The 72,089-nt window shown below is 38.0% G+C and overlaps 1 non-coding gene across 1 annotated transcript; it reads right to left on the reverse strand.

Annotated features, from left to right (window-relative positions):
- Positions 1-19,208: 19,208 nt before the first annotated feature.
- On the reverse strand, positions 19,209-19,317 carry LOC126000378 (U6 spliceosomal RNA). The gene has a single exon (XR_007492717.1). It is a non-coding gene; the product is annotated as a U6 spliceosomal RNA (small nuclear RNA).
- Between the last annotated feature and the right edge of the window lie 52,772 nt (positions 19,318-72,089).

Consider the following 72,089-nt stretch of genomic DNA (forward strand, 5'->3'; position numbering starts at 1 on the left):
TAGGAAGTTCCTGGACCATGGTTCATTCTACAGTAAACCAAGAGAAAGAAGGAAAATCTGAGAAATGGGAGAAGCCACACAGGAAGGAGAAGAATGGTGACAAAGAGATATTTCAGAAACTCAAAACAGTCACTTGTCTTAATGGATCATGAAGACAGTGGTAGAGATTCAGAAAGGAGAAATTCAGAGATTTGCTTGCGTGGAAATCTGCATTATCCTAATATTACACTGTTATTGGAAGATAAAGATGAATTAGCTGGGTCCAGAGAAATAGTACAGTGGGTAGGGTGCTTGCCTTGCAAGTGGCTAATCTTGCTACTATCTGTGGTGGCCCCTATGGTCCACCAAGCCCACTAGGAATGATTTCTTAGTGCAGTGCCAAGATTCAGCCTTGAGCACCTTCAAATGTAGCCATAAACAACAAAAAAGAGAAAAATATTATCCACAGGTAAAAAGGCTGCTAAGTAAGGTGATTGTAATCATTTCTAGCACCACAAAACAAGTTTACAAGACAATAAGTTTCATATGTGGTTCATAGGTACCCAGTAATACAGAAGAGCAATTTTACAGAAAATTATCTCCCTGTACCTGGATGGTAGGTTGAGGTGTGGGGGACTGTAAGAAAACTTTAGAATTATATATCAAAATGGCTAATAAATAGATGGTGGCATCTTCTACAATAGTCTCTACATGAAACTAATTAAAGCTTAATTTGGCTTTCATAGCATAGTTTAGATAGATTGTTGTCCACAGAATTTTAAAAACTGTGCACGAAAATTTTTATTTCCATCTACATGTTAAATTCATATTTGGATGCAATTTCTACTTACAGTTTCTGACGACATATTTTCAAGATAGCACATGATAAGAGCAAATATTTCTGTGGTCCAAAATTGTAGCAAAATGGCAAATGGTAGGCATTGGTGAAGCAAAAATCCATTTGAAATCTGGTGTGATAATAGGGAATTGGACTTACTCCCAGGAAGAGAGAGTGAAGTTCTCTCCGATTCTCCATCTTCACTTAAAATATACTATAATCGACAGTCATTATTAAGCCTGTACTTTTAAAAAATTTAATTGATAGATATTCTGTGATTTACAGTACTATTTATAACAGTTCTTTATGCACCTAATTCCAACACCACATAGTGTACTCTCCTCCCTCCCCTAAGACATTAAAGTGGATCCTTTCTTCCATGACTAATTATGGAGAATGGCAGTTCACTGTAACAGAGTAGTTAGCTGTAGGACACACCCAATGGAGAAATCAGGCATAATTGAGCCAAGGGAAGGAGCTTCACCCAATCACCAAATGTCATAAGGCCCAGGTTTTTTAAAACTCTAGTTCACTGGACCTGTTAGCATGACACCCACACAGCCTTGCCAGTTTGTGGTATGGACGCCAAATCTCTTCAACTGTCTACTAGTAAAAAGAAAAACTGAGAATAGGGGAGATGAACTCTATGATTGCTGAAAAAGAACCGAAATTATTGGAAAAATTTGAATTCTCAGTGGAAAGAATTTCCAGTATCTAAGAAAGGAGGATAAGTGAAAATCTACACTTAGACACACTGAAATGAAACTACAGAAGACAGTTATAAAAGGTCTTGAAAGCTGCCAGAGAGGAGACAGAGGACAATTGAGAGGCCATCCTAGCATATTTCTTCATAACTGGAAATAGTTATGATAATGGGTTAGTAGTCTCAATGTGATGATGATGTTAATTGGCAGCCAAGGACTTCCTGTCCAGTTAATTATTATTCCAAGGCAGGATTAGGTCATACATACGGAAAGAGTTCAAAGGCCTGGAGTACATAGTTGCATGCAGGAGGCTCAGATTTGATCTCCAACACTGCTAGCCACCCAGGTATAGCCAGAAGTGATCCAGGGATAGCCATTAAAAGGAAATGGGTGTGGCCCCAAAAGTCAAAACAAAACACACACAAATCAAATTAAAATCACCTTTAGTTCCACAGAGACTATATGAATTTGTCACTGGAGGCCCTCCTCTCTAAAGTGTTGTGGAATAAGGGCCTTTTTATGGGGTGTGTGGGGATTAGCTTTAAATAGTGCTCAGAGCTTCTCCCAGACACCCTCAGAGAAGCAAGTCCCTAGGGCTGGCAGTGCAGTGCTGCTCAGCCGAGTGGTGCTTGTGGTCACCTAACATGGAGGTGCTGGAGAAGTATATGATGCCAGGAATTAAATTTGGATCTTTAAGTACCCAAGACCTTTGAACTCACTCTCCACCTCCATGTCATGGGAACTGGTGCATGAAGAAATGTAAAGCCAGAAGCAAATATTAGTGTCAGAAACAATGTGAGAGCCAGAGTAATAGCAAAGTAGGGAGGACATTTGTCTTGCATGCTGCTGACCTGGATCCAATTCCCAGCATCCTATAGGATGCCCTGAGCCTAGCAGGAGTAATTTCTGAGTGTAGAGAAAGAGTAAGACCTGAGTACTGCTGGATATGACCCACAAACTATAAAATAAATCAAAATGGGCCTTTCCTCAACTTCTTTCTGGGGTCTAGCACCATTCCTAATCGTCTGCCAATTCTGTCAGATAACAATGGAATATGCAATTGCATGCCATAAACTCCTGCTACAGTGCTCATTCATTGAGCAGTGCTCATTCATTATGTTATTGCAATTTATTTTCAATGCAAGGTAGTTTACCATTATATCATAATGCTCATGATTTCAGTTTGCTTTCAGGAAAGAAACCTGAATGCTCAAGACCCACTAGACAATACTTCATTGTGTAAACTCCTCTTACAGTGTCATTACCATATGGCTTAGTCTTCTAGACTTGAATATTATGATTGTTGTTTTTAAGTTCTACACACAATCTAACCCAGGAAGCCTTTCTTCAGTAAAGTGTACTCTCACCAATGATGATTTGCCTTAAAAATAGAAAACCTTTCCATCTGACTTGCCAGCTTCATATTGCTTAAGCGTTCCAACCCATTCCACCTGAGTCAGCTTTTCAACTGCAACCAATGGATTGATCCTCAGTGTCTATGTATGTGCATGAGCAATATGTTGAAGACCTCTATGTCTGTCTAATGTCCGTCTGTATATACACAATGTCTATCTATGGTGTATATTATATATTGTCCTTAATATATTATAATAACCCCCTATCCCCCCTGTAGGTTTCTGGTGCCAGCCCCTCCCCACAAGGCTGATACAAGGGTGGGTAAAGGTTTCTTCCAGTTCATGGCCTCAAGGCCAGACTCGGAAAAGAGAGGGAAGACTGTGAGCCACAGACCACTCACAGGGAAGCATTGTAAGAGCAATGGACTTTGTTTCTTGAAGGTAGGGACAAGGCTTTTAAGGGTAAACTTTAGGATGGAAACAGAATGTAGGCAATGCAGTTAGGTCTCAAACTCAATTTACCTACCAGCCGCAGGAGGCAAAGTCGGGGTGATCCTTGAGCGCAAAGTCAGTAGTAAGCCTTGTACATTTGGGGGTGTTACCAAAACAACTAAAACAAAACAAAACAAAAAGGATTCCTCTAGGGCAGGGCCACAAGTTTGAGACCCCTGGTCCATTACAGCAACAAGATGGTATACAGAGACAACAGCAACAAGGTACATGGCATCATTGATTTGGATGATATGGAAAGATAGCAGTTACAATGCCCATGGCATCATTAAATCAGTAAGCAGGTAAAGATAGCAGTTGCAATGCTTATGGCACTATTAGCCTAGACAGGTTGTTTGACCTGGATGATTTTCTCCTGCACTCATAATATCAGGGACATAAGTCTCTAAACTTTATTTTATATTAAAGGCCAGCTTGCAGAAATCCCCTTATTTCCCAGCCTCTCTTCCCACACACACCCACTTACCACTTTAAAAATGCTTTTCTATTCCTTCACTCATCCCTGATTTGTTATTTCTCCTTATTTAACCAATTTTACCCTGGGTTCTTAATTCCTCAGGAACCAGAACCAGATACCAACCAGCTCCCAAAGCAAAAAGACAGATTCCAAGCCCACCTTTTCTCAGCCTGAGTAAAAGCTGCCAATGCTGCTGCTGGTGATTTGCTCTTGGCAGTCCCTTTTCTCCCACCTCTTTTTCCTGTGGACTGTTGCTCATTACAAGATTCAGTTTTTGAGAAACCCCCAAATTGAGGACATTTCCTGATATGTGACTTCTGGGAGCTGTTTTTCAGACTCCACAAGACCATGTTGCAGCCTGAAGCTGTGCTCTAGATTTTATTGCCTGGCTATTTCAAAAGACTTAAAGGGGGTGTGTATATCTCCTTTATATATATATTTTAGGAGGGTGGGTCACACCAGGCAGTGCTCATGAGTTACTCCTGGCTCTGTGCTCAGAAATCGCTCCTGGCAGACTTGGAGGGCTATATGGGATGTCAGGGGTCAAACATGGTTTCGCCCTGGGTTGGTCATGTGCAAAACAAATGCCCTACCAATGTGCTATCACTCTGGCCCCTCCTTGTATATTTCTTTAGATTCATTTCCTTAATAGGAATAATTCTTACTGTTACTGTTGTCCTTGTTATCTATTTCCTTATGTACAGGTAGCTTTCCCTATTCCTTTTTTTGATATGTTTAGTAAAAAATTCTAATAGATAAGTTTCTCTTGGGTTCTGAGTTCATGTTAGAACCAGGTTATAGAAATTGCTTCGCTTGTTATTTTTACCCCCATATGCATCAGTCGTATCATGTGGCATTGCTTTTCTCTTTGCATAGACAAATGAGGAATTCTTAGGTATGGAAAGTTCTTATCCAGTACAGATAGGAACTCATAAATTTTATATTGCGCGAGGATCTTTCACACTGAACATTTGTCATAGTGACTTGGCTTAGGCTTCACATGATCAGACAATGGCCATTCACCCTGAACCTTGGGTACCATTTATATAACTGGCACAGTTTTCAGCACCAGTACCAGAAGTTGGGATTTCTCCTGGGGAAGGCCCTAATGCTGCCCTGAAACCGACTTGCTCCAGAGTGAGTTCATATGACAACAACTTGCTTTCAATGCAGGGTTCACTGCATTGTCACCTAAAGGTGAGATGAAACCAGAAGAACCTTCATGATGCCCTGGTTTCAACATAGAATCTGTGGGAAAAAAAAACAACAAAAAAAACAGGATTTCTAACTACAGAAATCTGACTGCTACAACTGTGATTGAGAAGAACTTTTACTGGAATCACAAAGAAAGACTTTGGGGTTAGACAACTTAGTATGCCCAGAGCCTCTAATTGGTCTTATAGCAAGATGCTTCTTGGGTAGGGTCTCCCTCTTCTTAAGCTAAAGATTTTTCCTTTCTATTATCCCCAACTTTTGCTGTGTCTATGCAAAATTCAAATACTAAAACAACAACAACAACAAAAGACCAATCCAACGACAACAGAATCAATACGTAATCTACAACAAGGTAGACACAGAGGGGACTACTTATACTAGCAGCCTGGGGGCTAAGGGAGAGGAATATGGATGGATACATGCTGGGAACAGGGGTAGAGGAAGAACAACTTTGGTGGTGGGAATTCCCCTGATCCAATGTCATTATGTACCTAAAATATTACTGTGAAAGATATGTAATCCACTTTGGTCAAAATAAAATCATTATTAAAAAAAACCTGCCACACACAAATCCCCCCTATTTTCTTTTTTTTTTTAATTTTTTAGCTTTTAAATAAGGGCTCCTACCTTTTATATAGATCCATAAGGCATAGATTACTTTACCACATGTTTCTGCATTTTTCTATAAGTTTAAGAAGAAAATAAAAAAGAAAGATTGGGGGACAGGGGCCAAGTAATCTTAGATGCATTGGTATTTTTTGTTGTTGTTTGTTTGTTTTTTGGGGGGACATACCCAGTAATGCTCAGGGGTTACTCCTGACTATGTGCTCAGAAATTACCCCTATCTTGGGGAACCATATGGGACACCAGGGTATCGAACTGTGGTTCATCCTAGGCTAGCACGGGCAAGGCAGCTGCCTTACCACTTGCACCACCACTCCAGCCTCTCAGATGCATTGTTTGAGAAAAAAACAAGGACAGAACTAAATATCCAAGCCAAAGACCATGACAATAAAATCGAGAGACCTAAACTTTAACAGTCTAAACTTTTTTTTTTTGGTTTTTGGGTCACACCTGGCAGTGCTCAGGGTTACTCCTGGCTCCATGCTCAGAAATCACTCCTGGCAGGCACGGGGATCCATATGGGACGCCGAATTCAAACCACCATCCTTCTGCATGAAAGGGAAACGCCTTATCTCCATGGTGTCTTGCCAGCCCCAACAATCTAAACTTAAATGGGCCTGTTATACTGGCAGGCCAGGGAAAAAAGTGTGGAGGTGTAGGATGTACTCTGGGTTCATTGGTAGAGGGAGATGGACACTGGTGGTGGGAAAGGTCTTGACTCATTGTGTATCTGAAATTCAACAATAAATGACTTTGTAAATCACAATCGTTTCAATAAAATAAATTTTTTTTAAAAAAGAAAGAAATGAGAGAACTAAAACCTTGGTAGATGAGATGAAAATCTCACTGGAAACCTCATCAACAAAATAACAGCTGCTAAAGACAGAATCAAGGAGCTCAAAGATAAGCTGCTTAACATCACCAGACAACAGCTAAAGATGGAAGAGTCAAAATAAATGAGCAGATGATGGGGAAAAAACCTTGAAATAAATGAGCAGACAATAGAACTTTGGAACAAATTCAACAGAAACAACGTAAGAACAATAGAAGTTAGTATCTTAATTATTTCCTTATCATTACTCATTTTATGTTACAATGAAGTACGCAATTTAAAGTATTTATAATTTAATTAATTCATATTAAAGGAATGAAATTGTTATACTATAAAACATATTGGAAATAATGTGGAACATAAAATCAAAATTTGTAAATGAACTTAACTGACAAGAAATAAGGGAGTTTTCCTTTCATTTGTGGGCTCTACTTGGCAGTGCTCAGGGCTTACTCTTGTCTTTTTTATTCAGGGATTATTCCTGGCAGTGCTCATATTATTACTTTTATAAAATGTTGAAATTATATATCACAATATAAAGAAAGGGGCCTTTCAAGATAAGACACTTCTCTTTAAACAAATGTCTTTTTGTTTAAGACACTCAAGTCCTGTTGTGACCTTTAAAAGAGTTGGCTGACTAAATAACCGTGAAGTTGCTAAAAAAAAAATTAGAAATTTATTTGTATTTTAACATATATATGAGACACTGAATTATTTTTTAATTTAGGGAATTTGGGACCACTGTCAGAGATTTCTCCTGGCTCTGTTTTCAGAGATCGCTCTTCATGGGGCTCAGGTGGTCATGGGCAGTGCTGCAAATTGAATTGCTGATGACACTCAAAGAAGGCAAGTGTCTTACCCTCTATATTATCTTCTTTTTGACTCTAAAGGAATTTAAATGCACAAAATATCACCAAAAATAGTGATGAGTGCAATTAGAGAAATAACTACTTGGAGAACTATCATAACAATGTGAATGAATGAGAGAAGTACAAAACCTGTCTCGAGAGCAGGTGGGGTGGGAAGGGGAGGAAGGAGATTTGGGATGTTGGTGATGGGAATGTTGCACTGGTGAAGGGGGGTGTTCTTTACATGACTGAAACCCAACTACAATTGTATTTGTAATCGAGGTGTTTAAATAAAGTTATTAATAAAAATAAATAAAAGAATAAAAATATTATAAAGAAATTTGAAAAAGAAAAGTAATAGCAAGGAGAGACATATAATAAAGAAAAGCAAGCAATATAAATTTATAGTCAGTAAAAATAGTGCAAAATATAAATCCCATTATTTAACACATGAAAATGGTAGCACTTATAAAATAACCCCATCTGTTGTTGAAGAGAAAACAAAGTGATACAAAATATTTTAGAGATTAAAATTATAATATTCAGGGAAACATTCATTTATAAAATCAAAGAGGGCATAGTAATATATTTTACATAAAGTGCATTAGAAGGGAAAATTGATACTATGAAATGAGTAAGAAACGTAATTATCTCGTAAGACTATTAAGTCATTTTAGTATTGAAAAATGTGTTTGATTAGGAATGGACTACATCAAGCATCTTAAAAACTTTAAGGTTTGCATAATTTAGCCATTTGAATTAACAAAAAAAATTTAAAAGATATTGATATCAGATTAAGAAGCATAGTGTCTAAAAGGAAATAATGCAGAGTAATTTACAAAGGACAAAGAGCATATTTGTACTTATTTTATAATTTTCTGATTATCAAAGGAGCAAGGGTAATTAACTCAGATTAAGTTCTTGTTCTCCTTTGTATTGTCTACAAATTTGAAACACAAAATAATTAGAAGAGTGATTCAATTTTTTAAAATTTATGATATTTGAATGTACAAGTATTCAAACATATAAAGGTATTTTAAAGGCTATTAAAATGTGATTGATAGGGAAATAATTTTATAAACAGTGAAGGTCTTGATATACATATAATTAATTTGAAGTGAGTGTTGGAGATAGAACATTTTCAAAGTTAATTTTTTTAGAAAGTGATAGCAAAAAATAATTATTTGGGGATATTTGATAATCTTAGCAATTTTTTTAATGAGCACTGCTACTCTACTCATATCTGCTCATTCCCCAATCTATGGTTGTGTTCTTGAGAATAGACAGAGAATCATTTTTGTTGAATCATTTGTCACCAAGCTTTCATGACTTGTCATTTTCATATCTGAAGCTTCACACATTATTAACTCTTACAAGTTAATTTTGTGCAGGTTTGTTTGATTGCTTTACTATGCTCCTGTCTGTGTTAACACAGCCTAAAAACAGATTATTATCAATCCAGACATAAATTGATTGCAGATGGCTAAGTAAATTGAGGCAGTGCACTCAGATATCCAACCTAGCAATAACAAAGCAAATATGGGACCACCTTGATAGGCTAAGGTGCAGTAAAATGTTGTGTATGTAAACATTTTATGGGATTATTATGTTACTGACCCTACCCTGATCGGTGATTGTGCCCTACTCTAGGGTGTAACCTGGCATTCTGACCCCACCCTAGGGTGGTACCTGATTCTGCTTCTACCATTGGGTTGTATCTGATCCCACCATTGGGTGGTACCTGATTCTGGGGGATAAAAACAAGGGTCTGTGGAAGGCGAAGGGCTTTTGGCTAGAACTGATGCTGAGGCTTTGGACTTCAGTCTTGTCCACCGAATAAAGCCTGACTGCAAGCTGTTAACCCGCTGCTTCACCTCAGAACCGCTGGCTGAACAGGGTGGCAGACGCGTGTTCCGAGCTGGAGGGGGAAGACCTCATCCTCCATCCCTCCATTTGTCAACCCCATCAAGGGCTGACTTGCAACAGTAAAAGACATTTGGAGCAAAATTGTGTATACACTCTGACCATCAGTATGCAAAAGTCCAACATATAAAAAGAACATAAAGTCTTATTGCAAATGGGCCAAAAAGATTATCAGTGATTTTTCTCTTTCCCAGAAGCGTGCATATAACAATTTTATTTAAAATTAGATTATTTTATTTTTATAAATCCAGTATGATGACATTTGAAAATAATGGTTGTTATTTAAATATGAGTGGGGAAAAAGCAAACATTTAAAAGCAGTGGGGAGGGAGATATCAAAGAAAGGAAAATGAAGGTAGGATTAGAAAAAAAGGCTCACAATGGCACATTCAGCAGTAAAAAGAGTAGGGGGGACAGTTTGAAGCCAAGGAACAAATCAAATACCAATGCCCAGAAGAAAAACAACACTTGAGCGTTAGGCACTTCAGAGTTTTTATTAGCTCTTAGTAAATAAAGTAAGATTGAAGGAAAGAATTGGAGACAGACAAGAGATCTTCACTCTTCAAACTCCTCTTGTCTGGGCGGTAAGCACGAAGGAATTAAATAAAGACCATATGTTCTATTCTTTTACCTGATCAGTGGGATTTGGAAGGAAAATAAAGCAAGAACAATGTTCCAGAGCATTCAGGTGTACAGCTCGGCTTGAGAAGCTGACCTTTGCTTTCACTTAAAGTGCCACTTAATGCAAACAAGAGTAGCCAGCACTAGACCAGAATGCTTGGTTTCTCACAGGGCTTAAGAATTCCCTGGGTAAATGCCTGCAGCACTGGCAAGACCTTTTTTCTTTTTTCAAAGCAACTTATGCCTCCCTCCCGCTTCACCAATTTCTATTCTGCACCCCCTTCAAAGTTTCATTCATATATGTGCGAGACTGAGACAGTCAAAATGTGTCTTTCTTCTACATTTGAATTGGACAAGGTATCAGATCTTGTTTTTGTATTATAGCTTGTTACCTTTCATTGTGTCATCTCTCTTCCTAAACCCCTGGATCAAGAGAGCAGTTTCAGCAATAGAGGTATCAATAGCTGCCCCTGGCCAGGGAATTAATGAATGAGTGAATGAATGCATGAATGAATAAATGGTGTGTTCATCTCTTTCTAATCCTGGATTTTAGCTTCCTGAAATTTTTCTTTTAAGTGGGGACCGAAGAGCAAGACTGTAGTTCGAGTTTAATGCAGTATCACATCACATTTCTTATTTACTGTGGCATCCACTGGGGTTCAGAGGGGAGAAGCAACACATAAGCAGACCCCATTTAAAAGTAAATTTTAATAATCTTCCACTTCATGCAAGAAAAGCCAAACTCATGCTCGAAACACTGTCAAAATCAAATTAAAGGTTCAACTGCTCTCTCAGTTCCCATAATTGTTCTCCTCAAAGGTATGTTACTTGCTGTTTATAATGCCATTGCAATAAGTTAGGTTCGGAGTTCCTGACCAAGTGGGAGTGGAAAATGTACTTGAAAAGAGTAGTTCTGGTATTAACCTTTCTGCTACCTAGGAAGTTTCAACAAGTCTCTTGGTTCCTTGAATTCTTGTGGTTAAAAGAATGCAAAGCATGTTATCACTTCCCCAGTTCTCTTGCCTGCTCATTGATTTAGTTGCCCTACACTATGCCTATTGAATTTACTCATGTAACTCCTGACAGCTGTTCTGGAGGCATATCTTTTCTTCAGACATAGTTGAGGCCCCTTAGATTTATCATTTTCATTCAACTGTATTTTTTGATAAAGATAGCAAAGTGGATGGCTACAAAGTCAGTACACAAAAATCAGTTGCATTCCTTTAAACAAACAAAAAAGCATCAGTGGATAAAGAAATCAAAGAATCCATCCCCTTTAAAATAGTGTTCAGAAGCAGTAAGTACTTGGAAATCAACTTAGTCAAAGAGGTGAGAAACCTAACCCATGAAAACTTTAAAACACATGAAAAAGACCTTGAAGAAGGTCTGAGGAAATGGAAAAGCTTTCCATGCTCATGGATTGGGAAAATCAATATTGTCAAAATGACCTTCTTGCCTAAACTACTATACAGATTCGAAGCATTCCCTATCCATATTCAGACAACATTCTTTAAGTACTTAGAAAAGTCAATTATAAAGTTTGTGTGGAAGCATAAAAGACTTTGAATAGCCAGAACCATATTTTAAAATAAAAAAACTGTAAGGCACCTTGTTACCTAAATTGAATCTGTATTATGAAACTTTAGTGATCCAAATAGCATAGTACTGAGATAATTACAGATTCTCTGACCAATGTGTCAAAATATAGTACTCAACAACAACCCTCATATATATACATATATAAATATGTAGCCAGCTAATTTTTGACAAAGTAACAGAAGGCATGAAAGGGAATAAAGACAGCCTCTTCAACAAATCATGTTGAAACTATTGGAAAACCATGTGAGAGAAATTAAAGCTGGATACATATCTCACACACCACACAAAATTCAACTCCAAGTGGGTAAAAGACCTGCCTCTGTAAAGTACATTGAGGAAAACTAAAGCAGAATGCTCCAAGACTCAAAGAGAGTCCTCAAATGAGGACTCAAAGGCGTCTTCAACGATAGGTTGCCAAGGGCAAAGGGCTACAGAAGTTTGTAGTCTGAACACATAGGAATAAAACAAACTAAATAGTTTCTGTACAGTAAAAGAAACACAGGCTAAAATGTAAAGACAGCTGAGTAGGAGAAAATATTTGCACTCAACACATCAGATAAAGGTTGCTATTCAGGACATACAAATTATTCACAAAGATTAACCCAAGAAATCTTAAAAAAAAATCATAAAATGGGGAGAAGACATGAACAGACACTTCTCTAAGGAAGACCAACAACAAATACCCTCAGTCACATGAAAAAATGTTCATCATTATTTGTCATAGGGAAATCTAAATCAAGATGACAATGAGATACCATCTCACACCAGTAAGAATGGTGAGTATCAAAAATATAGGGAACTGTATGTTCCGGTGGGGATGTGGTGAAAAAGAAACTCTCATCCACTGTTGGAGGTAATGTTGTCAGGTTCAACCTTTATAGAAATCAATGGAAAGGATTCTCAGTAAACTCAGAATGGAGCTGCTACATGATGCATTAATTCCATTTCTCTGTCTCTGTCCTAGGACAGAAAAACATTCATTCCAAAGGACGTTTGTACACACTATTCATCTTAGCACTCAGTACAATAGCTAGGTTTTGAATATACCTAGATGTCTGAAAGATAAGTGACTCATGAAGATTTGGCATGTGTGTGAATAGTATACAGCTATAAGTAATGATGCAATTTACTGCAGCATGGATGTGGAAGATGTGTGAAATGAAGCAAGGATCTCATTTTCAGAGGAAGGATAAATATAGAATGATAGCACTAAAATGTGGTATTTAGGATAACTGCATGAGGGAATACAATGGTTTAAGGCAGGCTGCCTAAATAAGACTTGGCATCAGAGTATAGGTAGTAGAAGGACAGAAAGAAAGTGTAGGAGGAGAAAGTCAAGGAGAAGTAACAGGCCAGGATTCTAGGGGATTCGGGTACATTGGTAGCGACAAGGAAGAACAGAGCTAAATATTCAAACTATGGATTCAACACACTAAAATTATGAAGCCCAAATTTAACAACCAAACTTAAAAAGGTGCCCCTCAATATGGCAGACTGGAAAGTATAGGCATAAAAGGAACCTGGGAACAGTTATGGAGGGACATTGACACTGCTGGTGGCATTGATGCTGGAATATTATATGTCTAAAATTCAACTGTGAATAACTTTGTAAATTGTAGTGTTTTAATCAAAATAAATGTAATACTTAAAAGATAGGCATTATTTGGAACTGGAGAAACAGTACAATAGTACAGTGTGTAAAGCACCTACCTGGCATGCAGCTGACCCAGATTTGATTCCTGGTAGCAGATATGGTCTCCCAAATACCACCAAGAATGATGTCTAGTCTTCAAGGAGGAATAGCACTCTCCAAATAAAGGAAAACAAAGATAAACAGATGGGACTATATTAAGCTGAGAAGCTTCTGCATTGCTGCAGGTGTCTTACGTCTCAGCAACTCTAGTGGGGGAAATATTCTTCACAAGAGGAGAGTGGGTGATCACAAGTGGCCAGACAGTATATGAAATATGAAATAATGAAACCACACACAAGTATGTGGGACAACACATCTTCTGGCAGGAGTGCGACAAATTTAATTTTTAATCTGAGAGTTTTTATAAGGGGTAAAGCCAGTCATAGGTAATGAGAAGAATGTTTACAATTACAAGGCAGAGTTTAACAGTAAACAATGCATTAAGCTGTAAGAATTCTGAGTTACAAAGGAAAAGGTCACAACTCAAGGCAGCTCTTTGCAAACTAAATTCAGATGCAAAGTAAGAAATTATTAAGAAGTAGAAAAAATTTAGGATCACAATCTTCACTGGGATACACTCTATTATTTTAGAGGTCAAGTGAAGAAAAGAGCTAAATCCACTAAAGTGTAGTTCCCATTTTCTGGGAAGAGTCAATAGCCCAGGATCTGCATTCTGGCTATGCCCTTGATTACCAGAAACTGATACTGCAAGGACATATTTGAAAAAAAAATATTGTCTTTGATTTTGCTGCTAAATATTATCCAGAAAAAAGGTTCTTTTAGTAATCTTTGGTGCTAGACTTTTTGAGCCAAAGAATTTGATAGAGCTCGTATTTTGGCCTGAGATTTTACAAGGGAGCAATAGCCAAATATGACAGACTATGTCATAATGTAAAATATGTAATTTTGATACCATGGCATAAATTTATCTCTTCTGGAATTCCTCAACTATTTACACAAGGGAAGAAGCGTCCACACTGGGCCTTTTGAGGAGTCCCGTAGGGTTATTTCAGTTCTCTACACCAGGGAAATCCAGGGAGGCCTGGTGGGCCTCCTGAGTTCCCCTAATATGGAGATGCCTGTGCATGGTGTGGCACTTCACCTCAAAGGAAATAGTGTCTATGATACAAAAGCCACCCACAGAATGGGAGAAATTATTCACCCAATACCCATCAGATAAGGGGCTAATATCCAAAATATACAAGATACTGACAGAACTTAACATGAATAAAACATCTAACCCTATCACAAAAGGAGAGAAGAAATGAACAGACAATTCCCCAAAGAAGAAATACAAATGGCCAAAAGGCACATGAAAAAATGTTCCACATCAATAATCATCAGGGAGATGCAAATCAAAACAACGATGAGGTACCATCTCATGCCACAGAGACTGGCACACATCACAAAGAACAAGAACATTATGTGCTGCTGGAGATGTGGAGAGATAGGAGCTCTAATTCACTGCTGGTGGGAATGCTGTCTAGTTCAGTCCTTATGGAAAACAATATGGAGATTCCTCAAAAGACTGGAAATTGAACTCCCACATGATCCAGCTATACCATTTCTAGGGATATACTCTAGAAACACAAAAATACAGTACAAAAATCCTTTTCTCACACCTATATTTATTGCAGAGCTGTTTACAAAGGCCAGAATCTGGAAACAGCCAAGATGGACTTCAAGAGATGAATGGCTAAAGAAACTGTGGTACATATACACAATGGAATATTATGCAGCCATCAGAAGAGATGAAGTCATGAAATTTTCCTATACATAGATGTACATGGATTCTAGTATGTTGAGTAAAATAAGTCAGAGGGAGAGAGATAGACACAGAATAGTCTCACACATCTATGGGTTTAAAGAAAAATAAAAGGCATTATTTTAATAATGCCCAGAGACAATAGAGATGAGGACTGGAAGGACTGGCTCATGATATGAAGCTCACCATAAAGAGTGGTGAATACAGTTAGAGAAATAACTACACTGACAACTACGGTAACAATGTTAATGAGTGAGAAAAGTAAAATGCCTGTCTAGATACAGGAGGGGGGAGGGAAATGGTGAGATACAGGAGGGGGGAGGGAAATGGAGGCATTGGTGATTGAAATGTTGCACTAGTGAAGGGGGGTGTTCTTTATATGACTAAAACCCAACTATAATCATGTCTGTAATAAAAATGCTTAAATAAAGATATTATTCAAAAGAAAGAATGATGCCTCGGCTCAGAGTCAGAAATATGCCCTGAGCATTGCTTGATGTAGGCCCCAAACAAAACAAATAAATTAAAATATTGGCATTATTTAAATCTGGGCTAAGATTTGTATTTATAAGGATACTTAAATGTACTTTGTCTCTGGTTAGTTACAGCAAATTGGGGAATAGTTTGAATTGAATATCTAAAGCTAATGGCTTATTTCTTTTAAGGAAACTGTTCTTGGTTTCTAGAAAAAATTGCAGGATCTCAATAGGCAAGGGAGCTCTGATCTAGAATGAGGTTGATATTTGTATGAGCTCATCTTCTTTTTCTCCTTGGGAATTTTTGGGGAATTTTTAGAACTCATAGAAAAGCAGCAAAATTCCCTTCGACAATTCTGATCACCTCCAATAAAATCCAAAACCAAAAGTGCCACCCAAATTTACTTGTCAGTTAGTTTAGCATTTCAAAGAAAGTGTTTGCTAAGAAAAGCAGCTAGAGCCAAAGAAAACTCAACGCTGTTATATCATAAATTCATCATTGTTAAGCTTTTTTGATCTGGGAACAACGGTCTCTCAGGTCTAGCAGTATATTCTTTTGAGGCTGCAGTTCTTTCTATGTGAAACAAGATAGTTTTTATTGAAACTTGCTTTTAGAAAGATGTGTGGAGAAAGAAAAAGAGAGAATGTGTTGAAGAGAGAACACAGAGTGGAAATAGGCAAGCAAAAAATAGAGAGAGAAGCAAGATATGTGTTCAAGAGGGAACACAGGTTTGATGAGCCTATGCCATGGCAGTTCTATGAAGTTATTTTATAATTTGTGTGTTTTTTGTCAGTGGTAATTTAAAAACATACTATGGATCACATGGATAATAATACAAAATGTTAGCTTACTATTTCTTTTCCTATATTGTGAAGATAGATGTATTTTCTTTTTTCAATTTTCTTCCACTTCATGTCTGTAGATGTGTTTTAGAACTCACAAAATTTTTCATATTTTAGAAAGGAATAAATTATGCTTTATATTAGACCCAGGGTGAAATCTGGGGAAACTTTCATGAGTATTTCTGTAGCAAAAACACGTATGATAAAATAAAGAGTAGGAAGAGGCCATATTTCAGACCATAAGCTTCAACAAATGTAATAGAATTGAGTTTTTATCTCTATTACAGGAACCTATGCAGCTTGTATATCTGACCAAAGAGTAATCTGATTCAAGATCAGTATTGAGAAGCTCTCTGAGTAATCTTTCAAAATATCTGGAAATAAAACAGCTCTTTCTTTTGCTTCTTCAGCCACATTCAGTAGTGCTCAGGGTTTACTCTTTGCTTGCTCAGCAATCACTCCTGGCAGGGCTTGGGGGATCACGTGGGTTAGCATATTCAACGCAAATGCTCTACCTGCATTACTTGAAATAGTACATTTTTAAATAAGTCAGGAATCAAAAAGAAAATCACAAAGGGAGTAGAAAATATCTTGAAGGATGAAACAGATATGCAGCTAAACCAATACTAAGAGGAAATTTTATGGTATTAATTATTTTTAATTTGTTATTGAAACCATTGAATTACAAGTTCTTCATCATTGAATTTCAGGTATACAGTGACAGTGAATTAGGGCCATTCCCACCACCAGTTAATGGAATTGACAGAAGAGGCTAAATCAATGAAGGCAAGCTTGTTTCATTGGGAAAAAAAATCAAAGCTGATCATTTTAAAACTAAACTGTAAGGAGAGAACTCACAAATTAGTTAATCATAGATAAAATAGAAGCATCACTAAAGATTAAAAGAAAATAACGAACTATTATGAACAGCTCTATGATAATAAATTTTCTAACTTATATACAATAGGAATAATGCTCAAATTTGGAGGTCAGCATTACTCTGATATTAAAACTAGAAAAAGTCAATGAAAGGAGAGAAAACTACAGACCAGTCAGTATCCTCACAAATACAGTTTCAGAAGGTCTTAAAGTACTAAAAAGAGTTACAGATATGGAAAAGTTGTATTGTGACCTAGTATAACTTAACCTAGGAATGCAAGGTTGCTTCAGTATTCAAACATCAGTTATTGAAAATTGTTTTGATTAATAGATTTTGATTCTCAGAATGATTAATAGAGTATAACAGATTTTAAAAGCTATTAGTAGATTATCATCTATTAAGATTATAAGAAGATTATTTGCCAAAATTCATCTATTTGTCATGGAAACTTCCTATAGAGATAAAGGACTTTCCCATTTCTAATTTAACACATCTATCAAAGCACCTTTAATTGATGTCATCTATTTCTATTTGAGAATAAATAGTTTCTCCTCAAGATAAGAAGCAGATGGATGTTTATTCTCATCAATACTCCTCATCAGTATTGTACTGGGAGCGCCTATTCTGATAATAGGATTGATAATAGATTGAGGGCAAGTGGCTCAGTAGTAGAGTACTTTTCTTGCATATATGAGGCCCTGAGTTAAATTAGAGGCTACATGGTCCTTGAGCAGCATGGAATGAAGCCCTAAATCAAACAACACAAAGATATTGATTAAGTCATAATAAATAAAACTGTCTTAAAATTTAATTATATTTAATTTTTTAAACACCTTGATTACATACATGATTGTGTTTGGGTTTCAGTCATGTAAAAAACACCACCCATCACCAGTGCAACATTCCCATCACCAATGTCCCAAGTATCCCTTATATTTAATTTTAAGGTAATATGTTGACAATAGCATTACTATTTATGATCTTGATGCACACAGCAACATGGATGACTATATGAAGAGCATTCCAAAGAATTCACACAAAAAACTCTGTGAGAACTAACAAATAAGCTAAGCAAATATAAGATAAATTGCCAGTTGTAATATGAGGTGGTTACCAGTACCAGCATTGATATGTTATTTATCTGTATCCACAATTATTTTCTTATTCAGCACTCCAATCCAAACTTAATAAATTAAGCTATGTTTCTACACACAAGAAAACCTAAATGTCAAAGCACTTAGCAATTATATTTATAATCATCTAAAATTTAAGCAACTCAAATATTCATTGGGAGATAAATGAAGGAAGAAGTGGTGGTACATTCATAAAGAAGACTAGGGTTAAATAGTAGAAAGGAGTAAATTATAGATACAGAAAAGGTCAATCTCAGGCACATTATTGAAAATAAAAGATGACAATCTCTAAAAGCTGTCTGGTTCAACATATCTAGTGATGTGGAAAAGTCAGACCTATAAAATCAGAAAATATATCAGCAAATGCCAGTATGTTGGGGTAATACAGACAACAGAGGGATTTTGAAGAGAAGTGAATTATCCGTTCTAGTCCTACAGTCTAGCACCATTGAGCCATATAAGGCCCCTTTAAAACAGTAAAAGGGGTCCGTCCTTTTAAATAAGACACCACCCCTTTAAATAAGATCCTAATTGTAATTGGCTGCTGAGTCTATAAAACCCTCCACAGGGTTGGCAGTTGAGAGAGTTGAAGGGTTGGATTGGAAGAGACAGTTGGAGGAAGAAAGAGGAGAATTGGTTGGCAGTTCGAAGAGACAGTTGAATAGTTCCAAACCCAGCTCTCTTTTACTCTTTATTTCTCTCCTGGCCTAGGGGTTTGTCATAGGCCCCCAAGACTATGATGCTTGTCAGAATCTTGCATGCAAGGCCCAGTGGACTCCAGCAATATGGGCCTATCTCTGGCAGTTAGAATCTGACAGGTGGCACCTGGACTGTTAGGACCATTGATAAACAGAATAATTTGAAATCTTGGTAGGTATGTTTGACTGGCTATCTATGATATTTCAGTGGATTCAGACATTGTTTCCATCTTATGTTCATGAATTTGTGTGTCATCCTTGCACAGGGGCTGTGCTAATCTTCTCTGTATTGTATTTTAGTATATGTGCTGCCGAAGTGAGCACTCCATCTTATGTTAAGGCCCTCATCCCAATCTGTATTACATAATGTTTGGTCTCCTGAATTTTCAATGATATAGCTCTGAAGGAAATAATCATCTATTCAATAATAATAGTAATGATAATTTGGAATATTTATCTCCAGTTTATATTGAATAAATATAACAAAATGAAAACTGATTCACAGAGAAGCAACACTTCTTCAGCCCCTCTCAAGACCACTCCACCAGTTAAAAAAACCAAGTAACCACTGTTACTCTTACAAGACCTATTCTAAAACCCAGAAAGGCCTACTGTCCAAAAATGCCTACTTTTGTACCCAAAGAAACGAATCAGGGGAAGAATTCTGCCGAACTGGCAGAAGAACAAGGGAGAGGAATGTTCCTGGTAGAGGCCAGGGTGCAATCCATGAATAAGGGAAGTCCAGACACAATAATTACCATGGATAAAGATATCCAGGTAACACCAGTATCGCATCTCCCAGACCTGAGATAATCCACAATACTACAGACAATGAGCCTCTGAGTAACTGCTCAGAGTCAAAATCAGAACTAATTAATCCAGCCCTGAGAGGCCAACAGAAATAGACCCTGTGAAATACAAACCTACCAAGGATTAAAAATAAATTATCTGAGTAGTTTTTAGAAAGCCTGCACATCACAGGGACCAAAATCCCCATACTGCTCTAAGTATTTGTCAGGATGGAGCAAAAACACCCTTTGGATCCCACAGGACTTTCAGACAGTGGAGTTTGCCTGAGCCCATCCCAATACCTGCGATGGCGAATGTGGCTAGGTGATGAGGCAAAAGCTAAATTATTCAACTTGGGAACATCTGGCAGCAGGCTATCCGGAATCAATATCACCCTTGATATGCTGTTAGGAGAAGGAGAATACCAAAAATAAAAAATAGTCACCATACCCACATAATCCTAAATTATATTAGGTATATTGCCCTATCTGCCTGGAAAAAATAGATGTGGACTCTGAGTTTAAAGGTAGCTTTACCAATGTCTTCCAGAGAGTATCTGAGCCATTTGCTCATTGCATGCTGTCAGAAGCTGTACGAAGACAAGTTAAGAGTACAGAGGTCCAGTATCATTTAATAAAGCAACTCGCATTTGAAAATGCTAATGAGGACTGTCAGGCCATCCTAAGACCATTGAGGGAGAGAGAATACGTAATGAAACACATCAGGGTGTTCCTGAAGGTTGGTTCCATTTCCACCAGGCAGGAGTAAATGTCCTTGTGGCTTATTAGTCCAGAAACAAAACTCTTCTCTTGCTCCTACAACTGTCTCTTCCAACTGCCAGCCCTGGGGGAGGGTTTTATAGACTCAACAGCCAATCACAATTAAGGTCTTATTTAAAGGGGTGGTGTCTTATTTAAAAGGACGGAACCCTTTTACTTTTTAAAGGGGCCTTATATGGCTCGCTGGTGCTGGACTGTAGGACTAGAATCAGTAAAATAACTCCCCAGTTCTTATAGTGAAGAAAAAGCAAGTTGTCATCCGGTTTTTCTATTAATAACAGCAAAAAAAACAAGTGATTTTTCTGAACCTTTCAGTCTTTAAAGATCTGAATTAATAGTCATAAACTTGTCAAAACAATGCCATTTTTTAATATATGCTCTGTGATCTAACGGCAAAGCTAATTTCCATAGACAAAACGAAACTAACTCAAACAGTTGGTGAAATGATAGAGTTGCTCAGTAGGAGACTTGACTGGAGGAATCTGTAACACCTGAATTGGCAACAGCACATTATGCAAAATAAAAAGTTAATCAAATTGCTTAATTCTTCAGACATGTTGCCTTTAAGGAGGACTGAGAATATTGAAAAAAAGTAGGTATATTTTGTTTTCAGAGTAGTTTGGTTCCAGCAGATGAGTACATACAGAATACAACGACAAGGCCTTTATCGTCTACTCCTTAAAAGTAAATGCCTTCTTTTTTTGGCTGGCACGCGGGTAGTATTTTTTGTTGTGCTTCCTTGGGCAAATGAGCTTGCTGCAAGGAAAGTGTGCACAAGAAATGATTTTTTATTTTCCAGGTGTGAATGAACAATAATCTTGTAACAAGAAGCTGATAAAGATAAATCCTTTGGCATCAGACCCCTGGGAGCAGACATTTAAAAGAAAAGTGTTCTGTAAAGATGAAGATACCAACCAACTTGATTGAAAGCACTTTTTAAATAATTTTTATTGTGACCAAAGTGAATAACAAATCTTTCACAGTAATATTTAAGGTACATCATGACAATGAATCAGGACTATTCCCACCACCAAGTTGTCCTCCCTCCACCCCTTTTTCTAGCATGTGTACCATATCTCCCTCCTTTGCCCCCCCCCAGAGTGCTATTGTAACTGTTGTAATTGTTCCCCTCTTTGTATAGCTTGTTGTAGATAGGGTATCGATTCTGTTGTTGTTGACTTTGGGTTTGGTGTTTAAGTCTTATCATTTTTCCCACCCAATGTTCATACGGTTGTTTGGTCCTGGTATCATTCATTTTTATTTTCCCCCTCAATTTATGAGGCAAAACACTATGATTCAAGTTATGTGTTTCTGTTGGAAGAAGAGAGAAAAAAAACAAGAAGAAGCAAAACATAACAAAGACACAACAAACAACAATAAAAAATTAAAAAGAAAAGGTAGTAACTACCAAAAAAGCACCCAGCAACAAAAAAATCACCAAATAATAACCACAGAGTGAAAAAGAAAGGAAAAAGGAAAACAAGAGAAAAAGAAAAAAACGAAGTGCTGGTGTGGCAGGGATTTGTGCTTCCTTCTCTCTCTTTGGCATAGGCATGGTAAATATTGGGGAAATTAGAAAGGGAATACCCGTGGCCTAAGAGATTCAGGGTTTCTCCGCCCTTGAAACATACTGCCATGGGAACAACTACTGGCTCTGTACATGCTCGTTATCACACCCCAAGGTCTTTTTATATAGTCTTTCATTATGGTTCCAGAAATTCTGCTCAGCTCAGTTGTCAGAATCGGACTTTTGGAATTAGAGACCTTGATTTTTGTACAAGTCCTAGTCTGAAGCCTAGGCTAGGGTCTTTCTTATTGGTCCCAGGTTAAGTTCTGCCTAGCCCTGGTTGTCAAAGTCAGTCTTCTATAGTTAGTGGTCTTGGTTTTTGCACAGATCAAAGGACGGCATGTCTTTCATCTTAACATTAGATGATGAGATAGGACAACCTGCTCTAAGATCAAGTCGTTGCCATTTCCTTATTGTCAGGATGTCATATCAAAACTGATGCAAGTTGGTGCCAGAGCGGTGTTAGAAATTTCCCAGGAGGAGTTTCGTTCCTGGTGTTATTGCAGGGAACTATATCACTTCTGGGGTTTGGGGTTGGACGATCACTGTCCAATCTCATAGAGTCTAAGTTGGGTCCACATGACACATGTTCAGAATGGGAGGCTCCAATTATAAAAAAAATATAGTTTTTTTTTACCCTAGGACACAAAAATGCAATACAAAAATCCCTTCCTCACACCTATATTCATTGCAGCGCTAGTTACAATAGCCAGGCTCTGGAAACAACCAAGATGCCCTTCCACAGATAAATCGCTAAAGAATCTGTGGTACATATACACAATGAAATATTATGCAGCTGTCAGGAGAGATGAAGTCATGAAATTTTCCTATACATGGATGTACATGGAATCTATTATCTAAGTGAAATAAGTCAGAGGGAGAGAGATAGATGCAGAATAGTCTCACTCATCTATGGGTTTTAAGAAAAAAGACATTCTTGCAATAATTTTCAGAGACAAAAGAGAGGAGGGTTAGGAGTTCCAGCCCACTACATGAAGCTCACCACAAAGAGTGGTGAGTGCAGTTAGAGAAACAACTACATTAAGAACTATCATAACAATGTGAAGGAATGAGGGAAGTAGAAAGCCTGTCAGGAGCACAGGCAGGGGTGGGGTGGGGAGAAGGGAGATTTGGGACATTGGTGATGGGATTGTTGCACTGATGAAGGGGGGTGTTCTTTATATTACTGAAACCCAACCACAATCATGTTTGTAATCAAAGTGTTTAAATAAAGATATTTTTAAAACATGCAAAAAGTATGGGTTTTTATCTTACAGCTCACATAGGTTGTTTTAAGGTGTGTCTATGTTCTAGAATTTTATGTTTAATTTTTAAACATCTTCAATGAGGAGAGAATTTCCATAGGTCCTGTTTTTCCTATCCAGCTCCCAGAACACACACCTCTGCAGATCTCTTCTATTCCCACTTTAATAACTCCATTGAAGTGATTCTAATTAAGGTCCTGAATGATCATAGTATGTTCACATCCAGAGGTTTGTTCTCTGTTTTTAAGTATATCAAAGGTATAATACAGTCATACATATAGAATATACTAGCAAATTATTCCTTAAGCTCCTGAAATACCACATTTACCTGGTTTTTCTTCTTTTTGTTGTGTGATTCTTCTGATTCTTATATATCTAGGTGTTGATTGCCTACTGACTTATTCTAATGACTCTTCCCCTTATGCCATAACTGTAAATATGATGGATCCACCAGTGGCTACCTGAGGCAAATATCACAAGTTGACGGATCCAATACTCATTCCAAATCCTTTGGTTCATCTTTTGATGCTACAATATGTAAATCTCAAACTCTGTTTTCCTTATACCTACAGTGTAGACATGAAACTGAATTTCCCAGACTCAAATGCAGTGGTGTAACCAGGACTAGGCAGAACTTATCCTGGTTGCAAGATAAGGCTTCCATCATGACTAGAGCATATGAGAGTATGTTTCCTCATAGCTGAGGATGTGCTGTGTCTAGAAACAAATCAGTTAAATGTCCAGTGTCCAGTCTGTCACATCACACTGATGTTTCCAGGAAAACTTTCCCAGGATCTGCTTGGACATCTGCCCTGGCTGCAGTGCATCTGCTTGTAGAATATCCAGATATGTTCATATCTCACTCAGGAAATCTTGGAACTATGCAATAACCCTCCCCTATTGAAGCAGACAGTGCGGATTCTTATTGTCTGCAAAAGAAACCCTATGCAATTCCACTCCAATTTTTTCAGCCAAACAGCTAATTGACATTCATATTTCTAAATGGCTACTTGACATTTATGCTTGGATATCTAATAAGGTGCAATTTTAAAATGTTCATTCAAATTTTTGACATCTTCCCAAACTGGCTACTTCCATAAATTCAACACAGAAACTCATGTAATAAAATCTAAGAGTCTTATTTGACTCATTTCATCTATTGAATTTATCTACATTGTCTGTTGCCTCAGTCTCCACAATATATCCTTAAATATGACCAGATAGGTAGCCCTGTGTCTGTCCTAGGAACTCCCCCACTAGCATTCTCTCCAATGTGCTGTTCTCATGATCATTTCTGCTGTGGGTTGCTTATAAACGAAATCATCTGCTGCCCTGACTTACTTGCTCTTAGGTTACTGCATAAATTACTGTATAAAAAGAATTTCAGAACACTATCTCTTTCTTTGTTTTTTTTTTTTTGTTTTGTTTTGTTTTGGGGCCACACACCCTGCGGCGCTCAGGAGTTATTCCTGGCTCTGTGCTCAGAAATCGCTCCTGGCAGAAACGGGGGACCATATGAGATGTCAGGATTTGAACCACTGTGGTCCTGGTTCGGTCACTTGCAAGGCAAACGCCCTACTGCTGTGCTATCTCTCCAGCTCCAATACTATCTCTTTTAAATGAGGAAAACTACATGAATAATAACCTCAGTATACCATAATATCTCTGAGTAATATCAATTATCATTGCATCCATATGTACTCAATGGGGAAACAATATTTTCAGCTCCTCCTCTTGGAATTTTGAATCCTTTGACTCTTTATAGTAAATACTTTCTCTTACCAAAGTTTCATTTTTCTTTGACACAATGCTCCTTTTTTGATCCTTGGCTCCCCTATTCTCATTCCTGTTATTCTGCAGACAGTGATTCTAATACTTGCTAGGAGAACATTAGAAATAAATTTCAGCTTTGGACTTTGTAGACAACGCTGTGAAGATAATCTTCATGAAAGTATTTGTATATCATCTTGTGCTCAGCACCACCCTTGATGCAGTAATTGGGGATCCTACTGAAGAATAACTAGTTCCAAAGGCAGAGGGGAAATCCTTTTCTTGCTGCTTATAAATCAGTGGTTCTCAACATAGGGTGGGTGATTATTTCGTCTCCAAGCATGTATTTGATAATCTCTGGAGGCAGTTATGGTTGCCAGAACTTGCCAATATGGTATGGAGGAATAGAGGCCACAGGTGTGCAGTGACCAGAGATCACAGGTGTTACTAACATTCTAAAATACACATGGCATCCCTCATATTGGGTCCATATGTTCATGGCTCCAAAGAAGTAAAAACAAACAAACAGTCTGACCACAAAACACTACTTCAAATATCTTTGACTCTTTATCTGGCTGTAAAACAATGCACACACATACGCACATACTCAATTCTTATAGGTGAATAGGAGTAATAACATTGCCAAATATTTACTCTAAGGGATAGTAGAAGTAACATGATATCCCATTGGCTTTGGCAAATACTTAATACTAATGGAAAACCTAATCTTGCTATTTCCCTGATGAAGGTCTAAAAAGACCTTCTAATTTCCCAAAGTTAAACTGGAAAGAAATCAAATGTAGTAATGAAAATACCCAATGACCTGGGAAAAACTAAGTAGAAAGTTAGATCTTCAAGAACTGATGGTGACTAATTCCATTCATGAGAGACGGTATGTGTACAAATCTTAAGCCACCTACTATTTAAAATGGTTCTATCTTCTAGAGTTGCCTTAAAAATGAATTGTAGAATTCTTTGAAGCTAGAGTAACATAGTGAACTAACATAATGAAAATGAAAATTGGGCCCAAACACTAATGTCTCCTTTTAGCTATCATGAAAAGAAATATGTACACCCAGTGTACTGCACCCTTATTTCAGAATCTTTCCTGATTTCCAAGTTTCATGTCAACTTTTCCCCCAGAAATAAAACCCATCTGCCTTGGGATAATGCACCAAGCACCCTTCTCTCTCTCTCTCTCTCTCTCTCTCTCTCTCTCTCTCTCTCTCTCTCTCTCTCTCTCTCTCTCTCTCTCTCTCTCCTCTCTCCTCTCTCCTCTCTCCTCTCTCTCTCTCATACACACATAGATTAAAAACACAATATCCCCAGACACTTTTGACAAATTTTCTGGATACCAAAAATAAAAGTTGTAAATTGTGTTTGGACTCTTCAAAGCCTACACAATTTTTCAGACACAGGTTTAGAAGTGCACCTTTGTTCATGCCACATAAAAGAAAGCAAACCTTTGTTTAATGGTTAACAATTTTTGGCAGCTACTGCCTTTTAAACTGCTCCAAGGCCAAGATGACTATCTGTAGAGGCAAATTACAGATCACTTAGACAGGAGATTATGCCATGTCGACCTGCTCTGAAGTTTGATTTTAAACATTGATTCTATTCTCATTGTGTAGGCTACATTTTCTTGAGCTTTCATAGCTAGACGAAATGGCAAGCAACAAGCCAATACTTGTATGCAGTCACTGAAAAGAACTTGGAGGCTTTCGAGATCCATGAGCGTCTGTAGGTACGCCTGTCTCCTGTCACTTAGTGCTTAAAATGCTAACAACTCTACAGTTAGAGTTTAGAAATGTCTCATAACAACTAGAAATTTATTTGGTTTTGTTTCAGGTTTGGCGTGTTGTAGGGGCTACACCTGGTGGTGCTTAGGCTCTATGATCACTGATCTCTCCCAGCAGTGCTTGGAGAACCATAAGGTGCTGGGGAGCAATATAAAAACCAGAAATTTAGACCTATCTATTAGCAAAGGAAGTTTAGAACAGACCAACCCAGTGCCTTATCTTTGAAATTAGGTATTAGTCTATCATTCAGCTATGAACTTAAATGTAATTTATTCAAAATAAAGTCTGTACTAAATACGATGCAAGTGGAAGCTGCCATGACAGAAGCCAGAGAAATAGTACAGTGTATAGGGAGCTTGCTTTGCACTGAGCTGACACAGGCTGGATCCCTAATCTGGCTAAAGCCCCTTATGCAAAGCACGCACATGTGTATACACACACACACACACACACACACACTTTTACACGCACAGCCCTTTTGATAGGATGTTAATCAAGTTTCCAAAAGTGTTGATGGCCTTCTAAGAGCAGGACTTGTTTGAAACTATAGGAAGTTAAAAAAATCAAGCCCATGTATATGGTGACCAACATAAAAACTATCTTCTCAGGTCATCTTGTATATCTGTTCTTGTAGTACCCTGGACTTGTAGTGCCAACTCAAGTCTTCATTACCAACTGGGGCAGTTGACTGTCACAGACCGGTTGGTCTTGACACAAAGAAACCTTGGAAAGGTGTTTACCGGGGTCATCTGATGGGCAACAGAGGGCCAACGAGTCAAGTTGGTATCAAGCTCTGTTCTGTTTATTCAAGGCACAAGGTAGAATACTTATACTCGATTTCTTGACAGATCATAAGGCTAATTTACCAAAAAAAAAAGGCATAAAAGAAAATTTTGAAAAGCATATTTTTGACACAGGATGGTTTCACTTTTTAAGGCTGCTTCTTGCTATCAGTAGTTTCTCAGTAGCAAGGTCAGTTGAGAATTGTTTTGGTTTTATGAACATTGAACTGGGGCCTGAAATGTTAACTCTTACTATGGCTATACGTAGGCTAAGAAATAAAAATACTTAAATCTAAAATGTTCCTCATAGGACATGTTTATATGTCTAAGTAATTTTTAATGTCAGCTAAATAATGTGTCAAGTAATATTTATGCTCATCCCTTTATTTCCCGAATGCTTCATGAACAGGCAACCAAGGTTTTTTCAGATCCCTAATGCCTGTGAGTACAGGTAATTTTTTAAGCATCTTTTCTTACAGGTACTACTTTTTTTCCAAATGTCCTCTCTGCGAGTACAGACTGCTTTGAAAAAGTTTCTGTAATAGCAGACCATTTAAAAAAAACTCCCTTTGGCAATTAGGGCCTTTATAAACTTGGTGCCTTTCTAGGCCTCAGGATCTGTTAACATGGGAGATGTAGCAGTTGACTACACTGTTGTAGTGGCTGCCATCTTTTAAGTGCTTTGATCTGTGGGTTAAGAGTTGTGCAAGTACAGTTTCTTTATACTTTCTCATTGCTGTAAGAAAATAAAAATGTAAGTTGTAGTAGCTCAACTCTACCTGGGTAAAATTTGAGCAACTTCAAACAATTGATGAAAGTTAAATGGAACCTCTAGAGATCAGACCTAGGAGTTTTCAGCTTCATCCCTAGAAAGGAACTTTTACAGACACTTGTGAGGCAAGATGGGGATATTTAAAGCATAGATAGACTTTAATGGAGAATTAAGGAATTATTTATTGTTAAGTTGTTGTTTGTGATTAAACCCAGTTTTATTTATTTACCTGGAAAATTCATATTTACTAGTGAAATAAAGCTTTACTTTGAACAACTCCAGAAGAAGCAAAGAGCAGACAGTTTAGAGTGACTATGCTTCACTCTAAACTTGTAGCAGTGTTTTCCTAATGAAATAAATAGCTTGTATTTTAAACAGAAACAAAAACTTAAAGGGATTACAGTGAGGAACTAGGAACTACTACACACTTACTATGATGTTGAGAAATCAAAACAAACAAAAAACTCTTCAGTATCAAGTGTTAACAAGAATAGGAAGCAACTGGAATTCTCATATCCTGCTGGCAAAAGTGCAAATGGTGAGAGGGTCTTTGAAAAGAGAGGCAGTTTCTTGTAAAGTTAGGCGAAGAGTTTGATAATGCAGCAATTTCACTCCTAGAAATTTTCCCAAGAGAACTTAAAGTTAATATCCACACAAAACCCTCTATATGATTATGGTTGTTTACTGTAATTTTATCTAATGTTTTCCAAAACTAGAAAGAGCCCAAACATCCTACAGTTGGTAAATGAATAAATAGTATTATCGTCATACATTAGAATTTATTTACAATAAAATTTAGCAACAAAAATGGCAGATTAATGATACATTTGGAACTTTTATTCTGGTGCTAGGTAACTTTAATTCTTGTCTTTGTTTCTATTGCATATCAAAGGAATATTTCATGAAAAATCATATTACTGTCTGCTTGTTATAATAGACAAAATGCAAATAACGCAATATAAGTCCACGATGGATATGTTATGGGCAAACGAGGAAGGAGAATAAGTAAATAAGACTTCTGATTGGTCAACAAAGACCTCTGATTGATTGTTATGTAAGCAATTTGTTTGGTTTTCATGTTGTGTAATCAAATTGTATTAGTCAGTTTGCCAAAACCTCATCTATATACACAACAGATTATAGGATTGGGATACATAATTCATATAAGAATAGGTAATAAGATGATTACGTTGTGTTGGTGGGGTTGCTACCTGGGCACAGAGCTTGTTGTTGAATTCTTAAGAGCTGATGATCAGTCTGCTATTCTCTTTTACCATCTATAAGAACCCAGAAATTAGTGATATCTACTACTGAAAAGATAAAGAAGAATGGACGGGTTTATGCTACATTATATATGAACCTTAAACCATTAGATTCATTAGTGCATTATAAACCATTATTGCAAGTTTATTACAAAGGGGTACATATTGTACGATTCCATTTACTTTCAGCATGGGAGGGTCATACTAGGAGTCAGTACTCAGGGACTTCCCCTGGCTTTGTGTTCAGGCACTCCCTGGCCTGGTCCAAACCCCTGCAAATGTCTGAAGCAGTAGCGATAAAATAAGAGCATTTTATTTCATGACTATATTTTATAGAGGAAGCATTGGTCAGGTTGTGTTCTTCAGAGTGGCCTGTACTTGCACTGCTCTCAGTTTTCTGTGTAGATTCCATTTTTCTACCTGCTGGGATAGTGAATATCATTTTCTCCTACTTCATTGCCTTTAAGAGTAACAGTTATTTGCCACTTCTCATGTGTTATCTTTTAGAGGTACAGATAAGTCAGTGAAATTTACATCCTGGTACCTGGTATATAACAAGGATTAGGATTTTGTTCATTAATGTTTTCCTGGTGTCTGATTCTTTTTGATGAGTGTAGGCTGCGTTTGGTTTGAAGAGATTATTGTCTTTTTCTCAGTTATTCCGTTCTTTCATTAAAAGAGTTTTACCTATTTCTTCCATTTGAAACAACGAGCCTCCATAAATAAAAATAAAAATGTTTCCTTCTTTGCCAGTAGCATGCGGCCCTATGAATTCCTTCCAGATAAATATTCCATGGCTCCTTTGATCACTGAAAGAAATGAATTCCAGCAGTTCGGCTTTGTAAACAACTTTGCAATTAAAAAAAAAACAGTGCTTATGTACAATGAATGAAACCCATTTTAGACAGGATGTGGGCTTTAGGTTCCAAATTTAGTGTCTTGTTCCAACCAAGAATGTGATTAAAATATATTGGAATGAATATTGAGGAAATGCTAATAATTAACTGAAAACCTTTCTGTTTCATCAAAATTGAGGAAAGTAATGATCTCTAAACTCCTTGTTTTCTGTTGCTAAGAAGGGTGTCTTTGTCAGGTATATCAGGTAAAATGAGAGGAATGAAAGATTATGCTTTATTGACTGGGCCAGCAAAAAAATTGAAATTGCTTCTATTCACTCACCAAATAGTGTTGTTGTAAGGAAATAATAATTAAATAATAAATAAAATGTTATTTATTTCAGAGTAATAACCCCAGGATATGTAACTCTGGGTTTTAATCATATAGTTCTCTTTGTTTTCCTCCTACGTTGCCTCAGAATTCTGTAAAATAGTACCTAAAAGTAGTCATTATTACATGTAATTTGATTGATACTAGAGGGAATAGATTGCACATGAATTGATCAACTATGCTTTCTCTTGAATAGTACTAAATTGATATATGCAAAGCACTAGCCAGAATACAGATTACAGAGCCTAGTCTAGTGAGGAGAGATGCTGCCAAACCATAGGCGATGGAAATTGGGCTTCTCATTTTGTTAGTCTTCATGCATTTGTGTGAATAGTGTGAAATTTTGTATGGTTATTTCCATGGATGCTAGAAGTAAACAGAAATGTTTTAAAATAAAGACAGTCATGATTGGGCAACGCAAAAGTCATGACTAATAAAACCTGGCAAATAAATCTCTGAGTAATGGAAGGACAGCCAGGAATAAAGACATCAAGAGGTTCTATGGCCAAATATCTCAGCCAGCAGGAATTACCCTGCAGGTGGAGAATCCAAATCCAGTTGAGGTAAAATGATTTTGCAATCCTATGATAGCTTAGAAATTTCCATTGCACTTTTTGGATGCATTACTTTTACCAGCTCTCTCCTGTGTTATGTAAATGTTAAATTGTAACTCAACATGTCTCATGAATTTAACCACAAGTCCTCAGATTTTCTGAGAAGTATGTCAGCATCTTTCCCATTTATTTTTGCCTTTACAAGAAATCTGGAAGTGGACTTTCTGCTCACAGCCAAAGGAATTATTAGAGTGGGAAGTTTTGGTCCAGATCAAAGTAGTACTTCTGGTCTGACTCAATTTTTATTAATTTAACCCCTTGGTGTATTAGCTTAGGTTGTTTTCTTGAGTTTCTTTGATCCCATTCTACCATATATTGAGGTACTTGCTCAATCCCCTTGCAGTTTGTGATTGTAGGAAATTTCTCCAGGTATATTAGAAATATTGGTGCTCAACTCCTAAGCCCCAAAAATGGTGCTGTATGACCATCACTCTAAAATCTTGAAATATTTCAGTAGCTCTGCACTTGGTCAAGAATACATGTATTAGTTCCCAAGTATGAGAAGACATTGCTCAAGTACTTACTTAAATACTGAACTGATCTTTCAGAATTAATGACCCACATGAAGGTTCCTAATATATACACCCCCAAAAGCCACTGGGTATCTGGAAGGGAACAAAAGGAAAATGAAATCGGGCCTTAGCCTGTGCTGAAAACCTTGCTCAGCTCATGACTTGCAGATTTGTACAAATATCGCAATTTCAAATACTCTTTTGAGTCACATTATTGCTTATTTGGGACAACTGAGCAATTCTGCTTCCCAAGACCAATAGATGGTAAACTCTTTCCCTTTCAGTTGGTAATTCCAAGTCTTTTCATCAAAACCTCATTGTGGAGTCCTAAAATTACTTAGTGAAAAATATTTTTGACTGAGGCCATATCTTAGAACCACATCTGCTGAACTATGAGTTTTCTGGAGCTGTGCTCATTCTCCTCCAGTTGCCCCGTGGCTGACTTATTTTATGCCGAGAGGTAGGCATGAGCATAATAGTTCTAACCCAGCAACTGCAACGATTTTGTAGTCTGTTCACAGGTGTGGGGGCACAAAACTCTTATTTTTACAAGGTGAAAGCAAATTGCAATTTTCTTACTGAAGAACAATTTGCTTAATATTTCAAATTTAGTCTTACTAAACAATGGGCTAAAATGTGGCTCTCTGCATGTCTTATGCCAATATCAAGGCTAATGAAATTTAAACCATGAAAACGCCTTTTGACGGTTTACTGAAATTGACTTTTTAACTCCAAATCAAATCTGCAAAGTATGACAGAACTTGGAAATTAAATTTCCAGGGAACTAATAAGGCATGATAGAAAGGGAAAATATTGAAAGGTATTTTTTCTCTATATTCATTCTCCCAGGTGGGTGGCCAGGCATTTTGCATGCCTGACTTTATGTGTGAAAAAATATATATCTTCCAAGGCATTAAATTATAAAATGACATACCATTAATTTAGTAAAGAATTCCAAGGTATTTTATCCTTAAGAATAAATATACAAAAATATCCTCACAAGGATTCCTATTATAGAACATAGATTGCAGAAATTCAAGAAAATCCCAGAAGATATGAGGAAAATAAAATTGATATCTAACTCCTAAAAGAGCTAGTTTGCTGCTTTTTTTCTGAGAAGAGGAATTTAGGGATTACTTCTGGCTCTGTGTTTGGGTTCAAGGGTTCATATAGGATGCTGGGACTAGAACCTGGGTTAGCTGGATGGAAAACAAACAGTTTAACCATTGTGCCTCATCATTTGCCATTTTTAGAGTCTGAACTCCCTAGACTGAAGTTATTTTCCTCCTTTATTTATCCATGGTATGTTTTAAAAGCTTGGATTGCAAAGGTGTATTCTGTTTAAGACAAACATTATACAAAACACTAGGCCAGAGGTGAATGCTAGTGTTCTTTTGTTTCAACTTACTGAAATAATTTAAGACAAAAATTTGGTTCAAATTACTAATATAATAAAATTCCACATTAAGAAGCTATTTAATAATAAATAACAGTCACGTATATTCCAGTTTGGTAAAAAATACCTAGAGAAACCTCAACAGGAAGACTAACAAATTTAATAAAGATTTAAATTCTTGATAAAGGTGTCTCTAATTTGTGACGACATTGTAAATATTAGTAATTTGTTTAAATTCCAAGGTATTTCTAGAGAGTAACAGTGTGCTGAAATATAAAGAACACTGTTTAGCTCTCAGACATTTGGGAATCTGAGTCTCAAATTACAGCACCCGCCAGTCTTTAAAGACAATGAAGAAACAAAGGAATTTTCATGCTCTGGTGGATGGGGACACTAGTCCTGTCCAATCATTGAGCTCAAACAAAGCCTCAAGTTTCATCAGAGAGGGCCTTAAAGCAATACTCCATGCAATAGCCATGGAAATACGGCAGTCATTGGAAGAACAGTTCAACCAACTGAAAGATGATCTGATGGGAGGGGGGTCAGAGTCCACATACATGGGATTGAAGGAGTTAAAATATAGGTGGCAGACTGGGGAGGACAGAGTATGAGAGCCCTAGTAATGGGAGTTGATATTGGTGGTGGTCTTGATACTGAAATATTAGATGCCTAAATCTCTACTATGAACAACTTTGTAAAAGATGCTTCTTTAGTTAAATTTTAAAAAGCCAAGGTATGCCATACCCCTCTCTATAGCTGTACAGCAGAGGTTTCCAAACTTCTTTGACCCACCACCATCTTTTCAGATCAATAAATCACTCTTCACCCCCTAAACTTAATTTGCTTAATTTGGGCCACACCTCATTGTGCTTATGGCTTCCTCCTGGATCTGAATTTAGGATTCAATCTGGGGGAGGGGGGCCTCTAAAAATGATGAGTGGTGCCAAAGTTCAAACCCAGAAAACTAACAGAAGGTGCCTTCCAGCTGCTCCTGAAACCATTACTTTCTGGCCGGCGAGGTGGCGCTAGAGGTAAGGTGTCTACCTTGCAAGCACTAGCCAAGTCCCATATGGTCCCCCCAAGCCAGGGACAATTTCTGAGTACTTAGCCAGGAGTAACCCCTGAGCATCAAATGGGTGTGGGCCGAAAAACAAACAAACAACCAAGCAAAACCACTACTTTCCTCCCCAAGATCATTCTAGCATTCAGATGTTTGGGGGTGGAGTGCCATATTTCTTGCCCACTTAAGGAAATACTGACAGAGAGCAATGACTAAAGTCGTCATTAATAAGAGTTTTCCAAGGTGTTAAACAGTATTTGAATTGACTATAGCCATTTTCTTAGTTCTCTGTCCCTTGAAGGTGATTTTCCATCCAAAGAGGACCATATCATCTCATCCTCATTGTATCATTGACTATTATTTGCTACAGAACTGGCAAATACAATGTAAGGGCCAAAATTGACTCTACATGAAATCTGCCATGGCCTCTCCTTTACTCCCTGTAGCTCCATATATTATTTCTTGAGAGGGTATGATTTTTAGAACAGTCCACAAATCCAAAACATTTCTTCTCTGACTCCTCGCTCATAGTAGTTGACTCAAGCAGCTGATTATTTACATTTTCTGAGTCTGCCGCATTTGCCTTCCTTCCTTGTTGTCACTGAGTCTAAGCCCAGTGAGATGTTAGTCTGTGATCTTGTTAACATTTCATGGCTGGCTTTGTCACTTTTTTTTTTAACTAAAATCTCTTGGTATTTGGCTTCTCTTTTTTGGTCAGGTATCCAACTGCCATCAATATATTTTTTTCTTCCAATATGCTCTAAATCCCAGAATTGTTTTCTTCCTGCCTGGTATTCCCACCTTCAAGTGGACACCACCAATAGGCCTTCCTCACAACCATCCAGGCATCCAAGCCCTTGATCTGAACTGTAGGATTTTTGCTAATAGTGTGAAGTTGGTTTGCTGGTATTGAGGATGGTGCTGCAGCATCATTTTCTGAAAAATATGGCAAGAAGGAAGTCTTCGAGCTCAGAAGAGACTATGGAGACATGACAGTTTCATGCTGTGTGAAATCTCGGATAAGATCCTGGAACAAGAAAGAATATTGGTGAAATCTGAATAAGATCAGTTCCTTTGCTGTAGCATACTATTATGCTAAAGTTAATTTCCTAGTTTTAATGGTATGTCTATGATTTCATGAGACGTTAAAGATAGGGATGAATATATGGGAACTTCCTGTATTATTGCCAATTTTTTTCAATCAGTCTAAAATTATCTCCAAAAGCAAATATTAACTGCTGTATATAAATCAAATATCATTTCCTGAGTGATGGCTTTTCGTAGGAGACCAGTTATAAAAATTACTCCAGAAGTTTCCTTTTACTTCTTTTTTGATTTTGATTTTGTTTTTTGTTTGTTTGTTTGTTTGTTTGATCACCATCTCAAAAAACTGCTTGATAAAGTTTGGGAAAGCATTTTATGTAACATTCTGAAACTGTCAGGGATGGTTTTCAACTGTAGAAAATACTGGAAGGTAAAATGAAATGATTACATCTTTTAGAAAAGACAGTCTTAATCAGCATATATTTGGGACTTTTAGACAAATTCCTTGATTTTAATTCTGCCTCTTTTCAAAGAAACGTATTTGTTTATTTGTCAAACATGTAAATTTTATGTAAATTTATACACAAATTACTTGTAATTTTAAAAAAAACAAAGATGACTATTGGGATTCATTTTTTCCTCATTGCATATGCATTTGGGCTCCTCTCTTTTAAGGGACAAGCTGCTGGTCAATACCTTGGGGCCAGTATCCAAAGACTGAATAAAAGAAGCCTAGAACAGGACATTGACAGAGATGCCTTGCCACTTCTTGCCTAGCTGTACAAGAACACAGACTCACCACGTATCAGAGCTTCCATTGATGTTTACTAAAATCCTCATGCTTGGGAAATACTGACCAAATAACTAGCCTGAGTTGTAGGCTCAGTGGCTACAGATCTGGGCCAAAATAGCCTTGGCTAAAAACAGTTCCTGCATTCATCCTTGGAATAATTTCTCTTTTCTAAACTTGAGGGCTACACAGAACCTAGGTTTGTCATTATAGAAGATAAAGGTTACACAATTTTTTTTTGTTTTTTTCAGGCCACACCCATTTGATGCTCAGGGGTTACTCCTGGCTAAGCACTCAGAAATTGCCCCTGGCTTGGGGGGACCATATGGGACTCCAGGGGATCGAACCGCTGTCCTTCCTTGGCTAGTGATTCCAAGGCAGACACCTTACCTCTACCACCACCTCGCCGGCCCCAGGTTACACATCTTATCATTTATCAAGATCAACCCAATTTATCAGGGCACATCAATTTTACAGCTACTATTGCTTTATACACAGATAAACTGAGTAGAAAAGTGATTGTGTTCTGTAGAGAATAAGGCCTCACCTAAGGCAAAATCATCAGTGGATTGTAGTTTGCCCCTCGAATGGGTACTTCAAAATGTCCCAAAGTGCCTGCCATAGAGTATTAGTTTTCTCTGAAGGTCCTAAGTAATTTCATGAAAAGGAGTTATGTGGATAAGTGATTTAGGAAAACATGGTATTATATATTCCTCTGTTGGAAGCATGTGTGGGTATATTTATGGTTCTGATAAATTCTGCATGCTTGGCCAATGTTGCATATCCTACCATTTCTCAATGTAATATATAATTCTTTGTATCTAAGGGCTACCTGGAAAATCTGATCATCAGAAACATCTTAAAGAGCATGGTTCTAAGATACCATCTTATGCTTATCTCGGGAACTTATCTATGATACTTTATTTTCAAGTCAAGGAACATACATATATTCTGTTCTAAGAAGATAAAATTAGGCAAAAATTAGATACACTGATAAATGCATTTTTGTGATAACTGACTTGGAAGTAACCACTGAGCAAAAGGAAATAACATTTTCTAATTTAAATGTCTGTCTTGTGAGGGGTTTGGGAACCAAATGAGTTTTAATACTTAATTTCTAAATTAAGCTATAGGAATGTCTTAAATAGTTTTATTTAATTTTTATTATGTTGGTTTCAAAGGAATATTAGGAGCTGAGCTTTTAGTAGATTCGTGATATTTACAGAGTCCCTAGGATGTCTGTTATATTATTTGTGTGTGTGATTTTGCTCAATCCCATAAGTCATATAAAGTCATATAAATGATGCCATTTTTTCTGAGGACTATGTCAGATACTTTCTGTAGTTATATTGCTAAAGTGGTCACACTTTCTGAAGCAGTGGTTGATGGCCTGAAAATTTGACTATAGATGTTCCAAGCTTGACCATTGTGACCTCTGTGTGGCCTCCAAACTTTATGTGTGGATTCTTAGTAATTAACCGTGTAGAACAGATGGATGAACTTTGGACTCACCTGGCAATTCCCCACTTGCTGTGGCCATTGCCTTGCACGTGTGGTGTGTATTATTTGGCTGAAGGAACCATTCAGTTCATTAATATCCATTCATTTTACCCTATATATTTGCTTTGACAATTCATATATTTTCCCAGGAAAGCTCCTTTTCCTTGATTTTTTACAAGAATTTTGTGCTGAAAAAGTACTTAGCTGAGTTTATTTGCTGTGTTTGGGCTTAGGGCATGGGTGGATTTTGGTTCCTTGGTCATAATGAAATAGTATAAGCATGAAGTAATCTGCTGGGTTACCAGAAGTTTTAGTCTCACATACCAGTTATAATTCCACAGACCCAACTTACTCATTTTCTTTGGGTTTTATTTGGTCTTCTTTGGGTATCTTTCTTTGGATGTTTATTTACGCTTCTGTTGTTTCAGAATGGAGGCTTTCTTGTTGCACGGGATCCTTTCAAAATATGAAGTCACCCATGTCGATGACAAAACACTCTTATTGAATTATATTTTCTCATGCCGCCTTATCCCCTGTGGTTTCTTGGTGGGGAACTAGGACAAGGCTTGCCACTGACTGGGTGCCAAGCTGTTCACCGTCACACGTCTGTTGAATCTACACATGGTTAGAGCTCATGCACAGGGCCAGGGAAGTCCTTGAATAAGCAATTTCCCTTCCAAATCCCTTCTAGGATGACATTTCCATTTCCTGTCCTGCTGATTGCCCCCTTGGAGGATACTTGAAGTCCGCTGTGTCTTTGATGTTTTCTTCTGACCATGCCAAAGCCCCCCAAGGGGAAAATAGGCTTTATCAAGCTTGTGCAAATGGGGTTTAAGTCAGCGTGCCTGCCAAGTTGTGTTTCTCTTTGATGTCCTTCTAGCATTGTATGCCTCTCTCAGAGCCTGGCATGGAACAGATCCACATTACCAGTGGCTTGGTGTAGAAACGTGTGTGGACATATTTCGACCTTCCATTCACCCATCCCACGTTTATTTCCATCTTCCAATTCTGTCTTCTTCCCTTTACCACTTTCCTTTACCATACAGACATATTCCAAATGGGAAGAAGTTTCACTAAATTTAAACAAAACAGAACAGAACAAAGGAGTGAAACCAAGAAGAGATAAGAGTGTGGTCTGTTTAAATAAGAAGGTGTAGGAATTGAATAAATGTAAATGTCACTTTACTTATATCCTATGAGCATATGGTATTATAGCTTTATAGACCTTCTGGCAGTACTTTGGATTCACCAGATGAGCCCAGTTTAAATATATTCTGTTCTTGTTCTTTCTGAGGGCTGGGGTAGAAAGTTATGAAGGGTCTGGCCCCAAAATAAGGTGTTACAAAACAGATAATAACTTTTTTGTTTTGGGGTCACACCTGGTGGTGCTCAGGAGTTACTCCTGGCTCTGAGCTCAAAAATTGCTCCTGGCAGGCTCGGGGGGCCATATGAGATGCCAGGGATTGAACCCAGGTCTGTCCTGGGTCATTTGTATGCAAGGCAAACACCCTACTGCTGTGCTATTACTGTAGCCCCAGATAATAACTTTTTATCACTTAATAACACACGGAAGTCGCCTGGCAATTTTGGCCATCCAATGAATTACTTTTCTACCAATTAAAAATGAAATTATGACTTTCTATCAGTTAAAAAAATAAAATTGTGAAATGCATAGGACTTGAAGTGCTTATGCTAGATGAACTAATGAAGAGAAAGACAAGTTATTGGGTATTTTCATTCATACATAGAATATGAATAAAGGATGGAGGGTGTATTGGTGGTGGAAATGTTGCACTGGTGAAGGGGGGTATTGTGTTTAAGACTGAAACCCCAAAACAATCATGCTTGTAGTCATGGATCTTAAATAAAAATTTTATTAAAAAACGAATATGAATAAAAAAAACCAGTCAGGAAAAACTAAGTCATATATTTAATGAAAACTCTTACCAGAATGAATGGTGGAAGGTTGGAATGATTAGGACTCTTTTTTATGGTGTGTATGGTTTTTGGGTCACATCTGGCAGTGCTCAGGGGTTATTCCTGGCTCCAGGCTCAGAAATTGTTCCTGGCAGGCACGGGGTCCATATGGGATGCCAGGATTCGAACCGATGACCTCCTGCATGAAAGGCAAATGCCATGCTATTTCTCCGACCCCGATTAGGACTCTTGATGGTGGGATAGGATTAGAATTTTACTTATGTTTGATTATGATCTTATATGCATATCAAGGTGGACACCTTATCCTTGAAATCTTATATGATCGTAAACCAATGATAAATCAATTTCAAAATTCCCCTAAATAGAGGGGATGTTGATTTTTATATGGTTTTGGGGCCACACCTGCTGTGCTCTGGAATTACTTATGCCAGTATTCAGGCTACATTATGCAATACAGAGGACTGAACCTGAGTTAGTAGTGTGCAAGAAAAACTTCCTACACACTGACCCCAAATGGTGCAAATATAAGAATGCTAAGTTCAAGGTGTGGAAAGCTGGCACAGTGGGTAGGGCACTTGCCTTACATTCAAACAACCTTGGTTCTATCCCCAGCATTCTATAAAGTCCCCAAGCACCCAAGAGTGACCCCTGTGTGCAGAGCCAGGAGTAAACCTTGAGCAGTGTTGGGTATGTCTCCCAAAACAAAGCAAAACAGAAAAAAACCCACTAATTTGGGGACCAGAGAGGTAATTTACTGGTCAAGGCATTTATCTTGCAGACGGCCAAACCAGGTGTGGCTTCAAAACTAAATTAACAACAACATATACTAAGTTTAAAGTTTTCATAAGATACTGGTGTCATTAAAAATCAACATGCATATACTTCAACATCCTGGACTTTGAAATATTACAGTTCCATTGTTATTATCTTTATATAGGGGAAATGTTGAAATATGAAGATAGTAAGGAAATTGAGTACCTAATCATATATTAAATCATGTGTTTTCTCATTATTTTCTTGAGGCATTCACTTCTTTTTCCTCCTGGGTGATGAATCTGACTCTTCTCCTTCTGGAAATCTCTGACATTCTTTTCAACTTGATATTTTCTACATAATTCATAATTCTTCTGTATTTAGTGCTTCCCTCCAAATATTCCAGGAAGTGTTGTCCTTAGTACTTCTTTGAGTGTATGACATGTACTTCTATTTTTTTTAGTCTTGGTATATTGCTCATCTTTTTTGATATATAAATGACTTGTCAATAACAGATTATTAAAACTAGCCTAGCATTGGTAGAATTTAGCTCTGGAAGAATTTCCTAGGAGACCAGTCAGACTAGATAATCATATTTTCAGTGTCATATTGCTTCAAGTGATAATAAATAATGCAAGGTGAGAGAGAATGTTTGGGTGAATAAAGGCAGAATAGAGACATCAATGCCTAGGTAACCCACATATTTAAGTTTAAGAATTCATTCATTCACAGTGATATTTGAATATAAGCTTTTCAACCTTTCAAACATCAAGTTGTCAGGTCCTGAAATCCTCCCTTAAAACTTTATTTGCTATAGATGAGTATTTCTTCCTGTCACACCAACGATTGTTATTGAAGATGTGTTTCCATAATTCCATTTGTATTGCTAGTGTAGGACACCATCATTAGCAATATTAGCTCTGCATTTTTTCACTGTGTACTGGCTCTTTCCAGGGAGAATGGTGGGGCACTCAAAGTTCTGCAAAAACTATGCTCAATACACAACATAAACTTTGAAAATAATCTTTCATTTCTTTGTTCTCAGAAAGAAAGAAATATTACAGTGTAGCACTAACCATACATATATGCAAATATTTAATGTATAAATTAAATTTTAGTTATTTTTTCATATCCATCTATATATATTTTAAAGAAAATCTTCTTCCAGAGTGAAAGAAATATTTATAGGTAATAAAAATATCATGAAATATAAGTACTTAAGATACCATTAGATCAGATGTGTAGATAACCAAAGTGTTTCTTTAATGAACATTTTTCAAATCCTTTATAATTTACTTTGAATTATTTTGTATTATGTACTAGTATCTAATATAAATATATTTATATATACAGTACGATCCTAGCAAGCCAAGACCATAATATTTAAGAGGCAAAATCTTCCAGTAGACACTCAAAAGGAACTGAAAGATGTTGACAGAGGGTCTGGGTATGTAACACAAATGATGAGGCACAAATCTAGCATGTGTGTGAGGCCTGAGCTTCATCTAACTTTGTCTGATAGCATAGTAGCAAAAGGTGACTAAGATATAGAAAGAGAGGGTTAATAGGTTGTAGGGCCACACTTTGCTATGCCTGAAGTTGATCATAAAATATTTGAATAAACTCTAGTCTCTTTGAACCCAAATGGGATTATTCAGAAAATGGTCAGAAAACCAACTGAAAGGCCTACTCAGCCTCCTTTCCAAGTACTGGTGAGCACTGGGATTGGACTGTTAACATATCCTGAAGGCCTCAGTAAATAAGAGGTTCCCAAACTTAGTTGACTACCAAACTTTTTCAGAAAAAAAACACTTGACTTTTGCCTGGAAATGCATCTTCCTTAAGTAAAAAACCATAGAGGCCAGAGAGATAGCATGGAGGTAAGGCATTTGCCTTGCATGCAGAAGGATGGTGGTTTATATCCTGGCATCCCATATGGTCCCCTGAGCCTGCCAGGAGCGATTTCTGAGCATGGAATAACTCCTGAGTGCTGCCAGGTGTGACCACCCCCAAATTAAAAAAAGTAAACAACCATAAAGATCCCATCCTAATTTTACTAGAAATTACCACCACCACACCCACCACCACAAAGATCTTCCCAGCAACCCCTGGGAAATGGTCACTTCCATTTGGCAATAGACTGCAAAATAGTCCAAGGTTCTCAGATAGAAATGTTCTAATTTTAACCCAGTTTTCTTTCAGGACAATTGAGATTATATAACATTTTCTATTGTCACTTAATAGATAGCCCCTCCTCTCCCTCAAAACATTTGCTGATTCTAGGTCCGGAGAGATAGCACAGCGGTGTTTGCCTTGCAAGTAGTAGACCTAAGGTGGTTGGTTCGAATTCCAGCATCCTACATGGTTCCCTGTGCCTGCCAGGAGCTATTTCTGAGCAGATAGCCATGAGTAACCCCTGAGCATCGCCGGGTGTGGCCCAAAAACAAACAAACAAAAAAACATTTGCTGATTCTTTTTGCTTTTTCCTTTCTCCCAGTCCTCCTAGTACTCAAATATTGCCACTGAATTTCTCTAGCTGTCACATAAACAGTCAGTGGCTGATAGTTGTAAGGATTCTCCTGTTCAGGACATTTGAACAGTTTTGTTACTAACCTGGGCACTAACACAGAATATGTTGGAAAGCCTCACCCTATGGACTATAGACCAGTTGTCTACTCTTGCCTCAGGTCTTCCTGTTGTTGTTTGATATGTAATCAGGAGCTCAAAGATTATAGAGATTACAGACAATGGTATTTTCTGAATTTGTACAACAGCCTTGCACAAGATGAACTGAATGTTGTCTACTCAAGGGTGAATGGATCTCAAGTCTGAGTTTTCTCAGCAGATGGATGAGTTCCCCACTTTGCTTTTCTGAAAGTCTGATTCTACTCCCCTTAGCAGTTATAAAGGCATCCTGTTAGCCATGGTTTTTGTATGATGGGCTTTTCTGCTGCTTGGATAAAGTGTAAAATTCAAAATAGAAAGGCAGAGAGAAATTTGAGATGGCAGGTAAACCCTCAGCTCCAGAAGCCCTTTGTAAGAGACAGGAAGGGACATGTGCTCATTATTTTCACGTAGCTAAGAAATAGAAGTTCAACTTGAGTTTAAATGTAATTTAACCTAAATTCCTATGACAATCCCTAACAGGTTAATTAAATTTTCCCAGGTGCTTCAATACACTAGTGAGCATATTTCTTGTAGTTCCATTCATCAGTCTCCAGATATAGCAACTGTAGCAGAAGTATGTATATCTGAGGGGAAAGAGCGCCAACAATTCTTGTACATGTAATATGTGCTAGAACAGCACGTCTCAAAGAAAAATTTAAATAAAAAATTTGTCAGACAAATACAGCAACATATAAAAGGCTAATACATCATGATCACATGGGGTTAATCCAAGAAATATATGTTAGCATAAAGAAGAAACTCAGAAATGTAATTCACTTTATCAACAAAGTAAAAAAAGCAGAAAATATTATGTGATAATCTTTATGTATGCCAGAAAAGAATTTGTCAGAAACCAACATTCATTCTTGATAAATAGGAGTAGAAGAGAATTTTCCAAACCTAATAAAATTAATCTATGAAATGCATCCAGTTAACATCATACTTATGGTGAAAAACTGAAAGTTTCTCTCTAAAATGAGAAAGAAATTTGGGGTATCCATTTCTGGCTAACACTTATTTAACTTTTTCCTACATATTCTCACCAGAGAAATTAGTTAAAGAAAGTAAAGAAAATTTGAAGAGAAAAATGTAACTTGCTCACAGGGGGCATGATAACTTAGGCAGAAAATCCAATTAATTTATTTGTAAGAAAATTTCCTGAAGCTAATAAGTAATTTTATGAAATTTCAAGCTACAATATTAGTATGCAAAGATAATATGCCTAGTCATGGAACAATATACCCTCTATAGGGTCTGGAGACATTGTATGGTGGGACCCTTCCCTAATTCTATACCTGGCATTATTTGCCCCTCAAAACCTCACCAGTTGTAGCCATGAAGGCCCATGAGCACTGCTGGAATGACCTCGATGGTCTGTATCACAGTGGAACCCATGCAACACTATATCCTTGGGTGCTCGCATTCAACTGTAAGGCTAAACCCTCAAAAATATTCCAAAGAGAAACTAAATAATTCACTGTTGAAATGGTCAGCTATACCCTGAGTCAAACTTAGAAAGCAATAGTGTTAGATTGCCACTTCATCAAATTATTAGTGGATTCTATGCAATTCTAATAGAAATCCCAGCAGTCTTGTTTACAGATATTGCCGAAATGAAATTTGTATAGAAGTACAAATAACCTAGAGCAATCAGAATACCTTTCAAAAGGTAGGATAACAGCCATCCAATAGTACCCATTTTCGAGAATAAAGCTACTGTCCTCAGGACACTGTGATATTGCCATAAAGACACAGCAGTACCCATGAACTGGAAGAGTGTTTTCCAACCTTCTTTCAACCCTGACTTTCTTCTGTCCTGTTTCCTTACTGTGTTGACCCATAGTCCTCTTCCATGGTTGCCTATGTATGCGATTTTCTACCAGTGCCCTCCTCCCTTGAAATATCCTGAGTGAAGACAAAAGTTAAGAAATGCCGTAGTGAAGCCAGAGCACTAATACAGTCGGTAGGGTGTTTACCTTGCAAGCAACTTGGGATCACTGAGCTGGGATCAATCCCCTGAGCACTGCCAGGAGTAATTGCTGAGCACAGAGCCAGGAATAACCATTGAGCATGGTTGGTTGTGACCCCAAAACAAACCAAAAAAGAAACACTGTAATGGAGAATCCAGTAGTAGACTTACTTACATATGGATAACTGAATTTTGACATAGGTGGAAAAATAACTTGCTAGAGAAAACATAGTCCTCCAAAAATATGCAATCAAGAAATTGAATGGACTCTTTTAGGGGTCCTCAGGCTTCCCCCCAATCCCTATTCTAGGAGGGAGCATGGGAAGGGGCCAGGCAGATATCTGGCTTCTGGTTCCTTGATCCTGGAGCCAGCTCTTCTCAGGTATGGGGTTTGGGGACACCCCATGCCAGAGGTCTACTCCATAGCTTGGGGGGGTTCTGGGAGGCTTGGCAGGCCTCCAGCCATTCCCCTATTTCCCCCTGGACTCTAGGCCTTCCCTGGGTACCAGCTCAGGTGGCCTGAAGTGGGTTCCAGGTGGACTCTTATAGGGGTCCTCGGGCTTCCCCCTTCCTATTCTAGGGGGGAGCATGGAGAGGGGCCAGACAGATATCTGGCTTCTGGTTCCTTGATCCTGGAGGCCAGCTCTTCCCAGGTATGGGGTTAGGGGACACCCCATGCTAGAGGCCTACTCCCTAGCTAGGGGGGGTCCTGGGAGGCTTGGCAGGCCTCAAGCCATTCCCCTATTTCTCTCCTTTATTCCAGGCCTTCCCTGGTTGCCGGCTCAGGTGGACTCTATAGTGGTCCTCAGGCCTTCCCTCTTTCTCTCCCTACACTAAGTGGGGGGACACATGGGGTGGAGGGTGGGCCGATGCAGCACTGGTGTATGTTGGGACATTCACTGGTATTTTTTTCTCTCATTGGTCTCCATTTTAAAAACTGTGGGGGGGGGTCTAGCCCCGCATGCGTACTATATATATTCAAAATAAAAATAAGAGGATGGACTCTCAAGCTGGGAGGAGTCCAGTTCGCGCGGGGTACCATATATACTCAAAATAAAAATGAGAGGATGGACTTTCAGGCTGGGAAGAGACCAGTATTCTTTTCCTACTTGTTTATTCTCAGCAGCCTCTTGGCCTCTTCCTTCCTTCATTGTGTAACTGTGATTGCTACCATACTAGGTTTCTAATTAGTTCCCACAAACGGTGACAATTGAGTCCACTGTCTTAAGTTAGATTGTTTATTTTCCCCACTTTTTATCTTTTTTCCTATTTGCGAACTGTTCAATAAAGTATTTTGGTGAGAGTCCCTCTTTCTCTTTTCTTTCTTTTTTTTTTTTTTTTTTTTTTTTTTTTGGTTTTTGGGTCACACCCGGCATTGCTCAGGGGTTACTCCTGGCTCTCTGCTCAGAAATGGCTCCTGGCAGGCACGGGGGACCATATGGGACACCGGGATTCGAACCAACCACCTTTGGTCCTGGATCGGCCATTTGCAAGGCAAACGCCGCTGTGCTATCTCTCCAGGCCCCCTCTTTCTCTTTTCTTCCCTTTGTTATTTGTTAAATAAAGAAGTGTGTAGAAGTGTTCCTTCATTTAACATTTATATAAGAACCAAGTCAATTGGATTGTTGGACTTGTTCTAGCATCTCCATAGGCACCAATCTCACCATGTGATACTGTTCTTCCTTTTCATGGACACATTAAAATGGGAAATTATATACAAACACGTTTTTATCTTATAGAGATGGAAACACACAAATCTTGTAATGCAGTAAGACCTTATACCCTGAACCTTGTCATAAAGACCTGGCTCATGTCTTGAAAGAATGGGCATTGTCCATTTACCCTTGAACCATGGATGCCATCTACAAAACAAACATGGTTGTGTACTACATCACCTGAAAGCAATCCTCTACTGGGAAGACCCTACCACTGCTCTGGCATAGACATATTCAACAGAGACTTCCCTTTAACACCCAGAGAATTTAACAACAATAACAACCTGCTTTAAAGACTGTTCTCTCTGCATCACCCTCTAATTGTGAGTGAAATTAAAGGGTGCTCCTCATCATCCTGACTCTTATATAGGATATGGACATATTACAAGATCCTTGGCTACAGAACCCTGACACCAACAACAGTAACTGTGTTAAAAATAAAAGTGTATTGGCACTACAGACAATGACTTGTGTTGGACAACCTAATATCCTGAAGCCTAGAGTTGGTCTTATGACAGAAAATTTCAGGGGTAAGTTCTCTTTGTATTTAGGCCAAGGCTTCTTCTTTCCATGTCCCCTATATTTTGCTGGGCCTATGCAAACAATTTCCATACTAACACAGTATTTGCTGTGCTCCTTTGACTCATTCTTAATGAATTATTGTATTATGATCAATTGTGTCAACAATACTACAGCTTTTAATGTTAAAGGAGTTGCATGAATTATGTGGCTTTGGATTGCTTTGTGTAAGAAATATTATAATGTACTACAATCTGGGGGCTCAAGGGACAAAGTAAATGTACATGTTAAAATAAATTTAAAAAATTAAGAAAAAGAAATTGAATGTCTGTATACCAAAATAAATGAAAATTAAACTTAATGGGTCCCTCACAGATCATACATGGCTTTTATGATCTGTTCTCAGAAGGTAATCTCTAAAGTAAAAATTTCTATGAGAAAGCATAAAAGAAACTTTTTGTCTTGAGTTACATAAGTACTCCTAAGTAATAACACCAAATTATGATCTGTCTATAAAAGAGCAAGTTAATAATATGAACATAATCAGAATTATTTAAATATTCCCTGAAAATTGTAGCTAAGTGATACTAAAAGCAGAGGCCTATTGTAAAAATCTTATATCTGATAAAGGACTTATATCCAGAGTATTCAACAACTATTACAACTTAACAAAATTTGACAGTCACTCAGTAAGAGTCTGTAGAGGTATAGGTACAGAGCATGTTGTTCTCCATACTTATTTTCAGATTTCTTCAGTCCTTCCCTGAGTGAGTTCATAGCTCTCAGTGATTGTCACAATGGGAGAAAAGTATGGAGAACCCACAGATTGGGAATTTGATGTACTAGGCATGATAGAATGTGGTGCACATTACACCTGTCCACATTGTGTTGGTCACAATTTAGTCATGTGATTAGACTCAATTGGCTCACAGTTTATGGGACTGCTAGTTCATGTCAGCTGCATTCTGCATCATTAGACTATCAGGTGATTTATAGGGAAAAACTGGCTACTCTACAGCTTATCTCAAATGTGTAAATTCATCGCCATAATGTCATTGGGTTGGCTCAACTTAGCATTTTTCCTTTGCTTTTTTCCTCTCTCATAACTTAGTGAGGTCAAAAACTAGTCCTACTTTTCCAGGGCTGTAGCTCAGTGATAGAGCATATGATTTGCATATGTGAGACCTGCTTCATCCCTTCCAACACTGAAAAAAATAATGGCAGTAACAAAAACAAAGACTTTTTTTTCTTGTTGGAGAGAGTGTGGTAATAAGCTTTTATTTTTCAGTGTCAATATAAAAATTTAAATTCTTTTTCTTTATTCTATTACACAGTATGTGTAATAGAATTTGAAAAAAGAAAAGTTACTGTTTTAAACAGATAGTTATTTTTAGGAAGGAAAACAATAAGTCCCTTGAGCTAGTCTGTGAAGTCACAAGGGAGTTAACAAGACTAATGGGCACAAGTGCTGTTGAGTGAAGATCCAAGTAAAGTGAGGCACAGGGATGATAATAGTGGGGTTGCCTTGCTCGCAGGCTGATCTGGGTTTGATACCTAACATCCCATATGGTAACCCAAAGCTGGCAAGAGTGATCCCTGAATGCAGAGCCAGGAGTAAGCCAGGTGTGGCTCAGAAACAAAAACAAACAAAAAGATGAGGTAAAACTTCCTGTGAAAGATGTAACAAACCATTGAACCCCAAGGAGGGAAGTTGATAGGAGATTCTGTGATGAAAGGGGGTGATCAAAGACTTTTCTTTGAAGACAGGGGTGCAAATGGGTTTTATACCACTTGGTATGCTAGAAAGTAAATAGCAACTTTGGCTTCCAATCTGTAATAAAAAGTAGCTGTATGGGAGTGGGGTAAAAAAAGAAAAGTAGCTGTATGCAACACCTTGTATTTAGCACAAGGTAGGATGAGCAAGTAATTGTCAATTGAGTTTCTCCAAGAAGCAGATATCAAAAAGCCATAGCAGAAGGCAGGAAGAGTGAGAACAGGAAGGGGTGTAGGGGAGCCTTAAATCCAGGATGTAGCTTCTGAAAGGAGAGAAGGAAGATTGAAACGGGGAAACTTCCACTCTTGTTTTATAAATTACATCATTTAATCACCATGGTTACAAGATTGTTCATAATTCAGTTGTTTTGTTTTTCACAAAGTTATAGTTGTTCACGATTTATTTTCAGTCATACAATATTCAACAGCCTTCCCCGGTGCATATTTCCTGCCACCAATATCCCCAGTTTCCGACCCACTTTCCCCCTACTGTCTCTGGGACAGACACTTTACTTCTCTCTTTCTATCTATCTTTCTTTCCCCTTTAGACAATGTGGTCTGCAATATTGTTAATGACGAGACACCATACACATCACTTTATCTCTTTTCAGCATCCAGTTCTTGTCCAGAGTGATAATTTCCTACTATCATTGGTCAAGCAAAAATAAGCAAATGGGACTCCATTTAATTGAGAAGCTTCTGCACCTCAAAAGAAACAATGACTAGGATACAAAGACTACCCCTGGAATGGGTAAAACTATTCACCCAATGTTAATATCTAAGATATAGAAGGCATTGTAGAACTTAGCAAGAAAATATAAAACACAACCCCATCCAAAAATATGGAGAAGAAATGAACAGACATTTCCTTAAAGAAGAAATGCAGATGTTAACTTTTTGAAAAAGTTAACAAATACATTTATTTGAGCATTCATTGATTTACATGAGGCTGTTTACTTTTTTTTATCATTATATGCCTTTAAAGTGAAACACTGAACACATCCAATATAGTAACACATGTTACTTATTTTCCAAAAATATTGAAGTGGTGAAAACACTTATATTCTTAACAGTCTACTGTTTCTCATCTCTCATGAATTTGCTTTTGTTTAGCTTTTAAGTTCTTGAGGCAGCCTTAAATTAAGAAATTAAATTAGGGGGCCCGGAGAGATAGCACAGCGGTGTTTGCCTTGCAAGCAGCCGATCCAGAACCAAAGGTGGTTGGTTCGAATCCCGGTGTCCCATATGGTCCCCCGTGCCTGCCAGGAGCTATTTCTGAGCAGACAGCCAGGAGTAACCCCTGAGCAATGCCGGGTGTGACCCAAAAACCAAAAAAAAAAATTAAATTAGGAGCTGGGAGGTAGTACAGAGATTAAGACTATTTTCTTGTTTGCAGCTGACCCTAGTTTGATCTCTGAGCACTGCATATAGTCCTCTGAGTACCACCAAGAGTGATCCTTGAGCACAGAGTCAGGAGCACCCCAGAGCAACACCTGATGTGGATCAACCTTGCAAAAGAAATCAAATTAACAGTAAAATGAACCAGGTATGCATCTTTTGGCCTTTTAGTGTTAGTGTTTATATATATACATACATATAAATGTATACATACACAGCCACAAATATACATATGTGTGTTTACTTCATGGCACGTCTTGAAAATCAATAAATCATAAAGGAGAAAATGCGAAAATAGTGGTGGATTATTCTTCAAAGCTAATTTAGTGCAAATAAAGTTCTATTTTAGTTCACAACATGACACAGCCACTTGGGAATTTCCAGGTGCAGATGAGGTGAAAATGCCAACTTCATTCAAATGGAGACCAGAGCAAAATCCCAGTCTAAAATGGAAATAGATCGAAGAAAAGACTGATTCTGTTTGGCATGTACTGTAAAATTCTAATTTCATGTAGGCTAAGAAAATGAAACGCCCATCTTTATACAACCATAGAGGGAAAGACAAGCCCACACTAAACAGATTGTACATGGTTCTTAAATTTTTACGTTAATAATGACTTAAATTGTTGATAACATTTTTGGATTAAATTGATAATGGGGTATTAGAAAATTTCATGAACTAAAACAAATTATTTTAATAGATATCATCAAAAAGGAGGTACAATTTGATCTTTGAGCCACCATTTGGACCTACCACATACATAGGCTGTGGATGAAGTCATGGAAGAGCCAGGCTGTTAGAAAAATTTGCAAATATGCATGCCACCTTTCCGTGACTCAAAGAAAAATCCCTTGGGTGTGTGCTCACATATCTGTTCATAACCTACATAGGAAGACTTCATAAAGTTGCATTTTCACAAACACTGGAAGTTTGCATACTTAAGAAATCCAACCTTTCCTTGACTTCCAGTGCTATTTATCCTACAAGGATCAGCTAAATACTGTCATGCCATTGTGTTAGAGCTGAGCATAATTAGTAAGTTTAAAATACTTTAATGCGTAATTTTAAAAAATCATGAATTTTAAAGTTAGGCATACTGGGATTTAAATTCCACAACTTATATTAGAGATATATAAAGTAACTAAAAAGTAGGTAGTTGAATGCAGAATACCCCCTGAACTCTAGAACTTGCAATGAGTAAACATGTTTAAATGTAGGGCATCTCATTTCAAAATTAAAACTCTTTTTATTTTGGTGTCACACATGGCTGTGCTCAGGCATTACTACAGGCTCTGAGCTCAGAAGTCTCTCTTGGCAGGCTTAGGGGACCACATGGGATGCCGGGAATCAAATCAGAGTTTGTCCAGGGTTGGTCATGTGCAAGGTAAATATCCTACCACTGTGCTATCTCTCTGGTCCTGTCAAAATTAAAAATCTTAAACTATATTGCCACCCCAAACACCTAAAAGACACAAAGTTTAGGAAAAAAAATGATGACTCTGACTGATGAAAGGCTTATTTTTATTAAATAGAAATAGTTTTTATAAGTCACTACTCAAAAGAAATATATAGGTAAATTATGGAAAAATAATAGAGAACTTGTAAGCAAATGAGATTTCAGCTTCAGCCATAATTAAGTAAAAGGCTGTTAAAATAACAAACATGCTAAAGATTCCAACCATGCCACCATGTATTAGGAAAAATGTGCAGAAAGAGTTATTCTTTTTCATCAGGAGTTTCAAGTGGGGAATTCCCTTTGATACTGACTAAATAAATAATTAAAATATGGGCAGGCCGATCAGATATCCTGCATGTATGATAAGACCTCTTTTAGGTAAGTGAGATTGATTTACATTCAAAAATGTAGAAGAAGGAGCCGGAGCTGTGGCGCTAGAGGTAAGGTATCTGCCTTGCAAGCGCTACCCTAGGACAGACCTCAGTTCCATCCCCCGGCATCCCATATGGTCCCCCAAGCCAGGAGTTATTTCTAAATACATAGCCAGGAGTAACCCCTGAGCATCAGCAGGTATGGCCCAAAAACCAAAAAAAAAAAAAAAAAAAAAAAAAGGTAGACGTAGATAACTACTGATTTGGGAACTCTAGGATGCCAGTATCTATGGTTCTTCAAGTCCTCTCACCATGGTTCTGGTTAGATGCCCCTCAGAGAACTAAGGACCATATCAAGACACAATAAAAGGAGGTAGGGGGCCAGAAGCAGAGATGGAATAGTCATCACTTAATTAGGTAAAGCAAGGCTTGCCTAGGTTGGCAGATATCCACAGACTTTATTTATGCCCTACTAGCTGGAATTGTGGTGTGTTGAACACAATTGGCTTCATAGGAGCCTGAAAAGTTGGTTTAATGATAGGTGGTAAGAAAGAATGATGGAACAGTTACTGGTTTCAGATAATTAGATACCTGGTAGACATGCAAAGAACTATGTCAACATATGCATCTCAACCGACCCAGTCAAATATTGACAAGGGTGCAGAGCAATTGAATCTCTCATATATGGTTATGAATATAAAGTGGCACAATTAATTTGAAGAACCATTGGGCTGTTTCTTATAAAGTCAAACATCCATAGAGAAAGTTCACCCCTATGTATTTCCCCAAGATAAATGTCTTCATGCTCTGACCTATCTTTCACTGAAAACAACATATATATCTATAAAAATAGGTATCACTAAATGTTTGTATTATATACAACATACATCGTATTGGTGTGTAGACATAATATATTATGATAGTATTAAAAGTTGCTTCTGGGAGGGATTGAAACCTAGATGTCTGGCATAAAAATGAAATGCTGTTTTCCCCCGGTGCATGGTTTTATAAGGTTTAGTTATTACTTTAACATGTATAAATGTATTAACACCTTAATAAAATAGAGGTCAGGATTTTTGTTTGTTTGTTTTGTTATTGAGCCACACCGGTGATTCTCAGGGGTTACTCCTGTCTCTGGGCTCAGAAATTGCTCCTTGCTTGGGGGACCGTATGGGATGCTAGGATTCAAACCATCATCCATCCTGCATTGCCTGCATGCAAGACAAATGCCCTACCGCTGTACTATAGCTCCGGTCCCTATTTTTTAAAACAAGGTAAAGGTAAAAATGAAGGCATTTAGAGTTTACAGAAGCATAATTTTATTACCCCCCTCAGGATGATATAAGAATTATCCTTATTGCATTAGCTACTTTCCTTAAGTCAGTAAATAAATTTAGCATGTTTCTGTCTTGCTGGGGCTATGTCACAGTGGGTAATGGGGGCCCCTACAATTTAGCATGTGACAAATGTGAGAAAATAGAAAACAGACTCCAGTGTGCACTAGAGCTCTGTAGCTCTTCTGTCTGCTTTCTTAGAATTCTGTGCCCTTGTCAGTCATAGCTCACTTTATGCAAAATATACCACATTTCCCCTAACAATCCCCCCACACTCACCCACACACTCATTCTCATAATCACCTTGGGAAATATCACTCTAATTCTTGCTGTACAGTGCGATGAAGGGAAACCATAGACGGTGGTGGTTTATTGAAGTTATCAAGAGACCCTGGAACTCTGAATATGTGTGTCCTCATCAGGGAAGTTTAGACAGTTGACTTCCATGTCAAATCTTTGAGGGAGAAACTATATTAGTTAAATATAGAACAGACGATGGTTTGTCATGGTTTGTGTTGGAACTTCATATGTTAGTGGGAGGCTCACAGGAAAGAGAAAAAATTATGAGCCCCTCTCCTCCCGTTGTTGTCTGCAGTAAGTCTGAGGATGCTGATGAATGTGACACAAGTGGTAAAAACGAAGCAGATGGCTAACATGGAGGACTGCAGATGGATCAAGCTGAAAAATCATGAAATGCCATAAGATACAGTTGGGATCATGCACATTATGCAAGATAAACAAGCAGCCCCCAAATTTTATCATGGAATCCAAAGAGGCTTGCTTGATGATACTTGCTCAGTTGCAGATGTCTGTCTGGGAAGGGTACTGCTTTTTGTCATATTATTATTATTATTATTATTATTATTATTATTATTATTATTTTGGTTTTTGGGCCACAGCCCCATGACACTCAGGGGTTACTTCTGGCTATGAGCTCAAAAATAGCTCCTGGCTCCAGGAATCATGTGGGACTCTGGGGATTGAGCTCAGGTTCATCCTGGGTCAGCTACATGCAAGGCAAAGGCCCAACTGCTGTGCTATCTCTCCGGTCCCTATTATTATTATTATTCCTTTAGAATTGAGGCAACTAAAAGAAACCACATATGGTATACCACTGGTCAAAATTGCTGCTAGAAAAATCTTCACAATAAGCAGTAAAAGTTCCCTTCTGCTCACAGCCTATTGGCTATTACTAGTCACATCGCCATAATGGTTTATGTCTTCCCATAGGTCTAGAGAGAAAAAACTCAGATATGCTTGAGCAGGTGATCTCTACAACTTACATGAAAGTAGTGGCAAGCGAAAATCACAATGAACTGGGACCCAGTGGAATGATAGCCAGGTGCAACTCTTCCCTACAGAGTCTCATCCACTGGGACCTATGAACAATTTGGATCTTGGGAGCTAATTTTAAGACAGCAATCCTTTCCAATTAATGTTGAGATTCCTGGAATATTCATACCAGACCCACAGGTTGAATACAGCTTGATTTTCTTCACTCATACCCTGTCAGACAACAGGAAGAAAAATGTGTGATTCAGGGAGAAATTTGAGTGTAAGAATTAGGCCCAATGCCAATCCAGAAGAGTTTTGCTCAGACCTATACAAGAAATGCAAAATGGTGCCATGTTCGACAGTGACAAGTTTAATATAGTGAACAAACTACAGCCCAAGAAGAAAAATGAAGTTGTCATGTATTTTCTGACCATTATTCCTTCTTTCATATATCCATAAGCTGCTTTCCCTGCAGGACCAGCTAAATGAAATTTGAGAAACTTTGTTGCTTTTATGCAATAGATGGAAACCAGATAGATACTAAAAAGACATACCAGGCCATAAGAGAGATCCATTTCTTTTATGTCAAACATCTTTGTTGAAAATCTCAAGGTAGAAGTGGTTCATAGTGAAAATAGCAGAGGAAGGACCTCCACAAATTCTCTCTTCTTTGCTAGAAATTATGACACTGGACAACTATAGTCATAGTTAACCTTTCTTTGAACTCTGAAATTAACCAAAGGATTGCAGAAATTCAAGAGCATTTCCTTGGGGGGAATGACTGAATGCCCAAAAGCTTTGTGGCATTTTATTATGTACTGTTTCTATTCCTGCCCCTTCAGCTCTGTGGCAGCCTTGGAAACCAATAGCCTAAATCATGGTGAAAATGAGCAGTTGGATAGCCACGGTAGCACATAGAACAGACTTAGAGCTCCACAGAGCTGAGCTTCCACAGAACTTTTTTTCTAGTTTTCTTTTTCTTTTCAAGAAAATCCATACTGTTTTCTCAAAAGGCTAGACTATTTTTTGTTTATTTTGTTTATTAGTATCTTTATTTAAACACCATGGTTACAATATTTGTAGTTTTGTTTCAGTTATAAAAAGGTACACTTCCCTGCACCAGTGCAACTTTCCCACCACCAAAGCCCCTTATTTCCCTCCTCCCCCACACCCTGCCTGTCTTCCAAACAGGCATTCTAGTTCTACCACTCACTACCATTGTCATGATATTTGCTTGTTAAATTATTTCTCTAACTGCACTCACCAATCTTAGTGGTAAGCTTCATATAGTGGGATAATCCTTCCAGTCCTCATCTGTATTGTTTCTGGGTGTTATTACAATATAGTCTTTTATTTTTCTTAAATACCACAGATGAGTGAGACTATTCTGTGTGTCTCTCACCCTCTCACTTATTTCACATAGCATAATAGCTTCCATGTCCATCCATGTATAGGAAAATTTCATGACTTCATTTTACTGATGGCTGCATTGTATTCCATTGTGTATATGTACCACAGTTTCTTTAGCAGTTCTCTGTTGTTGGGCATTCTGGCTATTGTAAATAGTGTTGCAATGAAGATAGGCATGCAGAGGGCATTTTTGCATTGTGCTTTTGTGTTCCTAGGGTATATCCCTAGAAGTGGTATAGCTGGATCATATGGGAGCTCACTTTCCAGTTTTTTGAAGAATATTGTTTTCCATAAAGACTGGTCTAGATGGCATTCCCACCAGCACTGAATGAGAGTTCATTTCTCCCCACATCCCCACCAGCACTGATTATTCTTTTTCTTTGTGATGTGTGCCAGTCTCTGTGGCATGAGATGGATGGTACCTCATTGTTGTTTTGATTTGCATCTCCCTGATGATTAGTGATGTTCCACAGAACTTTTGATTTGATTACTTTGGAGTTGCCCTTCAGATCCCACTCCCAAGGCTCTATTTTACCTCAGGCAAAGCTTATCCAGTGATAACAACCTTTTATTGTGTGAATGTTTGTCTAAAACAATTAGATGCATGAGTTGAATATTTCTGCTACATCAGGTAGTAGATAGTAATTTGGTCATATAGTACACTAGCCAAAATCTTAAAGAAAATCTGGAGAAATAGATATCTGCAGGAAGATTGAGGATCCTCTAACATGTTACTGTGAATCTTGATAGCTACTGGCTTATAATGTGTGCCCAGGGATATATATGTGGATGAATGTTTCCTTCCAGGCTTGTATCTAGGCCCAGGGCTATATCTACATTGATGCTTCAGGAAGACTTGAGACTTTTTGAGTTCTCATCTCTGGCCAATCTTGAAGTTTTCTGCAAAGAGAAATCCAAGGTTAAGAAAAGTCTTAATTTCTTTTTAATTAATTAATTAATTAATTAATTAATTTAATATATTTTATTTAAAAGCATGGTTACAAGGTTGTTTATAATATTTTTTCACAGATAAAATTGTTCATGATTGAGTTTTAGTCATGCAATGTATAACAACCTACACCAGTGTGCATTTCCCCTTCTTCTTTTTTTTAACTATTAAAGGTGTAACCCAACAGTTTACAGAATTCCTCCACAAAGACTTCCTGACACCTGGAATTTATGGGCATCTCTGTCTAATCATTAGTTTACCATTAAGCTAAGCACAGACTTCAGTGGAAACAAATAACAGAGAGCACAGACTTTACATGTTAGCTTTGCCAAGTCACTAAAAGTTTAATAATGATGGGCCCGGAGAGATAGCACAGTGGCGTTTGCCTTGCAAGCAGCCGATTCAGGACCAAAGGTGGTTGGTTCGAATCCCGGTGTCCCATATGGTCCCCCGTGCCTACCAGGAGCTATTTCTGAGCAGACAGCCAGGAGTAACTCCTGAGCACCGCCGGGTGTGGCCCAAAAAACAAAAAAACAAAAAAAAAGTTTAATAATGATAAAATCACAATAAACAACAAATTCTAGGGCAAGGAGGAATATAATTCCCAAAGTTGTTACAGTATACTATTTTAAATGGTTGACATTTTTAACAAAAAAGGTATGAAACATGTAAAGATATCATCAAATAGGAACATCCACTAATTTGAAACAATCCAAAGAAACTTTCCCTCAATAAAACCAGAATTTAATTTCAATACCAATGACTTTATATCAGTTAATATTGGGGTTGGGAGATTGCCCAAAATACATCTTTGAGTTTAGGAGCCCAGGAATCATCCCCAGCCCCATATGGTCTTCCAAGCACCAAGCTAAGAGTAGATCCCAGGCACCATTTACTGTGAACCCTAAACAACAACAACAACAATAACAAAAGTTATTTCATTGTTTATTTTATTGAAGTAACACTGGTTTACAAGAGTGTAAATTTTTGTATAAGTACATGTTAACACAGTCTCTGCCCACCACCAAAGTGCCAGTTGTCCCTCTACCATGTTCCACTGCCCCATCCCTCCTTGGAAACATTAGGTTTCTCATCAGACTGAGGGTTTGTTTTCATTTGGACTCTGCTCTGTTTCTCTGTATGCCACATAAGAGTGAGATAGTTTATTGTTTTATTTCTCTTTCTGATTTAGTTTGTTTAACATCACACCTTGTAGCTTTATCATGTTGAAGCAAAAGGAAATATTTCTTTTTTTGTATAGATGAGTACTATTTCATTACGCATCATGACCATACTTTCCTTAGCTACTCATAAGTCATTGTGCACTTGGCTTGCTCTCATAATTTACTTAGCACTATAATGAATATAGGTATGCATATATTATTTTAAATTAGTGTTTTTGTTTTCTTTGCATGAATGCCATAGAGTGGAAATGCTGGGACCTATGGCAGTTCTGTTTTTAAATCACTGTTGGTGAGAATGTAAACTGACTAAACCTCTATGAAAATAGTATAGAAAATTATCAAAAATAGAAACATTATTTTAAACATTTCAGAGACCTAAAGGAAGGGGCCAATAAATAGTACAGGAGCAAAAGTGTTTGCCTTGTTTGTGGTCAACCTAGATTTGGTACCCTCGACAACATATAGTCCCCTAAGTACCACCAGTGGTCAGTCACTACTGAGCACAGAATCATTATGACCCCCAAACCAAAAATAAGTTGCATTAAACAAAACCATGTCTAAAGAACTTAAGGAAAGTATGGAGATGGTATTTAATCAAATAAATACTATTACTAAAAAGCTAAAACTAATTTCTATATAGGGGCTACACACAGCATTTGAACCCAGAGCCTTGCACATGCCAAGCATCTGCTCTTCAGTGTTATTTATCTACCTAACCTTAATTTTGGGTGGGGGAAACTTGAGAGTCATGTCTAGCAGTATTCATGGTACCCTTGGCTTTGTGCTCAGAGAAAACTCCTGGTGGTGGATCTTGGGGACTATATAGAGTGCTGGAGATAAAATACAGATCAGTTGTGTGCAAGACAAGCCCTTACCCACTTTACTATCTCTCTGACCCTTAAAACAATTTTGTAAATAAATGGGCTGAATTGAAATTCTGGGCTTCAAAGTTCAGTAACTCAGATGTGTCGCTAAAGGCACTCAGCAACAGGTTTAAGCAGGTAGGACATTAGGTGAAAAACAAAAGTCTCAAATCTTCCTACATCTGCACACAAAATATATGAATCTTACGTTGGAGGACCCTCACATAGATGAGGGGGCATGACCTCCCTCCATCTACATAAGCAGAAGTCTGAGAATGCATTGAAGAATTATATGAGAATGCTAGTATTTTTTTTGGGGGGTCACACCCGGCAATGCTCAGGTATTACTCCTGGCTCTGCGCTCAGAAGTCACTCCTGGCAGGCACGGGGGACCATGTGGGATGCCGGGATTCGAACCACCGTCCATCCCAGATCGGCTGCTTGCAAGGCAAAAGGCCTACCACTGTGCTATCTCTCTGGCCCAAGAATGCCAGTATTTTTGGTCAAGTAAGAGTAAAGGTTCGAGGGGCCGGGCGGTGGCGCTGGAGGTAAGGTGCCTGCCTTGCCTGCGCTAGCCTAGGACGGACCGCGGTTCGATCCCGGACCGCGGTTCGATCCCCCGGCGTCCCATATGGTCCCCCAAGAAGCCAGGAGCAACTTCTGAGCGCATAGCCAGGAGTAACCCCTGAGCGTCACAGGGTGTGGCCCAAAAACCAAAAAAAAAAAAAAAAAAAAAAAGAGTAAAGGTTCGGAGGTGGCAACTCCTACTGTAGTTATCTTTTTTCCTAAAAGATTTACTCATTTCATCTGCAGGGATAGAAAAAAATCATGGAAATAGATAACAAAGTATAAACCAAGGGGTGCCTGCTTTGGATGCAGCCAAGATATTTGATTTCCCCTGAAGCAGACAGACACAGAGGATGGTGCTTGGGCTTAGTCTATCACTTGATCCATGGATCCTATTGGACATCATTGAAAGCAGTGTAGGAAGTGATTTGGACCAACGTGCATCATTCATATGTGAGGACTGAGGAACAGAAATCATCAAGAGAGTATAACACAGCACAGCTTCTCTCAGAAATGTCTGTCTCATGTTTTATCAACTTAGCTCATTCTCCTCTGGCTCTGACACAAAACTGGAGCCAAGAACCCAAAAGAGGTAAGTGTGAAAGAAACCCAGAGAACTCTTTTTAGATGCAGAGCCTCTCAAAGTGATCGGTAAGGGAACCTGAATGAAGAAGAGTTCATGATCAATGGAATATGCGATTGAAGTGGTCAACTGACATTTTCAACATCAACATTGGCATCTCGGTGGTTTTCCTGGGATATCTTGGAGGAAGGGAAGAGGATCAGATATTGTTTGAGAAAATGTTGGTCATTTTCTAGAAACAGTTTCATATAGAACTCTGGGAAGTTGTTATAGTGACTGACTTCTAGACTAACAGAATGATATGTGCCATTCCTTCATATCTTGAAAACTTGCCCACTGTGTAACTATTACAGACTTTCAGTATTTCTCTGTTCCTCCAATCTCTCAGATAAAGAATTAATTTTACCTACCTAAGTAATTTCTACCTAACTCTTTGCTCAGTAACCAGCCATGTGTACCAATAAGTAACCTCGAGTAATACTATACAACTAATCCATTTTTTTGGATTTTTTTTGGCCCACATCCAGTGGTGCTTGGGTTTTCCTGGCTCTGTGCTCAAAAATTACTCCTGACAAGCTCTGGAGACCATAAGGAATGCCAGAGCTAGAAATCAGGTCAACCACATACAAGACTACCTGCTATACTATAGTTCCAGCCCTAATCCAGTTCTTACCAACATTCCCTGAGTGGATAAGAAATATGTGGCCTAAATTCCCCAGCAGGTTAATGGCAGAGCCAGTACATGTATCAAGACCTCTAAATGAAAAGCATGTTCAACTTGTGACAAATCACACGATTTCATGCTTAATCCAACTTCTACATATATCATCCAATGCTGGAACTGGAGAGAGAGTTCAGTGGTTACAGGGTTTGCCTTGCACATGATACTACATCTGGACCTCCGAACACAGCTGTAAGTATCTCTATGTGCAGAGCCAGGAGTAAGCCCTCAGCACTGCTGGGTGTGGTTCAAAATGCAAATAAAAAGACAAATAAAGATGACGCATGTTCAAGCTCTTCACATGGCAGTTTTTGTGGAAAAGCGTCTAGGACAGTGTTTATGATCCTGAGAATGACATCCTGGGGAAAGTGCGTTTTTCTCTGGCTTTTTAAAGCTCCAAGCATCTGGAGGCCTGCTCTTATTTACACAGTGGATCGCTTTCCAATCTTCTGTCCACTTGGAATTTTTGAAGAGCTACATTACATTGTTTTATCATGTGGTCATGTGTTTTGGGTTACCCTCATCATAAACTGCAGCTGCAGGGAAGAACAGTGTACCCAGCCTTACTTGAAACTTAATCAAATCTCCCACATGGAAAATAAATTAAACCATCCTATTGTGGTACATGTTTATTGTGATGACAAGAGTGGGAGCATGGTTGGGTTTCTGTGTTCTTTTATTTTGGGTCATCAGCCTTTTGAAACCCCTTGGGAAAGTGTCCCCCAGAGAGCAGATCTTCTAAACCTAACCCTTGAGGGACTGAAATAATCAAATATATGTAGGAGGGGAAGAAAGTGGAGACCAGCATGATTGAGGGATCTTACTCCTAGCCCTTTCCTTCCTACTGCAGATCAAATCAAATAAAGGCTAGCCTGTCACTGATCCCCCGATTGCTTCAAACTAGAAATGTCTTTTTTCTGAAAACTGATTTGGAGGCCTGAACTCTCAGTCCAAAATCTACCTTCAGGGTAGAGTTGGTAAAAATGAGAAAGGGATATAGAGATTTTCTGCAGACCAAAAAACCAGGTCCAAATGTCGAGTCTTCATGGATCATTCAAGCTACTTTTATAAGTTTCATGTGCTTGGTATGGACCCTCAAGTGGTGTTTGTTTAGTAACTCAAGACTCTTTGACCCTGTCCGCTTTCCCATAGTATGGGAAAGTTTTCTGTGAAAGCCTGACCCCACCCCACTAATACATGAGCACTTACAGACTCAACACAGACACCAGCACCACCAAAGTTCAAATGCCTAGATCTTCTTAGGAAAACGTCTGTGACTGTTCTATCTCTTCAGATGCATTGGACGCCATATATTAGAACTAGATGATGCATACTCATGATGATGTCATTGATGTTCTGTATGTGGCGCTATTCTCCGAAGCGTGGGATGGGAGAGATGAAAATGAAAAATGTTTTGTAGTGCTCTCATGTACCAGATCTCATAAAGTGCAAATCGCAGCTTGAGTCTTGGGTAACCCAAGCCTGCTCCTGTTTCTAAGATGAGTTAGCATGTTCCGAGCAGCAGGCACCCATGTTTAGCTACAGAGAGGACAATGCAAACAAGAAAAAGACAAAAATCTTCTATAGGACAGGTACTGTCTTGCTACATGTAAGATATAGAACATGGACTTCGGGGTGCAGTGTTGAATTCCTACTGCCCCTCCCCTGGAAACACCTTCTTTTGTGCATGTTGAATCATCCACAATCTAATCACCAAGAAAGCCTTAAAGATTACCAGTTGCTTTTTTTTACCACAATCAAGTGATTGTTAGAGCATCTATAAACTTGATGTTTATAAAAACCTGTACTTAAGTATCCCCAAAATTCAGATTCCCTAATCAATGCAATTAGAGTACCCTGCACTTAAAAATCTTTAAAAATGCATTTAACTCTCAATGTTAACTATGTCACCATAGTTTGTATTTGGGGCTTGGCAAATGATCAAATAAAGTAAAACTATCTCTTTGTTGAAATAGTTTAGTCAATGTGAAAATAATGCCAAATCAAAGCCTCTCAAAGGTGTTTGAGACTGCTATGCAGCAGAAGAACACTGTGGTGTCTTCCTGGCACTTGTGTGGATGCATACACATATATACATACTCACATAGAACTTGACATTGATTAGACCCTAAATACACTCCTGGAACTGAATTTTTGAGAAATGTATTTGCAAAGGAATTTTGGCAAATGGCCTGTATGAACCAAAGGCACAACAGGAATGATATTGCTGCCTTAGGGATCAGCTCAGATTCCCTGCAGCTTTTAGCTGGAACGGAAATGTTCCTTCCTAAACTCCAGAGAATTGACCCTCCACCCAGATTCTGCTGGTCTGTGTGATTCTTGGCACCTTCATGATACTTAAAACTTCACACCATCTTGAAAATCCATTTTAGAGTCCAGAGTTGGGTTGTCCAGATTTAGTTGTTGACAGTCGGTGACAAGTGCCATCAACTATCAAATAGTTTTGAACAGTGGTCAAAAAGCATGTTAAATTATGCAAGCTTAGAAGTCAAAATAATTCCTAACTAGATGCATAGCCACTAATAAATTATAGATGTGAAACAGAAAATGAGACATTTATATATTATGAAACATACATAATTGAATAAAGCAGCGAATAGACCTGGTGCTATGGCAAGTTTGAGTAATGTTTGTCTATAAGTGACTCCCATTTGTTAATACACATTTTATTTGGATAATGTTAAATGTTCTGGATAATGTTAAATATTTGCATTCGAGATTTCTTCGGGTATGAATACATAGTCATAACATGACTGATGAGAATCATATTCTGGCATGGAGAATGAAAAGCAAAGCTACTGAGATTATCTTATTTGATGGTTTTGGTTTTAGGGGCTCACACTCAGTGGTGCTCAGGGATCTCCACTCAGGGATCACTCCTGGCAGGGATAGGAGGTCCTATGGAGTGTCAGGAATCAAACTAGGCTTAGTAGCATGCAAGAAAAGCACTTTACACATTGTGATATTGCTCCAGTTTTTGTGGTTTTCTTTTATCTTTTTATTTATTTTGTTTGGTTTGGTTTGGTCACACCCAGCAGTGCTCAGGGGTTACTCTTGGCTCTACTGTCAGAAACTGCTCCTGGCAGGCTCGAGGGGCCATATGGGATGCTGGGATTTGAACCATCCTTCTGCATGCAAGGCAAATGCCCTACCTCCATGCTATCTCTCTGGCCCCAGTTTTTGAGAGTTTATTTATTGTTAATTTGAAACTGTAATTGTTGTGTTATTTCAACCCACTGTTTCTTCATAGAAAACATTGTAAACCATTTTTCCCTTGTGTGAGTTTTTTCCCATTAAAATTAGAGTATAACTCTTCAACAAGTGGTGTTGGCACAACTGGTCAGCCACTTGCAAAAAAAAAAAAAAAAAACTAACTCAGACCTCCAGCTAACACCATGCACCAAGGTCAAATACAAATGGTTTAAAGACCTTGATATCAGATCTGAAACCATAAGGTATATAGAAGAACACGTAGGTAAAACACTTCAGGAAATTGAAACTAAAGGCATCTAAAGGAAGAAACTGCACTTTCCAAACAAGTCGAAGCAGATATACATAAATGGGACTATATTAAGCTGAGAAGCTTCTGCAACTCAAAGGAAATAATGCCTAGAACACAAGACACCCACGGAATGGGAGAAACTATTCACCCAATACCTATCAGATAAGGGGCTAATATCTAGATCTACAAGGTACTGGCAGAACTTAACAAGAAAAAACATCTATCCCCATCAAAAAGTGGGAAGAAGAAATGAACAATTTCTCAAAGAAGAAATATAAATGGCCAAAAGGCACATCACTAATCATCAGAGTGATGCAAATCAAAACAACAATGAGGTACCATTTCATCTCACACCACAGAGACTGGCACAGAACCCCACACATGGTGGGGAGGTGAGAGAAAGGAACTCTCATTCACTGGTGGTGGGAATGCCATCTAGTCCAGGCTTATGGAAAACAATATGGAGATTCCTCAAAAAAACTGGAATTTGAGCTCCCATTTGACCCAGCTATAACACTCCCAGGGATATACCCTAGGAACACAAAAATGCAATACAAAAATCCCTTCTTCACACCTATATTCATTGCAGCACTATTTACAATAGCCAGACTCAGGAAACAACCAAGATGCCCTTCAACAGGTAAATGGCTAAAGAAACTGTGGTACATATGCACAATGGAATATTATGCAGCCATCAGGAGAGATGAAGTCATGAAATTTTTCTATACATGGTTGTACATGGAATCTATTATGCTGAGAGAAATTAGTCAGAAGGAGAAAGACACAGAATAGTCTCACTCATCTATGGGTTTTAAGAAAAATTAAAGACATTTAAATAATTCCCAGAGATGAGAGTCTGAAGGACTGGCTCAAGGTATGAAGCTCACCACAAAGAGTGGTGAGTGCAATTATAGAAATAACTACACTGAGAACAACCATAGCAATGTCAGTGAGTGAGAGACATAGAAAGCCTGTCTCAAATACGGGTGGGGAGTGGGGAAGGAAGAGATGCGGGCATTGGTGATGGGAAGGTTGCACTGTGAAGGGGGTATCCTTGTTATGACTGAAACCCAACTACAATTATGTTTGTAATTATGGTGTTTAGATAAAGAAATTATTTTTAAAAAAAGAAAAAAATTAGAGGCTAAGGGCCAGAGCAGTGGCGCAGCAGTAGGCTGTTTGCCTTGCACATTGCTGACCCAGAATGGACTGCAGTTTGATTCCCCCGCATCCCATATGGTCCCCCAAGCCAGGAGCAATTTCTGAGCGCATAGCCAGGAGTAACCCCTGACCGTCATCTGGTGTGGCCCAAAAACCAAAAAATTAATTAATTAATTAAATTAAAGGCTATATACTGAATTCAGGTAACTAGAGCCTTAGAAAATGCAATATGCTTCAGTGCTCCTTTCGTAAGATGACTGTGTAAAAATGAAAATGTTAGCTAATTGAATCCCTTCCTTATTTTCTAGACAAGAGTAAATAACTCATAAAGAAATTCTCCTCTTTTCTCCCCAGATACCCTTGCTTATCTTGTCCACCCTTTGGTGGGACATAAACCCCACTTTAAAGATGAGGGAGGAACTATGTCATTACGAGGAACCTGCAACATGAACTATTGATCATCAAAGACAATTACCATGACCTCTCGCAGGACACCTTCACTTATTACAGGCTCTTTTCAGTACAGAGACCAGCACATGTCTGTAGTTTTAGCATGTCATGCATAATGGTGCATGTATGTTAGATTAATTATCTGCTGGCATATTAGTTCCCTCTTTACTTCTTAGTATGGAAGTACCACGACACGATACTGGTGCCCTGCATCTGGCAATCAGTTCACTCTGCACACGATATGTTGGGTATCTGGGTATCTGTGACCTTCACTGTCTTTGGAACCATGGTTCCCCTTTGACACTAGACAATGCTAAGTCCAACCTGGTCCTGAAATCTTCCAATGATTTCCAATTTGCCAAAATACACACAAAATATAGGATGGTTAGTTTGTGAGTTGGGGAAAGAATTCCTGGTTTCCACCACAAAAACCATAATGTTTTTCTAGTTCCTCTCTTGGAGAAAGCCAAACCTTAAAATACTTAAGTAAAAATTACATGTTGGCTTTCAAATCTGCTTCCTCTGTGTTAATTGTGAAGATGAGAGGATACAAGCAATGAAATTATTTCATGAAGCTTTCCAAATCACAAAATGATATGTGAAACCTAAACACTTATAATTATTACTACTGAAATATTTATGTTTCCTAAGTCAGGGAAAATAGTGTGCATAAAAATGATATGCCATCATAGGAGGCTATTTTGAGCACTTTTTCTCTATTGCTATTTTAACATTCAAATCATTAAATGTTCTAAAGTGGTTTTTATGGTTCCAATTTAATATGCAAAATATCAAAGCAGAAGAGTATGTGTAGAGTTATTGAAAAACTAAAAAAATCCTAAAATAGGTTTTATTTTCATTATTTTAAACTACAGAAGTGTAGGTATCTAACATCTAAGTGTGGTGGTGGACAAAACAGTCTTCAGAGACGATCTCCATATTCCGATCTGAGGGACCTGTGGGGATGTTGAGTTCATTCCATGGCAAAAAGGGTTCTATAGATGTGTTTTGGTTAAAGATCCAGTTAATGAGAGAAGTTTGAAATATGCAAGTGAGTTCAGAGTAAGAAATATCATAAGTAAAAAGATGAATGTAGGAAAGGTAGAGGTGAGAGAAAGGTGGAAGTAATCTGAGAACAATTGGATGAACCTTACTTACATTACTATCACTTCAGTCACAGGTGTGAGTTTTTGGACCTTTAGATCTCTCCTGGTTCCAGAATCTGAGAGTTGACTCTCTCTTTCTCTCTCTGACCCTGGAATGGAATGCATGTGATCACATACAGTGATTTCTCACATAAAAAGAGAAATAATAGGGGCCCGAGAGATAGCATGGAGGTAAGACGTTTGCCTTTCATGTAGGTTGGTGGTTTGAATCCTGGCATCCCATATGGTCCCCCAAGTGTGCCAGGAGTGATTTCTGAGCATAGAGCCAGGAGTAACCCCTGAGCGCTGCCAAATGTGACTCAAACCCGAAAAAAAAAAAGAGAGAGAAATAATAGCCAGAGAAACTTACCATTATCTAACACTAGAAAGGATTCTAATACTTAGAGTCTGTATTCTGATTTTTTTCTCTTAAAAAGGCTCACTACAGAGTATGGTGGGAAGCAAGATCCACCAGTTAAATGCTTTCCAGGCAATCCATATATATGTAAACAGTAACACATCCTGGTATGTGGCAAGTGACATGTATACATATAAAAATGAGAATTATAAACATTCTAAACATTGCAAGCTCTTTGAGTAGTGAAATCATATTCTTCCCCACCAGCAGTTCTTCAAAAAGGCCTAGCAAAGAGCCTTGTCCACACTTCTACCGCCTAATTCTTTAGCAGGAATATGAATTGTATAATAATGGCTGTGCTAAGTCATTATACTAGGTCAGATCCCAACAGGAAACAGATGACATGCTCAGATGTGTTTATATGGGAGTTATTAATGAACATTTTACAGAGCAGTCAAGCAGGATTGAAAGACTGATAGTGAGATGGTAGAGAACCCAGGAATTAGCAATAGTGAAAAGTACTGCTACCACTCCTTTGTGTGAATGGAATGTTCCTTTTGGAAATGGAACCAGAACTATGGAAGTGGGGTGTCCTGACAGGAGTCAGATAGTAGAATGCAAGCAATAAGTAGGACCATTATCGGGAAGGAAGTGAGAATCATAATTCCTATGACTTTTTCTTCCCCCCACATATTTATCTCAGCAGAATCTTATTTGGGCCAAATCTAACCAAATTGAAGCTAATTAATTGGATTAGTGTCTCTTAACATTATTGCCTGTGGCCCCCATCTAGCCTTGTTTCTTTTCTGTGACCTTCCAATCCCACTAGTTGACCCCCTAGTCTCATACCATGGCCTCCATTTATATGATTTTTACGTTTGCCCCCTTGAAGTACTCTGAGGGTCTAGGCTAGAGAATGCTAGTCTAGATGAAGCATAGTCATTAAAAGCTCTTTGGGAAAGAGAAATTGGATGAAGAAAAAATGGAATGGAACAAACATAGATAATAAGACGATTTTTATCTCTGCTACTCATTTGAAGAGTACACATTGTGAGCCATACAAGCTGAGGTGTATGTAGTAGAAGGGATAGAGGTGGTTTGATTTTTCTTATGAAACACAGGGACTGCCAAGGAAAGACAGACAAGTTAGGAACAATATAAAGGCCAGGAGGATGTGGGAACAGGAAAAGAGTATATGGAATCACTAAAAGCAAGTATGTACTTCAGGGACAAATGACGTCTTCTGAAGGGATTCAAGTCTGAGGCAGAACATGAAGAATTCATGGGCCGACACTTAGTTTCAGTGAACAGTGTTTTGAAAGTTTCACACATTTCAGTACATTGAATCCTCTAACGACACTGAGTCATGATCCATTAACTACAAGAAATTTGATTCCCCAATATGTGGCTCACACAGAATCCCACAGCTTCATTTATTGAATTCAGATTTCTTATTTCAGAACTGCCCTTTTAACCTACTACCCTAGAGGTAACGAGAGTTCTAGATAGAGAGAAAGGCCCAAATTAGGCCCTTAAGATAGCATAGGCTGTTCAGAAAATTTAAATTTAGTCTAATAGATGTGAAAGGAACCTCATGGAGTGGAAAAATAGGAGCAGAGGTTACAGAAGTGACAACATATCATATGAGGCTCCATAAACAATGTAACAAAGTGTGGGGTTTAATATAAAAACAATGGGAAGTTATAGAGTGTTTTTCCTGAACACAATAATGCCTGAAATTGTGTTTTCTAAAGATCACTTTAGCTATGTTTCGAGAAGCTTCTTAAAATGGTTCAGGTAGAGATAGCTTCATAAAAAATTACCATATGGGGCCAGATATATTCCTATATCTATATTCTATAACTAGAGATAAGGTGCTTGCCTTGAATGCAGCTAACCCTGGTTTAATCCCCAACATAACATATAGTCCCTTGATCCCCTCCAGAATTTCACAGCCAGGAGAATAAAGCCCTGAGCACCACTGTGTGTGGCTCAAAAATAAAAAAGTAAAAAGTACCATACATCCCAGCAATTTTCCCTAGAAATAATGTATATCTACTTAAATATTTAAATGTAATATATTCATATAAATTTGGTTATTAAGAAGAATTAAAAATTAAGGAAGCCTAGTATTTATAAATTAGTAAATTAATTAACAGTGTGTAATTCATGTATGTAATGGAGTATATTAGTTACCCCCTAAAGCATAAAAAGTATTAATTTATGCTTCAACACAAATGGTCTTTGAAAACATTAAGGTAAGTGCAAGGAATCATTTAAAAATATCACATATTGGGGTTGGAATTATAGTGCAGTGGGAAGGGTGCTGCTTTACGTACATCCAACCTAGATTCAATACTGAGCACCCCATATGGTCCACCAAGACTTCCAGGAATGGTGCCCGAGCACATAGCCAAGAGTAAACTCTAAACACAGTCATGTGTGGCAAAAATACAAACCAAAAATTATTCTATTTATATAAAATATGTAGAAAGGAAAAATCTTTACTGACAATATGATTAATGGCTGTCAAGAGCTGGAGTTGGGAATATATTGAAGAGGAATCTCATTGAGGCAATGAAAATGTTCTGAAACTTGATTATTTGATTGTCATTACAGTACAGCTTGATGAACTTACTAAGCATAATGAAAATATACACTTAAGGAGAGTCAATTTTGGGTAAATTATACTTCAGTGACAAATTTTACTTGTATTAAATTGTACTTCAGTGATTTTCTTCAAACCAAGCAAAGCACACTGTTATAGCAATGCAAGGAAGACAATACAATGTCTGGAAACAAAGTAGGTATAATTGGAAGTCAAAAAAATGTGATTGAAACTGATGATGCCACTGAAGGTCGGAAGAGATGACAGAAATTCTGGCACCTTGACTAAAGAATATGGCCTCTGCCATCTTGGAGGTGTACGTTTGCTTTGTTGAAAAACAAAGAACTCCATCTTTGAAGGGAATTTACTCAGTAGATAACACCTTTACATTCAGTAGTAGCTCTCTTTTGGCCTGCTTTTGTTTTGAAGCCACACCCACCAATGCTCAGGGATTTCTCCTGGCTCTGTGCTCAGGAATTACTCCCAAAAGCATTTGGGGGACCATATGGGATGCCAGGGATCAAACTTAGGTCGGTTGAGTGAAGGCAAATCTCTTAGCAACTATTCAATCTTTTCCATCATGCTCTTTCACTCTCTACTGGCCTTAAAGCATAGCATTTTGCATACAAATTTTCTGGCATTAGAATAAGAACTTAAAGTGTTATCTTATGACTTTGCACTAAACTCTAAGAATGCCCTTAAACAAGTAGAGTGCAAAGTCTCTGTGAATGACTACCCTCATATATGTCAAATAATTTTCTAAAACAAGAATGTGGATATCTGCATTCTCAAGTTAATACCCTTTCCACATTAAACATAATGACATTTGGTATCCCTGGAGAAATATTTGGGCTGGGAGGTCCTCTGATATAGCTTTAGAGCCAAGAAAATGTCAGTGATCTTTCTACTTTCCCCTCAAGCCACAATAAAATCTAGGCTTTGATTAGTTGTTTGGGCGACACCTAGTCTTGTTTTGATGGGGCTTGGTAAAACAAGTAAGAAGATCCGTTTTGCCCAGGCACATGAAATGGTAAGAAAATTGGGTTATACCGTGTTTCCTTTGCCAGGACAGAGAGTTCTTCATGTAGTCTGATACCCCCTGAGGGATGGTTGAATCTTTCAGCAGATGGTTATTTAATCTCTTTTATACTGGGTTATCAGTGGGTCAGATGAAAGGTCAGAAGCCACCACAAAAACATGAGAAGCCTTGAGTTTGGAGTTCTGACTGCAGAAGTGCTTTGCAAGCTGGAATCAGGTTGAGGGACACCCAGTCCAGGATCAAAAGGGGGAAATCCTGCTATGTTTTAGCAGCTTTTCTCTCTGTCAAGATTAAAATTACCTGTGTCTCAGATAAAAAATGTGTTCAGTGTATTTCCATTCTTGGCAGCTGGTAGGTAGATATGATGTAGCAAGCTGTGCTGAAGAAAAAGCCTAGCACTGATTCTCAGTTGACAACTGGAACACTTGATTTCCAGTA

This window comes from Suncus etruscus, chromosome X (assembly GCF_024139225.1).
Source record: "Suncus etruscus isolate mSunEtr1 chromosome X, mSunEtr1.pri.cur, whole genome shotgun sequence".
In the NCBI taxonomy this organism is placed as follows: Eukaryota; Metazoa; Chordata; class Mammalia; order Eulipotyphla; family Soricidae; genus Suncus; species Suncus etruscus.